Source organism: Salvelinus sp. IW2-2015, linkage group LG3 (genome assembly GCF_002910315.2).
Source record: "Salvelinus sp. IW2-2015 linkage group LG3, ASM291031v2, whole genome shotgun sequence".
NCBI lineage: Eukaryota > Metazoa > Chordata > Actinopteri > Salmoniformes > Salmonidae > Salvelinus > Salvelinus sp. IW2-2015.
Genome location: NC_036840.1, coordinates 7,738,568 through 7,803,918, shown reverse-complemented (window position 1 = coordinate 7,803,918; position 65,351 = coordinate 7,738,568). Strand labels below are relative to the sequence as shown.

The 65,351-nt window shown below is 44.1% G+C and overlaps 3 protein-coding genes across 3 annotated transcripts in view; 2 read left to right on the top strand and 1 right to left on the bottom strand.

Annotated features, from left to right (window-relative positions):
• LOC111950080 (importin-8-like) overlaps positions 1 to 537 on the top strand; it is a 10,585-nt gene extending 10,048 nt beyond the window's left edge. The window contains 1 exon segment of the mRNA XM_023967428.2: positions 1 to 537. This exon segment is cut by the window's left edge and continues 235 nt beyond it. Coding sequence (XP_023823196.1) covers positions 1 to 78 — 78 coding nt within the window. The 3' untranslated portion in view covers positions 79 to 537.
• Positions 538 to 18,380: 17,843 nt separating this feature from the next.
• LOC111950070 (protein O-mannosyl-transferase TMTC1-like) lies at positions 18,381 to 57,217 on the top strand. The gene is made up of 5 exons (XM_023967418.2): positions 18,381 to 18,772; positions 22,775 to 22,952; positions 31,166 to 31,239; positions 31,383 to 31,559; positions 57,099 to 57,217. The coding sequence occupies exons 1-5, from the start codon at positions 18,480 to 18,482 to the stop codon at positions 57,127 to 57,129; spliced, it is 753 nt and encodes a 250-aa protein (XP_023823186.1). The 5' UTR covers positions 18,381 to 18,479; the 3' UTR covers positions 57,130 to 57,217.
• LOC111950063 (E3 ubiquitin-protein ligase TRIM39-like) lies at positions 53,736 to 56,386 on the bottom strand. The gene is made up of 2 exons (XM_023967406.3): positions 56,278 to 56,386; positions 53,736 to 55,674 (listed from the first exon to the last, which is right to left on the bottom strand). Exon 2 carries the CDS (start codon positions 55,670 to 55,672, stop codon positions 54,035 to 54,037), a length of 1,638 nt encoding a protein of 545 aa, XP_023823174.1. The 5' UTR covers positions 55,673 to 55,674; positions 56,278 to 56,386; the 3' UTR covers positions 53,736 to 54,034.
• Positions 57,218 to 65,351: the final 8,134 nt, after the last annotated feature.

Here is a 65,351-nt window from a genome sequence, read left to right as displayed (position 1 = left end):
GAGGAGACAGGACAAATGAGAGGGGAATGGAGAGAACAGGCAAGAGAGGAGAAGAGAAAAGGAAAGGAGAGATGCTAATACTGTTGAATCATACCTGCTTCTTGGAAGCCATTGGGTAGGGCCAGGGATAATGTCAATGGTAGAAGATTAAGACACTACTAACCCTATGGATGTGGTAGGAATCAGTCCTCAGCTGTTCATGTGTGTTGCTTTACACATCTATGGCCAGGTTTCAACACCTCTGGACCTCTCTATCTCTCTCTCTCTCGCTTGACTTCTCACTCTGCCTTCAGGTCATATTAGTTGCACTACATTTCCCTACAAGCTGTGCTTGCATTCCTCAGTCAAGTGTAAAGAACCTGGAGTTCCAGAATATTCAAAGTGCTTCTGGGGGTTGTAGTGTTGCTGCAGTCAAACACCAAAAGGTAGTAGATGAGGACTTAGCTTCAGAGGGAATGATTGGAGTGTTCCTCTGTCACATTTAGTCTCCATAATTCGCTTCCATTTTAGTTAATTTACCTTCTGGGAATATAGTAGTGTTATGGGAACAAGCAGGGTGCAGGGGAGGTTAGGATGAAGGAAATTGTTTATGCATGTTAGCTAGCAGCTGTTACTGTAATTTGGCATATTTAAAATGGCATTAAGAAAAATTGTGCTTTCAAAAAGGTGAAAGGGTTATTTTTTCTATTCATTCGCTTTGTCTGCGTGTCTGTCTGTCGCGTGTCGTCTGTCTGCGTGTGTGTTGCGGTCACAGAGAGAGATCCTAGTGATGAGGACAGAGCGGAATGAGAACTGTAAACGCCATGATTGCAACAGCAGACCTGCACCACGCGTAAGGCCGAGGAGCGTGAGGAGAGGGAGGATAATTGAGGACAATGGGATGAAGAGGGCTGGAGGGGACACCCTGGAGGAGTACAACACGGACCTCTGGAATATGACAATGGAGAGGACGAGTAACAGTTCTTCACCGCTGCCCTACTCAGTAAGTGGTTACACATCTACACACACCAACTCACACACAAACGCACAACAGCTACTTGTGCCGCCCACACACAGGAAAAACAAATATGCATGCATACATGTACGCAGCTGCAGCGCGCCCCCACACACCACACACACACACACACACACACACAACACCACACACCCACACACACCAGGATCTAACCTTACTCTATTCCTGTGGTGTACATATAGGGTCCGAAACTGACCAAGCCTGTTATCAGTCTCTAACACGCCCTCAGTGATGGACCAGAAGAAACAGCTGCAGGAGATCACCCAGCCTGTCCACAGCAGAGGAGGAAGCACCGACCGCAAGGGCCCAATGGTGAGGCCAGAATAGTGGACGGGCGAAGGAGGGGGTAGAGTATCAATGGAGAGACGAGGACGGGGGACCAATGGAGAGAAAGAGGACAGGCAGGCCAAATGGGGAGAGAGAGGACGGGGACCAATGGAGAGAGAGGACGGAAGGACCAATGGGCGAGAGAGAGGACGGGGGACCAATGGGGAGAGAGAGGACGGGGGACCAATGGGGAGAGAGAGGACGGGGGCCAATGTGGAGAGAGGACGAGGGGGCGAGGGCTAATTGGGGAAAGAGGGGAGAGGGCCAATGGGCGGGAGAGAGAGGACAGGAGGCCAAGGGCCAATGGGTTGGGAGATGGTGAGGCTGAAGAATAAGGATGCAAGGTGAAAAATACAAAATAAAACAACAGTAAAATGTTGTTGATTTAAACATGTATTTTGACAAGCATGCTGTATTTTCCATTCRGTTGAGTCCTAACACTGTGTCATGTTGTTTCAGAGCTGTAAGGGACATGGCTGCAGGCCTGGGTGGAAGGAGGAGTAGCAGCAGAGTTCTGGCCTGATCTGAAGTGGATTTAAAACACACCAAGAACTGTTTCAGACCAGATCTATCTAGACTTTACTGATCCCACCAAGACCAGGCCATCTAGAACTGTAACTGAACTGGGTGGAGACCCACCAGGACTTTACACTACACACTTTACGGTTCACATCTCAGACCGTAATTGGACCACACCCACCCCAGAGAGAGAGAGAGTGAGTGTGTGAGATTGATGTCCTGCTCTGTATCACTGACCAGCGAATTCATCTTCTAGTACAGTGCAGTCCTTGGGTCTGTGATTCCGTAACTGTGTGAATGTAAGTATTGTACACAAAATCTCTGTTTCTCTATAGCCTGACTTTTGTATGGTCTCGAGAGGACTGTGCAGATGTCCTTGGTTGCCATGGCATCAATCAGAACCATGTGTCAGTTAGTCTGAACCAAGGCTGTGGTGCWAATGGACGGACGGACAGACAGGCATGTTTGGGGTGAAGGGTTAGGGGTCAGTGACCTTTGACCCACGGGGGGGTTCCTGTCACACTGATGAATTGTAATAGGGGGCAAGATGCTGGGAGGAGAGCTTTTGTTTGTCTTTMTTTTYTTTTTTTATAACTGTTTTCATTTAACTTAAGAAAATCATAAACGTTCATGTAACATCTAGCCCTGTGCTTTTTCCTGTTATGTTACTATAGTGTGTGTTTGTAGGTGTGTGTGTGTGTGGGGAGGGGGGGGTTAAGATTTTCTATTGATTTCACATAGAGGATATTGCGGTAGCTGAAACATTCCGTCTTTGTACATCTCTTCCTGCTCTGTTGAATCAATACTAGGTCAGAGTTCACTACTGCGACCAATCCTCATTTCTAAAACATCCAGCTCAGTAACACACAGATGGATTGAACAACTACTGTAACATCATGCAGGTCAACAGTATCAGCAGGAGTAAATGTGTTTTCATAACATCATTTACAGGCTTCTCTCYGGGCCCTGTTCAAATACTTCAAAAGGGATTCCTCCCTTCCTCCATGGTTCTGACACAAGACAGAGGGCATAACATGGTGGAATCTGGCTTTCACCAGTCCACAAACTATCTGGACTTGGGTGTCAAATTCAAATCACAGCTGGGAATCTCTCCTTGCCCGACAGTTCTTTCTCTCATGTCCCCAGCTGTCCAGAAAGAGGAGCCAACTGTGAAAGGAGTTTCCTCTGGAATGTTAGCGTTGTCCAAATACCACAGGGCTTCTTTTGGCATTTTATAGTCAGTATTTGATTCTCTAGTGGAGTCAGAGGGTTTCTGCTTGCAGGATTGGTAGTCAGATCCCGATGTTTCAGACGGGACGCTTGGATGGGTTTTGGTGCGGCAACTGCGATCTCGCTCTCCCTCTCCCAGTGTTAGTATTCTGTGTGTGTTCGGCTGCAGTTTGTATGTTCTAGCCCACTGCAGTTTCTACTGAAGACTGTGTGTGTGTGTGTAGGACAGTAAGGAGCAGCCAAGCGTTGAAGAGCTGTCGAACTCTGTGGGCGGTGAAACCAACATAGGGTGTGTGTTATTTGTTGTTGACTAGTGTCCTGGAGTTGTTTCTCTCCAGAAAATGTTCTGTTGCAATCTGCCTCTGCAATTAAGCACTGCAGTGAATTATGTTCTCAAACAAACACCCTCCCCCTCTCCCTTCATTTCTATTGGTCTGTATGACAGTTTTATGTAGGTGATGTTGCGTATACCTGACACTTCCAGGCCATGCTAGGATGCTGTTCCACTAATCTGTGAGAGAGAGAGAGAGACAGAGTTAACTCTAGTCTACTGCCCTGGTAATAATGGATGGGATTCTCTGGCCCCTGTGTCCCAGTCAGGGTGCCTCTCCTCCAGCCTGCCTGGTGGCCTCTTTCCCCCTGGGGAGCAGAGTGGAGGTAATGATGATGGTCATAGACCGGGGTGTGCTGGGCAAGGCTAATCAGATCTGATAGTATAGTCTTACTAAAGCAGAGTATGAGAAGGGCAAACGAGGGCAGAGTCAAAGAGCGAGACCTCGCTGCAGTTCAGCAACCAAATAACTTCAGCTTACAGTTAAAAAGTGAGCTGAAGTCTCCAGCTAACTATTGAGTGGAGTACTGTGATGTGTGTTTGTTCTCTGGGGCAGCTAACTGCCTGTGGTCTCTGCAGTGTGTGCCTCTGTCAGAATCACTTACATGGATGGATGGATGGATGGATGGATGGATGGGGGTAGGCAAAGTTCAGGTGAAGTGAATTTTGTGTCATGTGGCAGTTCCCTGCCCTTTATAGCCACCCAAAAACACACTCACACAGAGAACTCTTGTGTGTGTGTGTGTGTGTGTGTGTGTGTGTCCAGGGCACACCGGGACCGTCTCCACACGCCAGTGAAGCTGAGACAGAGATGCAGACTGACAGTGCTGACTGTGTCTCTATCGGCCCTGTGTGAGTCAGAGGTCCCCAGACTCCGCCCCGGATGGTGAGGAGTGGAAATATATATTTATATATATTTTGAACAGTTGTCAAGTTTCCCAGGTGCTGGTCTCAACTTTAGGGAGCATCCACAAACAGTGTAGCCTCCCTATGAAACTGGCCTCTGCTAAGAGGAGTGGACTTCTATGGCACAGGTTGAAGTGTGCTGCCTCGCATTGTAACAATACGGGGTCACTGGTTCAAGCCCCATTCCGGCTGACTACTCCCCGTCCACCGCTGCATTAGTAATGGGATATTTGATTCCTAATGGGGGTCTTGGCTACTTTGCAACCCCTGCTCACACACCAGTTAATTGCATTTGCTTTGGTAATGAGGGAGTCTGATTGGATATCATGAATCATGCGCCACTCTCCTGCCCTTGTGTCCCTTCTACTTGAATCCCGAAGGGGTTTTGAAAGAGAGCAGTTCTCCAGTTGGGCTGGTCTGTGATTCACTGTCAACTTTCCCGTTCAGAGGAATAAGGCAACCTCAGAGAGCGTTCCACACACTAACAAACTTTATTTCCAGAGGACATATATGTGATGATTCTGTACAGAGAAGAGATGTGAATGAATATACGAATAAACCACATGAGAGCGAATCAGTAATGGCACGAGCAATAATAGACTACAAGGGGATAGTGACATCGGCAAAGGACTAAGTAACACATAGCATCAACTACTATTAACAACTAGCAATAGTAACAACCAACGGTAAATGCACACGTTTCAATAACAACATCACTCACCGTTGTCCACTTGGAGAGAGACTGAGGAGACTCTGACCTGAGCAGGCAGGACTCTCTGGTATCCTGCCCCCTAGCAACCTATTGGTGGCCTGATGGCAGAGGTCACTGGAAGTTTGGGTAGACAGTTTATGATCCCCTAGTCTCTGGCACCATCAGGTGATGGGTGGAGTGAGCTGCATGAAATTAGAAACCTCACAGGCAGGAACATCCATAACGGGTTTAGTCTGACGATTCCATCCCAAAGCTCTTCATACCGGAGTAGTAGTACCATAATCATCTCTCCTCCTAATGAGCTACTCATCCTCAAGTACACCTGTGAGATTTAATACCACCTCGTGCTGRGATGGGCCTGGCAACTGCCAGGCAGGCTCGTTTAGCGGCAATCAGCCACCAACCTATAAGCCTAAGATAATGAAATCAAACGCTATTGTAGAAAGAGAGAGGCCCACACTCGCCTCGAACATGTAACCGTATCATTACCGATGGATAACGGCTATTGTGGTCGACACGCTCCGTCTCCCACAGGAATGTAGGCCTGCCTAGCCCTGCTGAGCGGTGCGGCAGTTGGTGAGTGCACCATGCATTCTGAAGGCAATTAGTGCACAGAAAGCCACCTTGAACACTCACAGATGCACCATTCCAATGGGGGGGAAAAAACAAGCAAATTAATGAGGCAAAACCGTTTCATTCTTTATAGTCGGAGAGACCACAGAGAGCAGATGTTTGATTTTTCTCCTGGTCCCAGAATGGCGAGGTGAATATACGGTGTGCAGCAATGTTCCCACCATTTTTTTTTCCAGCGCTGAGCAAATTTCAGGTCTGCTGAACGCAAACAGTGAAAGTTCTGTACAACTTCCAGMGCGTTTACTGTGAACACTGAGGCTGTARCCTCTAAGTTTTAACAGTGGCCAAGCTACTTGATCATAATGTAGGCCTACCAGAGTGGCCTGCCATAAAAAAAACTATGGAGAAAATGCATCCCATAACATTTTAACATGGCAATAGCTGTTCTATCATTCAGCCGACAGTAGCAGCTAATATGTGGTGTTGAATGTCGGCCTACATTCCATGAGACTTTTGGGGYAAAAACACGCAGGGCTTGACATTAACCTGTTTATCCACTWGTTGTTCAGACAAGGTGACTGAAAATGCTGTTGTGTTGTTTGATGCAAGTAACCACTTTACAAAATAAAATGCATTATTATTCTCATACCATTACTACAGCGAATCAGACGCATTATGCTACACTCTGCCTATTGGCTACTTAGCTTATTCAAACCTGTCTCAAAATACAACACTGCCCCTTTAAGACAAAAGCAAAAGCTCTTTACCTGACTGGCTTTTCAAAGTTGTCTAGAAATGTACATGTTTTGTGCTCTTGTAGGAAGCAATCACTCCCCTATTGCTGACTACAAATGATCTATAACCGGGCTAATAATTCACTAACTAGCAGAGGATATGAACAAAATGTGCATGTGGCTACATGCAGCTCTCGCTTTGATCTCACAAGTTCATCTACTCATGACTGCTCATGCTGTAAACACATTCCAGTTCAAAGTAATCGGCACAGATCCATATATGGCAATAGTCTATTTGCATATACTGCAACTCTGATTGTTCATGCTGCACCATACGGGCTGAGTATCGCTGTCAATGCAATAGAATCCTACTCCGATGCGTTCTGCCTACAACAAAATCTCTTGCATAGTTCGTTTTGTTTGAGTATGTTGCATTGAAAGTGGCTAATGTTGAGTCGATCACAATTGCCACWGTAAAGGGAAACGTTGATYGTGTTAACAGGGAAAACTCTAGAACAGWGGTCAGCAACCTTTTCTGAGTCAAGATCAAAATGCAAGCCGAGATCGACCACTCAGATTTAATGACTTAAAAAACGTAAGCCTATGCAACATTAACCAATTAAAAACAGTACTGTAGCAATGAGGTTTGTGCAGAAAGCTATAGGCCCAATACATTATCACTGCATATTGGCTTTGCTTGAATTGCCCTGCCAGTGCATTGTTGTTCCGGACATTGTTTTAAATAATAGTTAAAAAATTGAGGTAGGCTATATGATCACACTGGTAATTCATCCATTGTTGTATTACTTGTGCGGCACAGCTGAGTGAGCATACATTTCAATAATTTGCTTTTTATTTTTATTTTACTGGGCTGACGGTGCCTGAATCCGATGGTCAGTCTCAGCTGAGGGAGAGCGCAGCAGACTGAGGATCCGCCTCTCAACATCCCTCCTCTCTCTCTTTCCTCCACTGACACTGACCAAAAAGGGACAATGTCTTCCAGCTGACGACAAAACTCCAGTCGCACGGCATTATTTCTGCCTCATGCACAAATTCATGTTGTTACTCCRATGAACAGAGAAAGTGAAATATTCCATGATATTAAAAAAGACCCAAACCACTAATAATAACGCAAGCCTATTAATTAGCCTATTAATACGTTCCTACTCATTCATTACTGYTGCAATGCTTGTTGTAGCGCTGAATACAGTTGACAGTGCTGAGTAGAAACTTAAACATTAACTCATTCWTAAAAACAGCAGCTCTTTGCTGTATTTGTTGACAGTCTRTCTCTAGTCATGTTTTTAAACGTTTTGAAATCTCACAGTATCAATTTTGATGTAGCTTTTTTTGTGCCTGCTTCATTACTGCAGACACAGTCATCTGAGCCATTCGATTGGCCAGCGGTAATCGGGTTGGTGACCATTGAACATCACTCAACTTTCCAAAGCAATCTCTTGCTTTTCTCTGTGGACTGATATTTCTGCGCGGCAGTCTCGTGGCTACTGCGCTTGCGCAGTTTAGCGCGAACATTGGTGCGCAAAATGGATACTTAAACCCAGGTGAATAGCGAGCTGCTAATGGATGAAACAAATGGTCGAGAAGACGACCTTGATCCGTGTGGCCAGCTAGACGCCAGCTGCTGGGTGAAGAAATGGCCTGGAACAGCCTTCATGATGATGTGGATACAGCAACAGTATCATATGCATTTTATAAGTCAGGGATGGACAACTGGCGGCCCACGGGCCCCACCACATTTAAAATGTATTGGATCAATTTCCACAAAATAAAATATTTTTTTGAAACTCCTGTTGGGTCTCAACTGTTGCAAGTTAGAATATACAAGGTGCAATTTCGACACAAAACATCTCTCCACCCTATGGCAAAATGTGTACACTTGCAGGAAATTAGCTGTGAAACAGCTCATTTTCCCAATGGCAAAATGAGCAGAATTGCATGAAATGAGTTACAAAATTGCTAAATCTTCTGTCCCATGGCAAAAATGTGTAGGATTGCAGCAGTCGCTCTATAACTAACATTCTCTACACCSCGCGAGCATCTGTGGCTCTCATGAGTTCAGATTTGTTGTGGCCCCCCACCACCATCAAAGTTGRCCATCCCTGATAGGATATCCTGTCACRGCACAACCCTCTGGCAACGACTAGAGAGCAAGAGAGGGGGAGGAAGGAGAGTAAGGGAAGGAGTACTTGACAACTTAGAGTTGTCTTGCCCTTTAGCATGTCTTTCCCAGTAGGCACGCCCCACCCCCTCCTTCTCCCCAGGTCCTGTCATGCTGGACTCAGGGCACAGGAGGTGGTTGTCTGCAGGTGTTGCACGCCAGTTTGTTTCCTYGCGGTGTGTACATGGTTCAGTGATCAGTGTGCCCCAGTGTACCCTTTGCCAACCCCCTACTGTGCCATCAGAGCCCCCTCCCTAGTACCCCCCACTAGCTGTAGTGACAGAAAGCTATTCTCAAGTAGTAGAAAGGGCAATTTAAGTGTTTGTCAAACATGTTATTCGTACCCTATTAAAAATGTGCTTTCACGGTAAAGTCTTCACTTGTATTCGGCACATGATTTGATTTAAAGCACATAGCCTGTGCGTTTTCATCACGAGTGGAAACACTTTTGTGTGTGTTTTGTGTAATTTAGCACGGTGCAGTGTTGCGTGAGTGTCTTGTAGGCAGTCATAGTTGTCAGTCTGTGTTGCTCTCACCGCCACTCATGTAGCTGCTGACTTGCCACATCCAGGGACTGTTACACACACTCTGCTGCAGTGAATGAGTGTTAGTAACAAACTCCTCATTATGGAGTTAATAAAGCTGCATAAAAACATAGTCTCTAGGTTGCTTTCTTGAGGAAGGCAGCTCCAAAATGCAGGTGTTTCAGCCTAGCTCAGTGCTTTCTGTGGTGGGAGTGGCCAGCGGAAAATATGGAGCGTAGGTGTTGGTAATGTTCTCCAGTTGTGCTGTGATTGGCTCAGTGTTGTGTTACTCATGGGGACAAAATTCAAGCCCCTTTGGTGCTGCCATAGAGTTACATTAGAAGGTCATTGGCCACAGATAAAATGACGTCAAATCACGTTATATGTACCGTAGCTTTGATTGGACTGATCATGTCAACATCATACTTTCTAAATCTTAGCTAGCAGTCATCATGATGAATCAAGTCGACAATCTGCAGGCAAATCCTTTTTAATCCTTGTCATATTAAGAGAAATAATGAAGAGAAATTAGAGATAAAACGTATCGGTGCTCATCGGCCATGGGACATAAACATTGCACAACAAGTTGGAAATCGCAAATTCAACAATGAGTGGTTTGGAAGGAATCGGTGACAGTGGCTAACTGCAAGCATTGCAAAGCAATCACTAGCCTTCTATTCATTGGAGTGCCTGTGTGGTCCCAAGTCTGGGATTAAGGGTCTCTTTTCCAAGCTTAAAATGATAAACATTCAACATTGGCCATGCTGTCAATGAAGCATGATTTGTGCCGCGCTCAAAACAACTGTTAACTTGGTACAGCGAAATCTGACTTCAATGAGTTCAAGACAACTGGAAACTCAGGAAAAACAAGCTCAGACTGGGAAAACATCCAACTCGGAATTGTAAATCCGGAACTCTGGCCTCCTTTTAGAGCTACGACCTGAAGATCACTGACGTCATCATGATTCAACCTTGTTTTTTTTTCAAGTTCCCAGTTGCCTTGAAAGCACCATAAATCCAGAGAATGCCAGACTTTGATGACAAAGTTTGATGACAACATTTGCCCACAATGGACCGCTGTGCCACCTTCCTGTTCAAGTGAGCACAGCACAACAAGGTGAGTCCAAAAATGTATTGTATGCTGCTGCATAAATTATGTAATATGCCAGGGAGATATGTATACTGTATCTAAGAAGGTAATACTAAATGTATGTMGTGTAGTAAGCTGTTAGTAGCCCATGTGCCTCACCCTAATAATTTGGTCTATTTACCCCTCTTAATTTCACCTACTATTCTGACTTGGTGGTGCACATGTAGCCTATAGCCTGTTTTTGAGAAATGTAATCATTGAATATTGTAAGAGCTTTCATTGTCTGCTTATATGCCCCCTTTTTATCCTACGGTTCTGACTTGGTGTATAGGGAGAACACTGTAAGAACGGCCCATGTTCTGAATTCTGTCAATGTACATTTCAAAAGTGCTGAACAAATAGTTATATTGACTACGTCCGTCCTAGCTTGCTCATTGATGTCTTAATCAAACTGATGGATTGCCTCTTGTCCGCTCGTCGTRCCCTWATGCCATAGTTTGTACATCTCGATTGTCAGTAGAAACCACATTTGTTTAAGCAAATCAGCCATATCAGCTATGTTTTTTTAAAGGCAGTAAATMAYGCTGAATMAACTGTTTCGTTGCCAGACAAGGCTCCGCTGATAGCCAGATGTAGCAGTTGTAAGGTGTTGGGACTGCTGTTGGGACTCTGCTGTTGGGATAGCTTTATGTAGGCCCTAACAGTTTGTGGGCAGCGTTTGTCACCGTTATAGTGCAATTAATGTATGGTTTAGTATTGTGTAGTGGCTTTGCTGACATGCATCCCACATTATAATTTTTTTTTGCCCCACAGAGATTTACATGCTAAAATCGCCACTGTGTGTATATGCATTTGATCAGAATGACTAACCTGATGGATTATGGGAAGCAGCTATATGGATGTCCGCKACACTGCTTGAATAAGACATTATTTAGTCTGGTCCATCTGTGCTTGTCCTTCAGTGCAGTTTTGTTTTAAGCTCACAGCTCTGTCCTGTCCTGAAGCCTCTAAAACAGAGACAGAGAAAAAACGTCCTACCCTTGGCTCAGTCTGTCAAGGTTGTGGCGCTGGATTTGCTCACAGCCTCACACACATAGAGTAGGCTACATACACACCACCGCCCTGCACTGACAGACACACACACATACAAACTGACACACACACACGAACTCTGTGCCCACCATCCCCACAGGGCACATAGAGACCTAATTCTATACCCTTCATTTATTGAGAGCTAAAGTCGTCTCAGGCGTCAGACTGGAACTGACAGATATGTTAATGTGAGTGGGAACACTCTGGATATTTAAGGGAACTGTATATGTGTGTGGTGTGCGCGTGCATACGTGTGTGTGTCCATCCTCATCTGTGTTTCTCATATATATATATATATATATATATATATATCAGTCTGTGTGAGTTGGATTCATCCTAAAGAACTGTTAGCATTATTAAACACCAAACCCAAACAAATTCATACTGGATGTGATTGTGTTGGCATATTTCCCTCCCAACAGATGGTGGTAAAAAAAAAATAGGCCATTGTAGAAGTATAACCATTCCTCTRCATCAACAGGTGATGATGCTGCCTTGSCAKTGCAACTTTATGMAGAGGGTCAATGGCATGGGCKCTGGTGGTCGGCTGGTGTTTGGCCAGGCATGGCAGGACAGGAATGACAATGAGTAGTTTTAACCACAAGAGGGACAACGGCTATGTTTAACTGGACAGACATATTCGGACATATTCGGACACACACACACACACACACACACATACATACACACACACTATTTTTGAAGTGCTACATCATTTGGAAGTCAAGTACCTGTAGGCAATTTTCTCCATTAGTCATGTTGCGTAAGCGGGGATGGTTTTGACACTGGCTCTGAGCTATCTGAGAATAGCCGCTGTCTCTGTACTGGGACTGGGCGATTCCTTCACCTTTACCTGCTGCATATGAATGTAGCCCTTCATTACTTGCCATCTCGACTGTACAGGTTTCTGTGGAGGACAGCAGCAGGAGTGGTGTGGGGTTGCAGTGGCCAGCTGGTGTGCCTGTAGCAGGGCCAGCTGGTGTGCCTGTAGCAGGGCCCGCTGGATGGATGATCATCATACAACTCAACAGCCGTTCCCACCGACCAGGCTGGCACAATACCTGCATTCTGCTGCTGAGGGCAAACTCAACACCAGCCTATTTAGAAATGATTAAAGTAATGCTTTGAAAGAGGGTTTTTTATGTATGGTGTTTTTGGAAAGTGTAGATTTAACATACTGACCTAGTGGATGTTTTTTCAATGGATTGATTTTCAGTAGGCCTAGTGCAGTAGCCTACAACGAAGTGGATGGARATTAAATCTTATAGTCATCATAACCTGCTATGGTCAGGTCAATATCCCACATCGTAACCATCATCATGGTTCATTGATTTATGGTTATCTCTCTTGTAAACATGTTTATTACCAGTGTCTACACTGAGCTTACAAAACATTAGGAACATCTTCCTGATATTGAGTTGCCCCCCTTTTGTCCTCAGAACAGCTTCAATTAATCGGGGCATGGACTATACAAGGAGTCAAAAGTGTTCCACAGGGATGCTGGCCCATMTTGACTCCAATTCTWCCCACAGTTGTGTCAAGTTGGCTGGATGTCCTTTGGGTGGTAGACCATTCTTGATACACACAGGAAACTGTTGAGCATGAAAAACCCAGCGGTGTTGCAATTCTTGACACACGCAAACCGATGTGCCTGGCACCTACCACCAGACCCCGTTCAAAGGCACTTAAATATTTTGTCTTGCCCATTCCCCTCTGAATGGCACATATACACTCTAAAAATGAGGTGTTCAACAAGGGTTCTATAATCCTCAAAGTTCTTTGAAGAACCTTAGGGTTCTTGGCACTAACAGTTGGGCAGTTAGGTTCCTGCAAGAACCCCATAGGAGGTGGGGTTAATTGAGGAACCTCCTTAGTTGGTGGGGGTTCTTGCAGGAACCTAACTGCCCAACTGAAACATTTGGATTTMAATTTGAAAGGACAGCAGGTGCAGGCACTTAAATGAAAAATATAAAGATGTCCTCAATTTAAGGTAAGGTTTGTCCCTTGTATGATCTAAATTGATATTGTCTTTTCAAATTTGTGCAAATCTTTCTAAAACYGAAYATGGACACAATCCAATGGATATCAATCAACAAAGAAGTAAGAATATGRAGGCTATGATAATATGTTGAAGGCTAGCTGTATTGGGTGCAGATGACTGAACTGCTCACTTATGTGTCTGTGTCTGCAGGTATACAGACGATGAGGCATACAAAGGTATGTCTATTGGTATGTTATGGAGATCACATGTACCATCCTCCTCCCTTGCCTCTTCAATGAATATCCCATAGGCCTCTACATTATGGACAAGATATGTGAATGAAAACATCATCAAAACAGTTTTTTACCACAAAAACCAAGTTATGAATACAGTTGTGTGCATGTTTTGTTAAACATCTGTGAATCCCCAAACTATTTTTTGGGGATTCACAGACTTCACCCTCTCTACACCTCTGATGAATATAACAGGAAACCTGTTCAATCACCATGCACTGCAAAATCATTCTGGCTGTGGATACGGAGAACATCAACACATTAACATCAACACGRCAGAGGGTATACCCATTGYACTTGAGGCTCACATTTAGATTTTCTTATTTTGCTTTGCCACTAAAATCATAATACACACTGACAACTAAAATATTGTGTTATTGTTGTGCATATTATTATTATTATTATTAATAATGATAATAATAATAATAGCGGAGGTGGGGTAGTTCAGATATTAACCCCAAAAGTTTCTTCAGAAAGTTCTTTGAGGATCTATTAAGAGGGGTTCTTTGAAGAACTTATAAGGGTTCCCCCACAGTTTCAATCTGAAGAACCCCTAAAGGATACTCCAGGAACCTTTTATTTTTAGAGTGTAGTTCAATGTTCCCCAAAAGGTTCTTCAAAAGGTTATTTGAGGATCCATTAAAAGGGATTCCTTGATGAACCCTTTTAAATGGTTCTTCGAAGAACTTATAGGGGTTCCCCGACAGTTTCCATTTGAAGAACCCCTAAAGGATACTCCAGGAATCTTTTATTTTTTAAAGTGTACGCAATCGATGTCTCAATTGTCTCAAGGCTAGAAAATATATATTTTTGACCTGTCTCCCCTTCATCTACAAAATCAAACTCAAATGTATTTATATAGCCCTTCTTACATCAGCTGATATATCAAAGTGCTGTACAGAAACCCAGCCTAAAACCCTAAACAGCAAGCAATGCAGGTGTAGAAGCACGATGGCTAGGAAGAACTCCCTAGAAAGGCCAAAACCTAGGAAGAAACCTAGAGAGGAACCAGGCTATGAGGGGTGGCCAGTCCTCTTCTGGCTGTGCCGGGTGGAGATTATAACAGAACATGGCCAAGATGTTCAAATGTTCATAAATGACCAGCATGGTCAAATAATAGTAATCACAGTGAACAGGTCAGGGTTCCATAGCTGCAGGCAGAACAGTTGAAACTGGAGCAGCAGCACGGCCAGGTGGACTGGGGACAAAAAGGAGTCATCATGCCAGGTAGTCCTGAGGCATGGTCCTAGGGCTCAGGTCTTCCGAGAGAGAGAAAGAAAGAAAGAGAGAATTAGAGAGAGCATACTTAAATTCACACAGGACACCGGGGAAGACAGGAGAAATACTCCAGATATAACAGACTGACCCTAGCCCCCCGACACAAACTACTGCAGCATAAATACTGGAGGCTGAGACAGGAGTGGCCAGGAGGCACTGTGACTCCATCCGATGATACCCCCAGACAGGGCCAAACAGGCAGGATATAACCCCCCCCACTTTGCCACACAGCCCCCACACCACTAGAGGGATATCTTCAACCACCAACTTACCATCCTGAGACAAGGCCGAGTATAGCCCACAAAGATCTCCGCCATGACACAACCCAAGGGGAGCGCCAACCCAGACAGGAAGACCACGTCAGTGACTCAACCCACTCAAGTGACGCACCCCTCCTATGGACGGCATGGAAGAGCACCAGTAAGCCAGTGACTCAGCCACTGTAATAGYGTTAGAGMCAGAGAATCCCAGTGGAAAGAGGGGAACCGGCCAGGCAGAGACAGCAAGGGCGGTTCGCTGCTCCAGTGCCTTTCCGTTCACCTTCACACTCCTGGGTCAGGCTACACTCAATCATAGGACCTACTGAAGAGATGAGTCTCTAAATAAAGACTTAAAGGTTGAGACCGAGTCTGCGTCTCTCACATGGGTAGGCAGACCATTCCATAAAAATMGAGCTCTATAGGAGAAAGCCCTGCCTCCAACMGTTTGCTTAGAAATTCTAGGGACGGTAAGGAGGCCTGCGTCTTGTGACCGTAGTGTACATGTAGGTATGTACYGCAGGACCAAATCGGAAAGATAGGTAGGAGCAAGCCCATGTAATGCTTTGTAGGTTAGCAGTAAAACCTTCAAATCAGCCCTTGCCTTAACAGGGAGCCAGAACCATTTTTTGGTTCTAGTCAGGATTCTAGCAGCCGTATTTAGCACTAACTGAAGTTTATTTTGTGCTTTATCCGGGTAGCCGGAAAGTAGAGTATGGCAGTAGTCTAACCTAGAAGTAACAAAAGCATGGATAAATATTTCTGCATCAATTTTGGACGGAAGATTTCTGATTTTTGCAATGTTACGTAAATTGAAAAAAGCTGTCCTTGAAACAGTCTTCATATGTTCGTCAAAAGAGAGATCAGGGTCCAGAGTAACGCCGACGTCCTTCACAGTTTTATTTGAGACGACTGTACAACCATCAAGATTAATTTTCAGATTCAACAGAAGATCTCTTTGTGTCTTGGGACCTAGAACAAGCATCTCTGTTTTGTCCGAGTTTAAAAGTAGAAAGTTTGCAGCCATCCACTTCCTTATGTCTGAAACACAGGCTTCCAGCGAGGGCAATTTTGGGGCTTCACCATGTTTCATTGAAATGTACAGCTGTGTGTCATCCGCATAGCAGTGAAAGTTAACATTATGTTTTCGAATGACATCCCCAAGAGGTAAAATATATAGTGAAAACAATAGTGGTCCTAAAACGGAACCTTGAGAAACACCGAAATTTACAGTTGATTTGTCAGAGGGCAAACCATTCACAGAGACAAACTGATATCTTTCCGACAGATAAGATCTAAACCAGGCCAGAACTTGTCCGTGTAGACCAATTTGGGTTTCCAGTCTCTCCAAAAGAATGTGGTGATCAATGCTATCAAAAGCAGCACTAAGGTCTAGGAGCACGAGGACAGATGCAGAGCCTCGGTCTGACGTCATTAAAATGTAATTTACCACCTTCACAAGTGCAGTCTCAGTGCTATGATGGGGTCTAAAACCAGACTGAAGCGTTTCGTATACATTGTTTGTCTTCAGGAAGGCAGTGAGTTGTTGCGCAACAGCTTTTTCAAAATGTTTTGAGAGGAATGGGAGATTCGATATAGGCCGATAGTTTTTTATATTTTCTGGGTCAAGGTTTGGCTTTTTCAAGAGAGGCTTTATTACTGCCACTTTTAGTGAGTTTGGTACACATCCGGTGGATAGAGAGACGTTTATTATGTTCAACATAGGAGGGCCAAGCACAGGAAGCAGCTCTTTCAGAAGTTTAGTTGGAATAGGGTCCAATATGCAGCTTMAAGGTTTAGAGGCCATGATTATTTTCATCATTGTGTCAAGAGATATAGTACTAAAACATTTGAGTGTCTCCCTTGATCCCAGGTCCTGGCAGTCAATCTACACTGGATTTGTGGATTTAACAGATGACATCAATAAGCTTTCATGTGGATTCACCTGGTCAGTCTATGTCATGGAAAGAGCAGGTTTTCCTAATGTTTTTGTTCACTCAGTGTACACTCTAAAAATTAAAGGTTCCTGGAGTATTATTTAGGGGTTCTTCAAATTGAAACTGTGGGGGAACCCCTATAAGTTCGCCGAAGAACCCCTTTTAATGGATTGTCAAAGAACTTTTTGAAACTTTGAACTTTTTGGTTAATTTTTGATCTACCCCCCTACCCTATTATTATTAATATTCATATTATTAATAATATGCATAGCAATAACAACAATAACACAATAGTTTAGTTGTCAGTGTTTATTATGATTTTAGTGGCAAACAGAATAAAACATGTAAATATGAGGTAAACTCCCATCAGAGCCCCAAGTCCAATGGGTATACCCTCTGACGTGTTGATGTTAATGTGTTGATGTTCTCCGTATCCATAGCCAGAATGATTTTGCAGTGCATGGTGATTGAACAGGTTTCCTGTTATATTCATCAGAGGTGTAGGGAGGGTGAAGTCTGTGAATCCCAAAAAAMAGTAATTATACAGATGTTTAACAAAACATGCACATGACAGTATTCATACCTTGGATTTTGTTCAGATACCTGCAGACACATAAGTGAGCAGTTCAGTCATCTGCACCCAATACAGCTAGCCTTCAACATATTATCATAGCCTACATATTCTTACTTCTTTGTTGATTGATATCCATTGYATTGTGTCCATTTTCTGTTTTAGAAAGATTTMCACAAATATCATCCTAAAACAATATTAATGTAGATCACGAGGACATCTTTACATTTTCATTTAAGTGCCTGCACCTGCTGTCCTTTCAAATTAAAATCCAAATGTTTCAGTTGGGCAGTTAGGTTCCTGCAAGAACCCCCACCAACTAAGGAGGTTCCTCGATGAACCCCACCTCCTATGGAGGTTCTTCTTGGAATAACCTTTTTAGGGGCAATTTTCAGTGCCAAGAACCCTAAGGTTTTTTGAGGATCTTAGAAGAACCCTTGTTGAACCCCTCATTTTTGTGTGTGTATAATAACCCGCTTAGCAGGGTAAGAGTCAGTGACCTCGAGCTCACAGAGACAGACAAGGTCTTTGTTTTCTCATCTCTCCCACTCAGACTGACAGGACACGGGCATGTATCTAACTCACTCTATTAGCGCGTCCCCGCATGGCCCGTCCTAGACAATCATTCGTTTATTGTTGTCCTAGTCTAAAGATAAAGGTCATGTCGGCTGAAACAGTACGCCGCGCGCTATTGATTTTCGATCTAGATGGTGCTAATGAACCTCTCTAGCTCTGCGAAGGCCCGTACTGCGCCGTGCGCATGCGTCAAGAGGAGGCTTCTCATTTCGCTGGCTGCTTCATAGTCAGTCCCCGCAGCCCACAGTAGGCAACAACAGTCGCTACCTGCCTGTCTAGCGGAACGGATATGGCTKCCCACTCACCCCGGCTTTTTCCCAGACCCAAGCGGCTTGTTGCCATGCAAGGGCCGACATGACAGTACACGGACGAGAGAAGACCCCTGGCCGGCTCCGCCTGTCGGTCCCGTTAGAAGCAGGGAGAGGAGCGGGTCGATATGCCGTGTTGCTGGCTCTGTGCGCGCTGTGCTACAGCAACTCTCTGCACGGGGAGTTCGTGCACGACGATGTGTGGGCTATCAGCAATAACCCCGACGTCCGGCCCGGGTCCAGCCTGCAGAGCATCTTCTCCAACGACTTTTGGGGCAAGAGGATGGCGGACAACACAAGCCACAAGTCCTACAGACCGTTATGCATCCTCACCTTCAAGTAAGTTCGCTCTCTCCCCTCTCCCCTATAGCTCTCTGTGGTTATCTGCCCAGCATCGGTTGCAAAGTAAAGTCTCTGTAGTTAACTTGAACAGCTGGGTCTCGGGCTGGAATGAGAAACAATGTTGCAGAAGTTGGTGGCAATGTCCAGAAGTGCGCTGGGCTCGTCAGCTATCCTACCTGTGATTGGATACAATTAATACCATGTATCCGTTCCCAGAAATAGGCTGACGTCATAGGCTAGCCTATTGTAGGTTACTTCTTGGTTTGAGCTGGGTTGAGCTTGGTCGATTGCCAGCGGTCATGAACGACGCACATCTACACTMACCATAAACAAACATGTATGTAGCCTAATGGGTTATAAACAGACTGCTACGGCGGTCCGGTTGCGCAGTTAGCTAAACTTGCTGAAGCGTGCCATGAACACTGCTCGCTCGCAAGAAAATCCGATTTGATTTGTGCTCCTTGATCTTACAATGTGCTACTTGAAACATTTTAAAATAGCCTAGAGTCGACATACAGTATGTTAGCTGGACCGGGCAGATATTGACTGTTTTTTGCCTACACACTTGTTGCTTTCTGTGGAATCCCAGAATTCGCACTCACGTTCACTTCAATGTATTTTGGCGGATATGTTTGACACTCCAGAACATTTATCGGCCACATTTTGGGAAATGAGTGTTGAATGTTGTTGTATCAACTAAACAAACAGTCGTCATTCAAGGGAACTTTTCCAGCAGTGTCAATTTAATCTCCGGGCACACACACTGGAGAGGGGGTGTCACAGGCAGCGCAATGGGACGCGGAAGGATTCTGGCTTTCGGCTCAAGCGTTAGTCAACCAGAAACATTAATAGCCTACATATTTAAAAGATTGATGAAAAACATACTACAGACTATTTGAAAGATGTGTTGATWTGAAAACTACACACAAAAAAAGTCGACAGAAAACTCTAGGCTCTGTTTCTATCTAGCACATGTAGGATTGATATTTAACCTTGATTTAACTAGGCAAGTCAGTTAATTATGAACAAATTGTTATTTACAATGGCGGCCTAGTAAACATGTCTAGCAGGTCTTTATGTAATCGGTGAGGGCACAAATTGCTTGGTTTTCTTCAGCAGGCAATACAGTTGAAATATAAACAATAGATGGAATACTAATATGAACCGATTCTCTGCGTGGTAAAGCTTTGTGCTTCTTTTTTGCACAGGGCTGTGGATACGCACACACACACACACACACACACACACACACACACCATCCTATGTATGGGACTTATCTATTCTAATACTTTGATTGCTTAGTAAGACATCATCTCCACCGTCACTCTGTCGCTGTATCCTCTGACCTCTTCTCAGAGCCTGAACCGTCTGACAACCACGTGCTGCTCCTCCCGACACTGCACGATGCGCCAGAAAATACATTTCAAATAAGTGATTTTTTTCTTCTCTGCGCTACATTCCTGTGTTGAGCGTGTAGGTGTCAACATCGTCTTTGAAAAGGGCACATTCAGAGCTGAAGACGCGAGATGCTGATTATGACAACAGAGAGGTTGTCAGCTGCTCTGTGTGCGTGCTGAATACTTAGTGCGCTGGTTAAGGGGGAGAGGGAAGGCTGCTGTGCTGATGTGCTGAGGGTTTGAATGGGGTTTCTCTCTTTTGAGACGATGGATGGAGCATCTGGTTGTGTAGCGCTCTCCTTCTGGTTCTGCAGTTGGTTACCCACACACTGCTGRCAAGCCAAGCAGCTGAATCTCCATCTACACATAGCCCAAAGCTGGCCAGATGCATTCTCTGTGGTGTGTAAGCTCACGCATATACACAAGCTACTCCTGAGTGTCTGCCTGTCTCAAGCCTGTAGTCTAATACTTTGTGACAGCACAGAGAGAAGGGAGGAGATCAGTTGTCAGTGTCTCAGTGACACTACAGTACCTTGTCTGGTCTCCTCTGTGTTCTCTTTAAGTTCAGACTAAATGGGGCAAATCTGACTCACATTTGCATGTATGCTTCCTTATTATGGGAGACTAAGTGCCTATTTACACACATGTACCGTATATGGGACAGTGGTACATATGGACACACACACACACACCTATGCCCTTGAGGACCTGCTAGGTATATCTGTCATTTTGACATGCAGGGACTCACACCTCATACACACACACACACACACACACAGACGAACGCACACACAGACGAACGCACACATACACACCTGGGCCTGTGGGGGCTCTGTGCTCAGTATAGCAGTGTGTTTCTGTGTCGGGCCTCCGAGACGGTCCTCAAGGTGAAGGACACACACCCCCGAAGCACTCTAAAGTAGCCTGTTAATGGAACGATGGCTTTGGGGAGAGAGCAGGAGGGGACCAACAACTGAGAATGACAGAAAGACAGGCTATGAGATCACAGCATACGGTCCAGCACCCCCCCCCCCCTCCCCCCTCTTGAATCCCACCCAGAGGACATAGTATAAACATGGTACAACAGTGTAAAGACACACAATCTGCTGAAGCCTCTGTCATATCCCCTGTCCCCTCCAACACAGCCAGGCTACAGGCTGAGAGCTGGATACCTGTCTGTTTCAGCATTGACCAGTGTAACCACTCTACCTGCACGTCTCAACACTTCTCTTCTATCACAATACAGGGACTATAGTGCTGTAGCTAGGCAACGATGAAATAAAAATGACACCTATACAGTGGTGGGCCCAGAGTTTTTCCTGGTCAGGGGATGTGGTGTGGAAAACCTCCAGATCCTAGTCGTAGGGTATAAGAAAGGCCTTGTTTTTCCTGGTCAGATCACATTGTCAGGAAATTGTCCGCTGTCCAGTCTCTGGTCTCTAATTGAAATGCATGAGTTTTAATAACAGAGTGCACATCCGCCATGACTCACTGAGAAGGCCTATAACAAGATCACATCAGAGGGCTGGCATACACGTGTTAATACCCTCTCCCCYGGGCATCCTACAACATCCACTATGTATGATCTATGATGTAACACAGGATATAGGAGGGGTGGAGCCTGTTTTTCATCATCACTTAATGGATTGGACGTTGGCTTTTATGAGACATCCCCATTATCGCTTATGTATGACAATCAGCTCTACGGTCTTTCCCCCATTAAAACCCATGTTACGTTCTCTTCAGATTCCCTTCTTTCTAGTTTAGTTCAGTTTCAGATTCTCCAAGTCTTTCATCCTGGAAATGTGTGGGTTTCTTCACATTAGGAGTCAGACTGTGCTTGTTTAATGATGAGAGAAACAGGCTGTTTTACAGAGATGGTGTAATACTGTAATTGAATTCATAATGGAGGTTTGGGGTTGGGATTCTTCTCTTCTCTGAGACGGGGGAGGAATCGTAATTACAATCTCACGGAGAAATGCTTTTATATAACCTGAACAAATGGTTTTCTGTACCTGGGTGTGTAATGGAGATGTTTAGTACTGTGTCATAACTGTATGTGGGTGGGAAAAATGTTATTTGAACAGACTAATATATGCAGATATGAGATATATTCTATGAAGATTCCAAATGGCTTATCTCAGCCTTATTACACCARCAAAAAGCTTCTTTAGAGGGAGATTATATGTGTTTCTGTGCTGGGATTCCAAAATGCTCTGCTTCATTCATGTGTAAAATAGTTAGGGTTAGGCTCATCCATTTAAAATCGGGTAATTAAGGGAAGGGAATATCCTCACCAAAAATGAATTTAATTGTATTCAATTCATGTAATTACCTTAAGTTAGATACCCGTCCTGAATTTAATTGACTCAGGTCGAATGGAATTGACCCCAGCCGTGATTGGACTGTGGTCATTGGTGATGGAGGAAACTGTAAAGGAGGGTCACAGTTCCGGACACAGTGTGGCTGTGATACATTAGCAGCAAATGTTTCATATCCTGCAGTTTTAGTTTGAATAAGTCTCTTTTCTCTCTAATTATGATGGTAAAATGGTGATTGCTCTCTCTCTCTCTCTCTCTCTCTCTCTCTCTCTCTCCATCAGATTGAACATCCTCTTGGGTGGAATGACCCCTCTCTACTTCCATGTGGTCAACGTGTGTCTTCACTGTGCCGTGACCTGTCTGCTCATGCACACGTGTGATCGTTGCGTGTTCGACGACCACCGTCTGGCCTTCCTCACCGCCCTCCTCTTCGCTGTGCACCCCATACACACTGAGGCTGTGAGTATGCGCACACACACACACAACCCCCTCTAGCAGACATGCTTCTTCTCAATGACTCACTCCCTCACGTGTAAGACCAATGACATTGATTCCTTCACATATTGTAGAGTAGCACTACCTCGGGACACATGCAGTCATCCTCTGACATGGCAATCTGTGACTAACTGTGCTCTCACTCACGCGTCTCGCTACTGGTGAATCAGGTCCCTGTTCAGTAAGTCCGGAAAAGGCAGCCTTCCCGGTTTCATATTGCAGTTCCAGCTCCATGAATTTAGTTTTGAATGTTTGAAAAGTAGCGAGGCAAGTTTTACAATTCGGGAAATGTATGCAAGTCCTGTGTGGAGGAGAATTATAATTCGTTCTCACAGGTGAAGGAAGAAGAAAGACCGCTGTGTTAAAGTTAGAGCTCTGCAGAGACACTGAGGGGAAACAGAGAGAGAGATGAAAAGGGCGAAAGAGAAAAAATGTGGAGAGGGCGAGGCAGAGGAATGTATGAGATGGTGGAGAGAGCGAAGGATAAAAGGAGGAGCGGGCGAGGGAGAGAAAGAGAGCAAGAGGGAGCTGAATAAAGAGCAGCAGGGGTGAGAGCTGAGCTATACTATAGAGCTCTACAGGGTGCTCCCTTGAGCCCCTAACACAGAGAGAGGAGCAGAGAAGGGAAGATGAAAATGCAGAGGGGAGAGACGAGACCAGGGCTGCTCCCAGTCTGTGTCTAGTCTAGCATCCCAATCAGCCTTAGTCTCTCTAGTGTTAATCCTGCAGTTCCCGTCATCCTTCCATCTGTCCCCAGTGTGAGCTTCAGCCCAGGCTTCATCGCCCAACCTTCTCCCTAAACCATAAACTAATCATGGACCAACCTCCAGCTCATAACCCCTGTCCACATCCACAGCCACTCGAATCAGTCTTTAGCTTCCTAGCTCATTCCAGCACTAGCCTCACTAGCATACATTTTCAGGAGCTCCAGTCCCATTTCCACCCAGTGTCAGTCTGCTAGGCAGTAAGTAGCTAGTCAGTCATTCTGAGGGCTGGGGCTGATGCCGGGGCTGTGTAGTGGCAGGTCTTTGGCAGTGCTGTGTCTCTGCAGTGAGTGACTGTGCTAGTGGTACCAGAGTCTGATGAACTCAGTGCAGTAAACCGGTTACGTCATTAGCCAGGGGACCAGCTGGAGTTCACTTCACTTATACTGATGAGGAGGGACACACACACACACCACAATAAGGCAGAGATTAAAAAGTGGCTTATCCCTCACCCTCTCTGTGGAGCTCCTGGCATCACACAGTCCCGGTCTTCCTATCCAATATGGCCGCCATAAAGATGCAGTCATTCAGATCTGCAGCCAGTGAATGGAGGTGCTGTTCAAGGCTGAAAGCCCTCTATTCAACCCACTCTCCTCTCTTCTCAATGGCGGCTGCTGAGACAGACTGGTCAGGTCATGTGGGGACCCCACTGACCGTCTGTGTGTCTCACTGTCCACTTAGGCACACACATGGTTGGCATGGCGAAGTAGATGTTGTTGAGTGTCTTAGCTGTAGGGAAAAGACAGGCCAGACAGAGATGAGGGACGCCATACTGTAGATAGAATAATTTTCCTCCTGACTTTTAACACCATGTTATTAAGAAAATGCATATTTTGAAGACCTGAGGGAGAAAGAGTGCGTGTGGTGTGTGTGATATATGTGTTTGGGTCTGTGTCCTTGGGCTGTATTGTATATTCTTCTCCACGTGTTAAGTTTAGAGTGGGGGAGCTGCAGCTGTGTTCAAATTCCTGCAAAATTGTGTAATTGGCTCGAAGGAGGTAGTCTGTGTTTTGTGTGTGTGTGTTTGTGCCAGTGAACAGAGCCCAGTGTGTGTAGAGCAGAGCAGGCCAGGAGACAGCAGTGGAGAGGTGGGAGAGCCATACTTACTATTACAGCAGCTCTGGTTAACACAATAGCTATTATTGAAACACCTTTGTGTCCGTCAGTTCAGTGTATCACTGTCACCATTGTGTCACCACTGTCAGAGGTACCGTCTATCACTATAGGTTTATGGACATGTTTGGTGCTGGGTTAAAGAGGATTAGTATGGTACTGACTAGCGTCCTGCCCAGGGGGTGTACTTGTACATCAAGCTGCCTCACGCTACAGAAACAGGATGGGCCCAGGCCGTTCTGGCTTGGACAAGGCTAATTACTGAGTACTGTAGTAGGGATGTGTGGTGGGGTAGTACTTTACTGTAGTAGGGGTGTGTGGTGAGGTAGTACTTTAAATCAAATTTTATTAATCACATGCACCGAATACAACAGTGCACTGCTTACTTACGAGCCCCTAACCAACAATGCAGTTTCAAAAAAATACAGATAAGAATAAAAGTAACAAGTAATTAAAGAGCAGCAGTGAAATAACAACAGCGAGGCTATATACAGGGGGGTACCGATACCGAGTCAATGTGCGGGGGCACCGGTTATTTGAGGTAGTATGTAGTTAGAGTTATTAAAGTGACTATGCATAGATGACATTGGCTGCAGACAGCGTGATCACACAGTTTTCCGGYACAGCTGGTGCTCTCATGTATGTTTCAGTGTTATTTGCCTCGAAGAGAGCATAGAAGTAGTTTAGCTCGTCTGGTAGGCTCGTGTCACTGGGCAGCTCTTGGCTGTGCTTCCCTTTGTAGTCTGTAATGGTTGTGTAGTACGATTTGATCTTAGTCCTGTATTGACGCTTTGCCTGTTTTGAAGATTCGTCCGAGGGCATAGCGGGATTTCTTATAAGCTTCCGGGTTAGAGTCCCGCTCCTTGAAAGTGGCAGCTCTAGCCTTTAGCTCAGTGCGGATGCTGTCTGTAATCCATGGCTTCTGGTTGGGATATGTACGTACAGTCACTGTGGGGACGACGTCATCGATACACTAATTGATGAAGCCAATGACTGATGTGGTGTACTCCTCAATGCCATCGGAGGAATCRTGGAACATATTCAGTCTGTGCTAGCAAAACAGTCCTGTAGCTTAGCATGCTTCCTCTGACCACAGGATAGAATTATGGTCAGATTTGCCAAATGGAGTGCGAGGGAGAGCTTTGTATTTCTGTGTGTGGAGTATAGGTGGTCCAGAGTTCTTTTTCCTCTGGTTGCATATTTTACCATGCTGATAGAAATTTGGTAAAACTGATTTAAGTTCACTGCATTTAAGTCCCCGGCTACTAGGCGCCACCTCCGGGTGAGCGTTTTCTTTTTTGCTAATGGCGGAATACAGCTCATTCAATGCTGTCTTAGTGCCAGCCTCTGACTGTGGTGGTATGTAAACAGCTACAAATAATAGAGATGAAAACTATCGGTAGGTAGTGTGGTCGATAGCTTATCATGAGATACTCTACCTCAGGTGAGTAATAGCTTGAGACTTCCTTAGATATCGTGCACAAGCTGTTATTTACAAAAATACGTAGACCTCCACACCTTGTGTTACCAGACGCCGCTGTTCTATCCTGCCGGTACATCGTATAATCGTCCAGCTGTATGTTGATGTTGTCGTCGTTCAGCCACGACTCCTTGAAGCATAAGATGTTACAGTTTTTAATGTCCCAATGGTAGATTAATCTTCCGTGTAACTTGCACGTTTGCTAGCAGAATGGAGGGAAGTGGGGGTTTATTCGATCGCCTACGAATTCTCAGAGGGCAGCCCGACCTTCGGCCCCTCTTTCTCCGCCTCCTCTTCACGCAGATCATGGGGATCGGGGCCTGTTCCCGAGGAAGCAGTGTATCCTTCACGTCGGGCTCGTCAGAGTCGTGAAAGTAAAAATAGGATTCTGCTAGTCCGTGGTGAGTAATCGCAGTCCTGATGTCTAGAATTTATTTTTGGTCATTAGAGATGGTAGCGGCAACATTATGTACAAAATAAGTTACAAAAATAAGTTTACTGTAGTAGGGATGTATGGTAGGGTAGTACTTTACTGTAGTAGGGGTGTGTGGTAGGGTAGTACTTTACTGTAGTAGGGGTGTGTGGTAGGGTAGTACTTTACTGTAATAGGGGTGTTGGTAGGGTAGTACTTTACTGTATAGGGGGTGTGTGTAGGGTAGTACTTGTTACTGTAATAGGGGTGTGTGGTAGGGTAGTACTTTACTGTAGTAGGGGTGTGTGGTAGGGTAGTACTTTACTGTAGTAGGGTGTGTGTAGGGTAGTACTGTACTGTAATAGGGGTGTGTGGTAGGGGTAGTACTTTACTGTATGTAGGGTAGTGTAGGTGGTATGGTTACTTTACTGTATAGGGGTGTGTGGTAGGTAGTACTTTACTGTAATAGGGATTAGAGGTCGACCGATTAATGATTTTTCAACGCTGATACGACTTATTGGAGGACCAAAAAAGCGATACGATTAATCGGTCGATATTTATTTTTTTATTTATTTGTATAATACAATTACAACAATACTGAATTAACACTTATTTTAACTATATAATACATCAATAAAATCAATTTAGCCTCAAATAAATAATGAAACATGTTCAATTTGGTTAAATAATGCAAAAAACAAAGTGTTGAGAAGAAAGTAAAAGTGCAATATGTGCCATGTAAGAAAGCTAACGTTTAAGTTCTTGCTCAGAACATGAGAACATATGTAAAGCTGGTGGTTCCTTTTAACATGAGTTAACACACACACACCACACACACACACACACACCACACACACACACACACACAACAACACACACACACACACACAACACCACAAACACACACACAACACTGTAAATCAGTACCAAATGTCCCATTAGACCTTTCCAAGGGCAGGGTGGTCTCTAAAGCACATTCTATTAGAAACAGTTGTAGCCTTATAGGGTGTGGCTCAGAATGTACCAGAATATGTGGTTCTCACTGCACACACGCACGTGCGCACAACACACACACACACACACAGCTGGTACTCATGGGTAGGACATTTAGATATTTTAAGTGAGTGTTAGGGCTGGGAGCGTTTTTGAGTTGAGATTATGTAAAGAGTTGTGTGTGTGTGTGTGTGGTGTGTGTGTGTGTGTGTGTGTGTGTGTTGTTGTGGTGTGTGTGTGTGTGTGTGTGTGTGTGTGTGTGTTGTGTGTGTGTGTGTGTGTGTGTGTGTGTGTACGAGATGACACTGCTGAGTCACCTTCAGTCACAGTGGGAGGCAGGGATGGATAGAGGAAGATGAAAGGAGAGAAAGAACAGAGGGGGGGAAGTGAAGGATGAAGGGCAATGGATGGGGGGGTGGGACAGAAGAGGAAGTTGAAAGGGAGGAGAGTGAGGACAGGGAAGGGTGGAAGACTCTTCTCTTCTTCCTCATGAATTAAATATACATGATACTGGGCTCCTCCCCCTGCTTTACTGATGAGCTTCTACAGCAGGAAAATGAAATACCAACAGTTACTGTAGGTCATTTTTCTTAATTTAGGAAATACAAAGTGTTGGTATTCCTGATTCCATATATGATCACGAGTCAAATAATGCTTAATGAGAGCACCATCAGGAATAATACCAACACTTTGTATTTTATTCAATAAAAACAAATGATTCGGCAGTGATTACTCAACAACACTCAAATGAGTGAAATATGCGAGTGAAATCAATATGTAAACATGGCTCAGACATGTTATGCTGTACTTTTTTCTTAGTTAGAGAACAATATGCMCTCTCGTGTGACTCTCATGAAGGAGGCGTGTGTGTAGCACAGCAGGCGACTTCTCATTTCCCACTCCTGGGTAATGCAATGGGCACTAGCTATGTTTCCATTAACTTGTCCAGTGATTATTATTTTTATTTTTTTCTTCGAAAATTACAACGTTTCCATAGAAAATAGATGCGACAATTGCCTGCTAGGGTACGTTTCCATTTAACTATCTTAACTATCTTTTCGATTTAAAAACAGCTGGATGCAATGACGCCACAGAAACAAACAAAACTTTTTTTTCAAAAACCTACAATGTCGAATAAACTGTTTGTGGTTGAAGTGTTTCCGTTACCCATTTAGGCAAATTGCGCATGAATACATTTGTGACAGACTGTATGCCCTCCCATCTGTTTCATGTCTCAGGTATAGCCGGCGAAAGCCAGCATGTATAGAATGCAATCATTTACTAATATTAGCCATGGTCTAATAATTATCCCGTGCCAGCATATCGCCATGGTCCGTGCCATTGGGAAAGTGCACTACTGGACATCTGAAATAAGTGGATGGTGAAACTTGCCGTTCAACCAGAAAAGCAATTCTGGTATTCTTGAAAGTCAGGACAATCCTTGACAAATATCTACCTATATATATATTTATAGTTAGCAAGCAGCAGGCATTTATYATTAAATGTAGAGTGGAGCTTATAGTTACGTGATGACCTTACGCGTACCTTCAAAACTATTCTCCAATCATAATTTATATATAAAAAAACATTTCCATCATTTTGTCACAATAAAGTTAGACAAAATAAAAATCCACCCTTGTCAAATGGATAAAAATGTTGTCGATAATTTGAAAATGTCTCCTTATCTGCAGTTTCCATTACACATGTCGCAACGTTATTGCTTCTGTCGAATAAATCTGGGCCATTGGAAACCTGCCTACTGTTAAGTAGCCCTTGGAGGTCCATCCATCTGTAGTAAGCGCAACACAGGGTCATTGGCCAATTCATTCAGATCTTCGGCTTTAGCCTGCTTATATAGAGCGGATACTAGCTGTTTTCTGAAATGGGGGCGAAGTTCGTAGCGTGGCTCGAGCACTTTCACCAAGTGCTGAAACCCCCCCCCATTCTTCTCAACCACCAATAATGGGCTCATATCCACGGCTATTAACATAGGCTACCTATCGCTCTTGTAACTTCGTTGGCCCGGTCATTAGCTGCGAAGGGCTGCTTGAATGCAGAGGGGAGATTAAGTTGGGTTTTTGTTATATTGTTTGCGTTTCAATCTTGCTCAGGAGGTAGGAATACTGGGGTGATGTCTGCGTAAATGTGTCAACGTGTTTGATGTGTTGGCTGCTGCATAGGGTACTCTCGTTGAGCAGTGGRAACATACTCTCTCTCTCTATCGCTGTTGTAKTCTACTGGGAAGCCCAAATGTTCCCAAACTGGGGATTTTAAAGGATGATGGAGACTCCTGGTTTAACGACCACGCCATCGCACAAAACTAGTTTCGGCCTGTAGTAGTGATTACAACGTGCACATAGGCTCTAGTTTTCTTTTAGGAATAGCCTGAAATGTTTTTTTTAGCTCCGATTTACAAAAAATGTCTACAATGCAGTGTAGGCCTAGTATTTTTTAAATATATTTTGTATGTATTCATTCGGGTTCACAGTGCAGACCAAACCGAGGTCCCTGTACCCTTACACACACACACACACACACACACAACCACACACACCACACACACACACACACACCCACACACACACACACACACACACAACACACACACACAACACACACACACACACACACACACACACACACACACAGTGACAGAGGTTGGCTGTCTTGCCAATTAGATTAAAAGGGTCTGGGACCCAACTGTTATATTTACAGACTCTCTGGAGGGTGGCAATCAATCTACTTCTTCCCGTCCTCCTCATCTATTGCAATCCCACTCCTCTCTCCTCCTTACCCCCTCCCTCTCTCCATCCCTCTGTCTTCCTATCCTGGAGGTTTTGAGATTTATGATCTCACAACTCCTATCTGACCCAGTTCATCTCTCAGAGTCTCTCTCTCTCTCTCTCTCTCTGTCTCTGTCTCTGTCTCTGTCTCTGTCTCTCTCTCTCTCTGTCTCTCAATCTCTCTGTCAGTGTGCTCATCCAGTCTGACTAACTACCTCGCTGCAGCAGAGACTTAAGTTCCAGTGAGGTCTGCAGTTTTTAACGTACCCCAGACCCAAACAGAACTATAACACAACCTAACATATCACCAGCTAACACATCACACCTTATGTAATGCCACCTAACTAGGTCTCTCTCTTGGAGAAGAGGCTCAAACATCAGGGCACTTTGTGGTAAATATATAGAAATTAGTAATGTCGTACTGTGATCTCCAACTTGCCCTGAATTGTCTCTGGACCTTTTCTGACAGACTGTACCATAACACAGTGTTATGTAACAGAGTTATGTGTCTCAGTGTAACCTAGCAACACAATAGACTTGCCTATGGACACCCACTCTACTCTGTCACTCGTCTACAGGTTGTCCGGGTCACCTGAGCCACAGGACTAATGCAAACTCTGTGTATGTTACAGGTGTCTGGTATCGTGGGCAGGGCGGATGTCTTGGCCTGCATGTTGTTCCTCCTGGCCTTTCTCTCCTATATTAGGTGAGAAAACCCTCTCTCTCTCTGTCATTACTATGGAGGGCGGATTGTGTGGAGTTTTTTTACACTGGGCGGCATTTTCTCTTTACTTAATAGCACTCTCTCCCCCCCTTTCTCTCTTTCTCTCTCTCTCTCTCTCTCTCTAGGAGTGTGGGTGTGTGTGATTCTGCAGACTGTCTGCCCTCCACTGTGTCTGTGTGGGCGCTGGGTGCCAGTCTGCTGCTGGGTACCTGTGCCATGCTGGTCAAGGAGACGGGCATCACCGTCTTCGGGGTGTGTGTGTTCTACGACGCCCTGGTGCTCTGCCGCAAGCCCCTCCTCTTGTAAGTCCTGTGTGTGTTAAGATGGCTTGATTGCCTAAGAAGACCTTTGTCACCATTGTCAGCTTGTGTGTATGAGTGTGAGCTGGTTATATGCCAGCCAGTTAATTTGGTGGATCAACCATCTAGAGAATCAGAATAACGTGTGTGTACAGTAACAGTATGGCCAAATGTTGGTATGGGAATGTCCTGGATTCTGCCTCTCTGGGGTGTATATTACAAAGGATTGTAACACAGGCTCAGACGAAGGGAGAGACGGGTGAAAACTACTGCTACATAGACAGCTGTGTGTGTGTGTGTGTGTGTGTAGTCCACCCTGCCAGGTCCAGATGTTTTGAGGGCTTCTAGCCCATTAAGTGTTGGAATGTGCTGGAATTAGCATGTGTTCAGTAGCCTGGCCTCTAACACATTAAAGGATTTAACAGTGAGGGGGGACGTTTGTGTGTGTATTAGGGGTTATGTTAGGGTAACTGCCCCAGGCATCTGTCATTGAGTCGTGTGGCTGTGGGACTTGAGTGAGAGTGTGTGTCTGTGAGAGTGTGTTTCTCTGTGTGTAAATGTGTCCCTTAGTATTTGGATGTTTTTCTTTGTGTTCGCTCATCACACCCCGTCCTGCCAGAAATCTACTCTTGGCATCGTCTCTCTCTAAGCCATGTCCTGTGTCTCTTGTTTATGTCTTCCTCTGGATGGACATGCTAATCTGATATAACCTCTTAATATAACAGTGGAGCGCTCAAACTGTGTGTGTGTGTGTGTGTGTGTGTGTGTGTGTGAGAGAGTGCTACCACTGACAGACAGCCCTGGACTACAGGCCTCTCATAGAGACTCACTGCTAAGCCTCTGTAATAGCCTTCAGTATTGTTGTAGTATTACAACAGCTGTACTGGTCTGATAGTGAATGAGTGCACCACTAACCCCTACTGTTGGCTGATGAATGGTGTATAGCACTAATGCTGCTACTTGTGGCTTTGTTTTTTTCTCTCTGTTGCTCTGGACTAAAGCTGCCTGCTAAATAGTTAGTGGTGACTTCAATGTTGACTCCTATAGCTTTAAGACACTGTTCTGTTGCTAAGTTACAGTACAGTGTTGTTACTTTTGCTGGAAATAGTGTTTTACTTGTTTTATTGTTCTATGTCCCGACACACACACACACACACACACACACACACACACACACCACACACACCACACCACACACACACACACCACCCGAACAGCTGTGTTGGCCTGCTCTCCTGCCTGGCTGTGTGTTTACATGGCACAGTAACATGCCTCTTGGTCTCCAGCCAGAAAACACACACAAACTGCACACACAACTTCAATTCCCTCCACCCACCAGGGAACGCCCAGAGTTATGCCACAATCAGGCACCGCTGCCTGGGCCACAACCCTGATCTCTGCTCCATGTCCTCAGCCACCTAAACCGCTCCTGGCCTCAGTCCTCTTCCCCATCCCCTCTTTCATGTGTGGAGTTCCATACCTCTAACCACACCACTAGGCACTGCAGTCTTGAGTCCTACCTCAAACCAAGCACTGATGCTGGGCTTGGACTCTCTCATCCCCTCCCCCAAGACCACATCATCACTAGTAGAATCTGCTACTCACCACACACCAACCTCCCACCATCTCTTGGTGTGGCTATGACATCACAACACCACGATGGAGATGAAGGAGGAGGAGATGAATTGGTGTGGGGAGAGGGTGAGAGACAGATGTGAAAGAATAATGGTTGTGTTGGAGTGTGTGGTATGTGTGTTTTTGTGTAATCCTTTGCAGTATGTTAAAGCCCCAAAGACAAGCCCAGAGCCCCATCATGTCTCAGCCAGTGGTGACAGAACTCTCTCTGAGGGATGGCGTGCGTGTTAGTGCAGAGAGGAATCTCTCATTTGACCGCACGCACAGCATATTTCTTCTCTGAAAGCTACCAGATCTGCCACGGGGCCTGCGGGTTTGGGAGACCTAAGAGTGTGTGTGTGTGTGTGTGTGTGTGTGTGTGTGTGAGTGAAGCTGTGATCTGTGATCTGTGAATGAACCCAGCAGGAAAGGGATGGAACAGAAAAGAGTTGTATGTGTCTGCTGTGAGCTCCACAGGCCCTGTTACGGGAGAGACAGAGACTATGTGTACGGATGTGTTTCAGAAGGCATAGAGAGAGAGGATGAGGAGAGGGAGAGAAGTCATTCAGCGAAAAACACACTCTTTTCGGCTTCTCGTCTCACTGTACTGTCTTTGATTACTGGTGCCAGGGAACAGGAAATGCGGATCGTCTCAGGAATTCAGCGAGGAAGATCCAATAGCATTTCCAGCCAAACCCCGCTTTTCCTCTCTCCTTCGCTCTATCTTTCTCTATCTCTCTGTCCCTCTCACTCTCCTATCTCTTGTCCATTTTTCACTCTCTTCTCCCTCTCTCTTTCCGCCCCCTCCATCTCTCGTCCCCCCCCCCCCCCCCCCTCTCTCCCTCTTCCCTCCGGTCGCCCTTTGTTCTGGACTGCAGTAGCTGTCAACATGCATTAGATATGCGTTGGAGATAGGTTAGTGATATGTTGGGGGTGCGTTAGATCTCTCCCCACGCCTGTCCTGTGCCTGGCTCTTTGATACGCTGGGAAGATTTAATAGATGCTGATTTAATTTGGCCCTTAATTAAACACCAACAGCTGTTCATGTATCTACAGGCTGGACTAACTGATAGAACTGAGGGAGGGAGTGGGAGGGAAAATAGAGAGAGAGAGAGAGAGCAAGAGGGAAGGAATTAAGGAGGGAGAGCAAGATGGAGATAGTATGTGTGTGTGTGCTCTGTGTGTGTGTGTGTGCACTCTGTCTCCTCTCTGTAATGAGAGCCCTTGGGCCACAGCTCTCTTGCCTGTTAGGAGACCTGTCTGTGATAAGCAGGGTATGTGAACGGTGTTGAGCGGTGGGAAATCCCGCTCATCGCTAAGGGAGTGTTGCTAGCTCACCGCTCCAAGTTCTTTCCAACCGTGCTGCTAAAAACCGGTCTGCGCTCACAGGGGGAAAAAAATGACGCCACAAATTCGCTCCATTTATTAAAATCACAATTTAACCAACACCTATCTATTTTTGTGACTACTTGGACCTACCATTTGGTTTTGAAGTATTGAAACCAAACCATATGATTTGGAATGAAAAGTAGGCTATTTTGATAAACATGAAAAGGTGAATGTCATAATTTTAAATTGGCTACATGTCATATTAAACCGCATATAACACTCTAAATAGGTCAGGAGCCAGACAGGGAGCCTAAGAAGGAATGAAAAGGAATGACTCTGGCTATATTATTTCAGTTATTTCAAGGCTATAGCCGACAAAGAAATACATTGTGAAACATTTGCAAGTGCGACACAATACGCTGGTAGGGACATAAAGCGTTTCCCAATTTAAACAACATTTTGTTGTATTAAATCATTAAATCCAAATTTTAAATGAAAAATGTTTTATTAGGCTCAGTGCCTTTTTTGAATTCATTTTTAGAAACACAAGTTTAACCAGTTTGTGGCATCCGGCTCATGTGATGGTCAGGCCAGTAGCAGAGAGCATCCTCTCCGCGCTTTCAGAGCCACTGGAGATGCTAAACACCCTTTTGACCACTCTTGCCAAGCTGGGCGGAGATGCAGAGTTGTTTATAAAAATGTCTATAGGTAGGCCAAAAGGTTTTTAGGCAAAATAAACCAATCAAAACAGAAAGCMCCTTGAAAGGGGGCATATGCCCGGCCGATTGGGCCAAAATCAATTATGGCCTATTATATAGATAATAGAACAAAAATGAACAAAACTTTTAAGAGATCAGATTTTTAGTTTGTAAGTAGTTTGCTACAATGCAACACTTAATTAGCTACTCACCTCATTCCTTTCTTTTAGCATGTGCACGTAGTAAGTTCACCATCATGCTTTCAGGATAAGTGTCTTTTCAGATTAGACAATGATTCTTTAGTTGTGGACATTACATCACCGCAATCCCACTCTTGCTCTTGGTCCTCATCTTTGTAAGTCACCTTGATTTAGCACCTGTGTGTTTTATCAGTTTCTTTATGGAAATATTTAGCGAACTCCATGACAGTAGTTAAAGCAAGGGGCTTTAGCAGCACACAAGTAGACTACAAATGCATGCTGGGCCAGGCATGCCCTGAGCTCATGAAGTGAACGCTACTGGAGCGAAATTGAAGCAGGCGAGAAGGCCGACCCTCCAGCCTTTTTGTAATCTCACTCTGCGCTCCAGTCAAATTGGGCACTCTTCGCTTCGCTCCAGTTCTGTTCACATACTCTGGTGATAAGCGGTCCGGAACTGTGATTTTAAACAAGCCATCCTGACAATGGAGGGAGAGAAAGACAATGAGGGATGAGAGAAAGAAAGGGAGCATGCAACAGAGAGGAGGCACAGAGAGTGACGGAAAAGAGTGAGCGAGGAGAAAGGCAGAGAGAGTGAGTGAGATAGCGACAGAGGGAATAGGAGAGAGAGAAAGATGAAGAGAGCAAAATAATGTCAGAGTGATAGCCATCACGTCTTTCTCCGGTGTATCTGGCCCAGTGGGGTGTGAGGGCCTGTTTTTAGATGGATGATTGCCCTGCATTGTCATTCAAATATTCAACACATAGGCCCCCCACCCCCCACACACACACACACACACAGACCAGGGGTCTGAACACTAATTGGGAGATTGTTTTGTAAATGCCTTATCAAAAAGATGTCTGGGGATTTTTGTTGGGGTGAGCTTTTTRTCTCCTGCCTAATTTGTTTGGCACCCGTTTATCGCTGGCCCACACAACTGGAGAGCAGCCAATCGGATGGGAGTACAGATGTTTTAACCCTTCCTGTCTGGGTTGAGAGCACAGTATTTTACACTACAGTTACAGTACATTTATCACACTGCATGCTCTTATTCCAAGCATCCTTATGTACTGTGTATGCCGTGCTAAAAGTGCCCTGCGTATGGAAATACAGAGAACTCCTCATACAGTGTTCACATCCGTGCAGGAGAATTTAATCACTATAAATAGTTGACCACTATATTCACTATAAGCAGAGTCTACCTTATACAGAGAGTGTACTATATGGTTAATACGGTGCCATTTGAAACACAGCCGTAGACAGTGTTTATGGGACGTGTCTCTGCCCTGTGAGTTAGCCCTCCTCCATCTCCATTAGGTCTGTGTTAGCTCTGCCCGATAATGTCATCTTCTCCAGGCATGTTTACAGACGGGCTAGGAGATATYAGGGGCCCATCACACTGGGTTATGTGTTTCTGACTGGGGCCCTCTGCTTTAAAAATATTCAAACAGAGCGAGCTGGGGTCCAGAGGGGGTTCTTGACGGAGGAGTGTGTGTGTGTGTTGTAGGGTATGAGTGAAAGCATATGGCTGATCAGAGAGTTCAACTCTGAGTCGATCTCTCCATAAACCTGCATACCTACACAACTTAATGCAAGTTTGTGTGTGTGTGTGTGTATCTGCTGTATTTATGATAGAGTGTGTTCAATTTGGGGCTTTGTCCCTCATTCTTCAGGGGAGGTTCACAGCTGTGAGTTGTGTTTCTTGTTAGGAATGATCTCTGTGGCTTTCCGTAGGTGTTCTGCTCCCCCTGCCTTGCTTGTACTTCTGAAGAGACCTCTAATTGACAGAGGAACTCACACGATGTCTATTGTGACACATTTTCGCTCCCCTCAGAGGAGTCTTTGTAGTCAGTGCATGTGGCACAATTATCCCAAGGGATTTTGTTGGTGTGTTTTTATGTGTGTGTTAAAAAAAAGTTGGTTTAAAAAGTTGATGATGATGGAAATGATGATTATGATGAGACGGAGTATAAAATAAGTCCCTGAAGTGTGTGTGTGTGTGTGTGTCCTTGTGTAAATGTGTGTTGGAGATATGTATTTTGATGTTTCTGTGAGTTCTTTTGAGATGAAATACTTTGAAGATTATATTTACTCAGACAGAACCCTTTGAAACTTCTAGAACGTGAAGAAGCCTCTGAAGTGAGTCTGTCTGTCCCCATGAAATGGGGCACTGGAGATAGTGCTAGTGTGTGTGCCCTGCTGGGTAGCTTACATGACTCGGTAGGCTGTCAGGGCATGTCTAATTGGGAGATCTGCTCAGTGTTTTTCTGTAGGCAGCAGCAAGGCAGCAGCTACTCTTCCTGGTGTCCAAACACATTAAAACACTTACATTACATATAAAACTAAAGACAGTACATTATTAAACCACTACACACAGTGCATTCTGAAAGTATTCAGACTTTTTGACTTTTTCCACATTTTGTTACGTTACAACCTTATTCTAAAATTGATTAAACTGTTTTTTCACTCATCAATCTACACACAATACCCCATAATGACAAAGCAAAAACATTTTTTTGACATTTTTTCGAATAAAAAGAAATTAACATACATTTACATAAGTATTCAGACCTTTTACTCAGTACTTTGTTGAAGCACCTTAGGCAGCGATTACAGCCTCAAGTCTTCTTGGGTATAATGATACAAGCTTGGCACACCTGTATTTGGGGAGTTTCTCCCGTTCTTCTCTGCAGATCCACTCAAGTTGTCAGGTTGGATGGGGAGCCGTTGCTGCACAGCTATTTTCAGGTGTTTCCAGAAATGTTAGATCGGGTTCAAGTCCGGGCTCTGGCTGGGCCACTCAAGGACATTCAGAGACTTGTCTCAATGCCACTCCTGTGTTGTCTTGGCTGTGTGCTTAGGGGCGTTGTCCTGTTGAAGGTGAACCGTCACCCCAGTCTGAGGTCCTGAGCTCTCTGGAGCAGGTTTTCATCAAGGATCTCTCTGTACGTTGCTCCGTTCATCTTTGCCTCGATCCTGAATGGTCTCCGAGTCCCTGCCGCTGAAAAATATCCCCACACCATGATGCTGCCACCACCATGCTTCACCGTAGGGATGGTGCCAGGTTGCCTCCAGACGTGACGTTTGGCATTCAAGCCAAAGAGTTCAATCTTGGTTTCATCAGACCAGAGAATCTTGTTTCTCATGGTCTGAGAGTCTTTAGATGCCTTTTGACAAACTCAAAGTGGGCTGTCAAGTGCCTTTTACTGAGGAGTGGCTTCCGTCTGGCCACTCTACAATAAAGACCTGATTGGTGAAGTGCTGCAGAGATGGTTGTCCTTCTGGAAGGTTCTGCCGTCTCCACAGAGGAACTCTAGAGCTCTGTCGGAGTGACCATCGCGTTCTAGGTCACCTCCCTGACGAAGGCCCGTCTCCCCCTATTGCTTAGTTTGGCCGGGCAGCCAGCTCTAGGAAGAGTCTTGGTGGTTCCAAACTTCTTCCATTTAAGAATGATGGAGGCCACTATATTCTTGGGGACCTTCAATGCTGCAGAATGTTTTTGGTACCCTTCCCCAGATCTGTTCCACGACACAATCCTGTCTCGGAGCTCTACAGACAATTCCTTCTACCTCATGGCTTGGTTTTTGCTCTGACATGCACTTACAGCTGTGGAACCTTATATAGACAGGTGTGTGTGCCTTTCCAAATCATGACGAATCAATTGAATTTACCACTGCGTGCATCAGTCATGGTTCTATGTCATACTGTGCGCCTCCCATAGTCTGTTCTGGACTTGGGGATTGTGAAGAGACCTCTGGTGCCATGTATTGTGGGGTATGCATGTGTGTCTGAGCTGTGTGCTAGTAGTTTAAACAGACCGCTCGGTACATTCAGCTTGTCAACACTTCTTACAAAAACAAGTGATGAGAAATTGACATGCTTATCATTAATGTTAGCTCTCCATGTACATTTAGGGCCAGCTGCCCTGTTCTGAGCCAACTGCAATTTTCTTAAGTCCCTCTTTGTGGCACCTGACCACACTACTGAACAGTAGTCTAGGTGCGACGAATCAAATCAAATTTCATTTGTTGCATGCGCCTAGTACAACAGGTGTAGACCTTATAGTGAAATACTTACAAGCCCTTAACCAACAATGCACTTCAAGAAATAGAGTGTAGTAAATATTTACTAAATAAACTAAAGTCATAAAAAWTTTTTTTATCAAAAAGTAACACAAGAAAATGACAACAATAGTGAGGCTATATACAGGGGGTACGGYTGCTGAGTCAATGTGTGGGGGTACAGGTTAGTCGAGGTAATTTGTAAAGTGACTGTGCATAGATAATAAACAGCGAGAAGCAGCAGTGTAAAAACAAAGTGGGGGCGTCAATATAAATAGTCTYGATGACGTTTTGATTAAATGTTCAGCAGTCTTATGGCTTGGGGGTAGAAGCTCTTAAGGAGCCTTTTGGTCCTAGACTTGGCGCTCCGATACTGCTTCCCGTCCAGCAGTAGAGAGAACAGGAACAGTCTATGCCTTGGGTGACTGGAGTCTTTGACAATTTTTTATGCCTTCCTCTGACACCACCTAGTATATAGATCCTGGATGTCAGGAAGCTTGGCCCCAGTGATGTACTGGGCCATAGGCACTACCCTCTGTAGCGCCTTACTGTCAGAGGCCGAGCAGTTGTCATACCAGGCGGTGATGCAACTGGCCAGGATGCTCTCGGTGGTGCAGTTGTGTAATTTTGAGGATCTGGGGACCCATGCCAAATCTTTTCAGTCTCCTGAGGGGGAAAAGGTGTTGTCGTGCCCTCTTTACAACTGTCTTGGTGTGTTTGGACCATGATAGTTCGTTGGTGATGTGGACACCAAGGAACTTGAAACTCTCCTCCCGCTCCACTTCAGCCCCGTCAATGTTAATGGGGTCCTGTTCGGCCCTACTTTTCCTATTGTCCACAACCAGCTCCTTTGTCCTGGCACCACATTGCCAGGTCTTTGACTCCCTCTGTATAGGCTGTCAAAAAACCAAATCAAATTTTATTTGTCACATACACATGGTTAGCAGATGTTAATGCGAGTGTAGCGAAATGCTTGTGCTTCTAGTTCCGACCATGCAGTAATATCTAACAAGTAATCTAACCTAACAATTTCACAACTACCTTATACACACAAGTGTAAAGGAATGAATAAGAATATGTACATAAACATWTATGAATGAGTGATGGCCGAACGGCATAGGCAAGATGCAGTAGATGGTATAGTGTACAGTATATACATATGATATGAGTAATGTAGGGTATGTAAACATTATATAAAGTGGCATTGTTTAAAGTGGCTAGTGATACATTTATTACATCAATTTTTCCATTATTAAAGTAGCTAAAGTAGAGTCAGTATGTTGGCAGCAGCCACGCAGTGTTAGTGATGGCTGTTTAACAGTCTGATGGCCTTGAGATAGAAGCTGCTTTTCAGTCTCTCGGTCCCCACGTTGATGCACCTGTACTGACCTCGCCTTCTGGATGATTGCGGGGTGAACAGGCAGTGGCTCGGGTGGTTGTTGTGATGTTCTTTTTGGCCTTCCTGTGACATCGGGTGATCGGGTGGTGTAGGTGTCCTGGAGGGCAGGTAGTTTGCCCCCGGTGATGCGTTGTGCAGACCTCACTATCCTCTGGAGAGCCTTACGGTTGTGGGTGGAGAAGTTGCCATACCAGGCAGTGATACAGCCTGACAGGATGTCCTCGATTGTGCATCTGTAAAAGTTTGAGTGTTTTTGCGCTGCTGCGCCTTCTTCACCACGCTGTCTGTGTGGGTGGACCATTTCAGTTTGTCTGTGATGTGTACGCCGAGAAACTTAACTTTCCACCCTCTCCACTACTGTCCCGTCTGTGGATAGGGGGGTGCTCCCTCTGCTGTTTCCTGAAGTCCACAATCATCTCCTTTTGTTTTGTTGACGTTGAGTGTGAGGTTATTTTCCTGACACCACACTCCGAGGGCCCTCACCTCCTCCCTGTAGGCCGTCTCGTCGTTGTTGGTAATCAAGCCTACCACTGTGGTGTCGTCTGCAAACTTGATGATTGAATTGGAGGCATGCATGGCCACACAGTCATGGGTGAACAGGGAGTACAGGAGAGGGCTGAGAACGCACCCTTGTGGGGCCCCAGTGTTGAGGATCAGTGGGGTGGAGATGTTGTTAACTACCCCCACCACCTGGGGCGGCCCGTCAGGAAGTCCAGGACCCAGTTGCACAGGGCGAGGTTGATGGCGCYAATACTCCATCAATTCACGGTTTCTGGTTGGAGAATGTTTTAATAGACGCTGTGGGTACAACATCACCGATGCACTTGCTAATAAACTCGCTCAACGAATCAGCGTATTCATCAATGTTGTTGTTCGATGCTATGCGGAACATATCCCAGTCCACGTGATCGACGCAATCTTGAAGCGTGGAATCTGATTGGTCGGACCAGCGTTGAACAGACCTGAGCACGGGTGCTTCCTGTTTTAGTTTCTGTCTATAGGCTGGGAGCAACAAAATGGAGTCGTCAGCTTTTCTGAAAGGGGGGCGGGGGAGAGCCTTATATGCGTCATGGAAGTTAGAATAACAATGATCCAGGGTTTTGCCAGCCCGGGTCGCGCAATCGATATGCTGATAAAATTTAGGGAGCCTTGTTTTCAGATTAGCCTTGTTTAAAATCTCCCGCTACAATAAATGCAGCCTCAGGATATGTGGTTTCCAGTTTACATAGAGTCAAATGAAGATCTTTCAGGCCCGTCGATGTGTCTGCTTGGGGGGGAATATACACGATTATGATCGAAGATAATTCTCTTGGTAGATAATGCGGTCGGCATTTGATTGTGAGGAATTCTAAGTCAGGTGAACAAAAGGACTTGTTCCTGTATGTTGTTATTATCACACCACGTCTCGTTAATCATAAGGCATACACCCCCGCCCTTCTTCTTACCAGAGAGATGCTTGTTTCTGTCGGCGCAATGTGTGAAGAAACCAGGTGGCTGTACCGACTCCGATAGCGTGTCTCGAGTGAGCCATGTTTCCGTGAAACAAAGAACGTTAGTCTCTGATGTCTCTCTGGAAGGCAACCCTTGCTCGGATTTCGTCTACCTTGTTGTCAAGAGATTGGACATTGGCGAGTAGTTTGCTCGGGAGCGGTGCGCAATGTGCCCGTCTACGAAGCCTGACCAGAAGACCGCTCCGTCTGCCCCTTCTGCGTCGCCGTTGTTTTGGGTCGCCGGCTGGGATCCGATCCATTGTCCTGGGTGGTGGGCCAAACAGAGGATCCGCTTCGGGAAAGTCGTAATGTTGGTGAATCGACGTTGCTCTTATATCTAATAGTTTCTCCCGACTGTATGTAATAAAACCTAAGATTTCCTGGGGTAACAATATAAGAAATAACACAAAAAAACTAAATACTGCATAGTTTCCTAGGAATGTGAAGCGAGGCGGCCATCTCTGTCGGCACCGGAAGTAACGGTGATCAGGCCTTCCACTGTTGCGTCTTCCGAAAACGTAATGATGGTATTGGAGTCYTGCTTGGCCACACAGTCTTGGGTGAACAGGGAGTATAGGAGGGGACTAAGCACACACCCCTGAGGGGCCCCAGTGTTGAGGGTCAGTGTGGCAGATGTGTTGTTACCTACCCTTACCACTTGGGGGTGGCCCGTCAGGAAGTCCAGGATGCAGTTGCAGAGGGAGGTGTTTAGTCCCAGGGTCCTTAGCTTAGTGATGAGCTTTGTGGGCACTATCGTGTTGAACGCTGAGCTGTAGTCAATGAACAGCATTCTCACATACGTTTTCCTTTTGTCCAGGTGGGAAAGGGCAGTGTGGAGTGTGATTGAGATTGTGTCATCTGTGGATCTGTTGGGGCTTTATGTGAATTGGAGTGAGTCTAGGGTTTCCGGCATGATGGTGTTGATGTGAGCGATGACCAGCCTTTCAAAGCACTTCATGGCGACCGCCGTGAGTGCTACAGGGCGGTAATCATTTAGGCTGGTTACCTTCGCTTTCTTGGGCACAGTGACTATGGTGGTGTGTTTGAAACATGTAGGTATTACAGACTCGGTCAGGGAGAGGTTCAACATGTTAGGGATGACACTTGCCAGTTGGTCTGCGATATCCACAATATAGCAGGGGAGTAAAGCCATAACACATACTTTTTACCAGCAGCAGACTATGATCAATAATGTCAAAAGCCACAATGAAATATAACAAAACAGCCCCCACAATCTTTTCATCATCAATATCTCTCAGCCAATCATCATCATTCAATTGTGTAAGTGCTGTGCTTGTTGAATGTCCTTCCCTATCAGCGTGATGAAAGTCTGTTGTCAATTTGTTTACTGTAAAATAGCATTGTATCAAACACAATTATTTTCAGAAGTTTATTAAGGGTCGGTAACAGGCTGATTGGTCGGCTATTTGAGCCAGTAAAGGGGGCGTTACAATTCTTGGGTAGCGGAATGACTTTTGCTTCCCTCCAGGCCTGAGGGCGCACACTTTCTAGTTGGCTTAAATTGAAGTAATGGATAATTTAAGTGTCAATATCGTCTGCTACTATCCTCAGTAATTTTCCATCCAGATTGTCAGACCCCGGTGGCTTGTCATTGTTGATAGACAACAATAATTATTTCACCTCTTCCACACTCACTTTACGTAATTCAAAAGTACAATGCTTGTCTATCATAATTTGGTCAGATATACTTGGATAAGTAGTGTCAGCGTTTTGTTGCTGGCATGTCATGCCTAAGTTTGCTTAACTTGCCAATGAAAAAGTCATTAAAGTAGTTGGCGACATCGTGGGTTTTGTGATGAATGAGCCAACTGATTCAATGAATGATGAAGCCGAGTTTGCCCTTTTTCCCAAATGTTTATTTAAGGTGCTCCAAAGCGTTTTACTATCATTATTTATATCATTTATTTTTGTTTCATAGTATATTTTATTTAGTTTAGTCACCTGATTTCTTAATGTGCAGTACGTTTGCCAATTGATTGGGCTGCCAGACTTATTTGCCATACCTTTTGCTTCATCCCTCTCAACCATACAATTTTTCAATTCCTCATCCCAAAGCGATTTAACAGTTTTTATTCATTTTCTTAATGGGTGCATGCTTATTAGTAACTGGAATAAGCAATTTAATAAATGTGTCAAGTGCAGCGTCTCCTCATTACACACCACAGACCAGCAAATATTCTTTACTTAATCAACATAAGAATCAATACAGAACTTCTTGTATGTCCTCTTACACTATATTAGGCCCAGCCTTGAACTTTGGTTTTCCTTGATATGGCTACTATATTGTGATGACTACATCTTATGGATTTGGATGCTGCTTCAAATCACATTTCTGCAGAGTTAATAAGGATGTGATCAATACATGTTGATGATTTCATTCCTGTGCTGTTTGTAACTACCTTGGTAGGTAGACTGATAACTTAAACAAGGTTGCAAGCACTGGTTACAGTTTGAAGCTTTTTCTTGAGTAGGCAGCTTGATGAAAACCAGTCAATATTTAAATTACCAAGAAAATATACTTCTCTGTTGATATCACATACATTATCAAGAATTTCACACATATTATCCAGATACCGACTGTTAGCTCTTGGTGGTCTATAGCAGCTTCCCACAAGAATGGGCTTTAGGTGAGGCAGATTAACCTGTAGCCATATTACTTCAACAGTATTTGACATGAGATCCTGTCTAAGCTTTACAGGAATGTGGTTCTGAATATAGACCACAATGACGCCCCCGTTGGTGTGAAAAGTGCAAATCAATCCCAGAACAACAGCAAAGGACCTTGTGAAGATGCTGCAGGAAACGGGTACAAAAGTATCTATATCCACAGTAAAACGAGTCCTATATCGACATAACCTGAAAGGCCGCTCAGCAAGGAAGAAGCCACTGCTCCAAAACCGCCATAAAAAAGCCAGACTATGGTTTGCAACTGCACATGAGGACAAAGATCGTACTTTTTGGAGAAATGTCCTCTGGTCTGATGAAAGAAAAATATGACTGTTTGGCCATAATGACCATCGTTATGTTTGGAGGAAAAAGGGGYAGGCTTGCACCATCCCAACCGTGAAGAACGGGGGTGGCAGCATCATGTTTTGGGGGTGCTTTGCTGCAGGAGGGACTGGTGCACTTCACAAAATAGATGGCATCATGAGCAAGGAAAATGATGTGGGTATATTGAAGCAACATCTCAAGACATCAGTCAGGAAGCTTGGTCGCAAATGGGTCTTCCAAATGGACAATGACCCCAAGCATACTTCCAAAGTTGTGGCAAAATGGCTTAAGGACAACAAGGTCAAGGTATTGGAGTGGCCATCACAAAGCCATGACCTCAATCCTATAGAAAATTTGTGGGCAGAACTGAAAAAGCGTGTGCGAGCAAGGAGGCCTACAAACATGACTCAGTTACACCAGCTCTGTCATGAGGAATGGGCCAAATTCACCCAACTTATTGTGGGAAGCTTGTGGAAGGCTACCCAAAGCGTTTGACCTAAATTAAACAATTTAAAGGCAATGCTACCAAATCCTAATTGAGTGTATGTAAACTTCTGACCCACTGGGAATGTGATGAAACAAATAAATCCTGAAATAAATAATTCTCTCTACTATTATTCTGACATTTCACAGTCTTAAAATAAAGTGGTGATCCTAACTGACCTAAAACAGGGAATTGTTACTTGGATTAAATGTCAGGCATTGTGGAAAACTGAGTTTAAATGTATTTGGCTAAGGTGTATGTAAACCTCCGACTTCAACTGTAGCTCTGAACGGTAGCATGATTCTGATTGCATGACAGACGAGAACAGGATACGCTCCCATTACGCTGCTCCAGAACTTTGGCAGTGTCATTTCCGGGAAGCGCATACTCAGTCCGCCAGCGATTACATGTTTTCRGAAAGAAACGCAGCWATCTCTGCTCGAAGCTCATAAAAGTGACCCACCACTTTACCCCTGGAAAGCCAGCAGACCTCTGCATGATAAAGCACCTGCTGGTGCTCCCTCACCATATCCCTACAGAAGGCCTGGAAACACCTGCTTTTCATGAAACTCTTTTTCATATAGTTGACACACTCGATCACATCCTGGAGAGTGTTGTGGATCTCAGGCACCATGTGCTTCGCTGCCCACACTACTGTGTAGGAAGCAGTAGTTCCACGTCGCCCTCGGTGCTATCTCCAGGATCCGCTTTACTACCCCGGAGTGCTTTCCCGTCATGGCAGCTGCCCCATCAGTGGTCACGTCGACGCACGCATCCCAGGCCTGTSCCACGGAGCCCAGGTACATATCCATTGTGTTAAAGACAGGCTCTGCAGAGTTGGTGTCTGACATAGACCATTRGAATGGCATGGTTAGCCACATCTGTGGATTCATCAAGCTGCAGTGCGTAATGGCCATTTGCACTAATGCTCTATGATGTCTGGCGTGTTATGTCCTCAGACATGTCCTGGATTCTCCTCCTCATGGTTTCATTGGATAGTGGGATGGTTTTAAGTTTGTTGGCGGCTGACTCTCCCAAGATTTTAATGTACKWATCAATCGCAGCAGGGAGTATGATATTCTCTGCACTGGTGTGGGCTTTTTTGCACTTAGCAATGCGGTGAGCCACAAGGTATGATGCGCGAAATGCCTTTTCATGTACCATGCATACCTTGTTCAATGAATCTTGTGAGGCCTCCGGATAGTGACATTTCCTTAAAAAAAAAAAAAATCTGCTGTTTTATCTTTGTTGCTTGGATGTTTGGTGCCCAGATTACGTTTCATTTTGGAGGGTTTCATGCTCTCATTAGCTAATAGCTCGTTGCATAGGACYCAATACTGTCTACTCACCCTGTCTGTCTTCTATATATGGGTGTGTTCGTAAATTTATCAGTTATTCTTCGCTCTGGCACACTCAGACGAGAGTGCTCTGAAATCTGAGTAGATAGCCAGAGCAAATTTACTAATGCACCCTATGTAAAACCATATTTGATGAAGTCGGAGTCATATTTTCTCTTCTTGACAGGGACCGGGTTGTCTGCCTTGTTGACATTGGAAGCAGCAGTAGACGAGGGAGCTGCACGTTTTTAAAAACTTGTCCATGATTTTACTCTGACAGCTAGCCTACATGAGTAAAATGACAGCTACCTATCCACATGTGCAATAACTGCAGAACAAATCTGCATAGCTAGCTGTCAGAAGAAGATATGTATTTTCTGATTGGATGTGTCACATACCTTTCAAAATTATTTATTAAAATCCTCCCACCCCCTAGATGAGATTCACTGATCTAAGTGAGTTTCAGAGAGAGTCAGAATTAGGGTTGCTAAGGGTCAGAAACTTCCCGGAAATGTCGGAATTTCCCCCCCCAGAAATTTTCCTTGGGAAGTTAAGCCCTGGAATTTGGGGAATTTTGTTCAATTCATCTAAAAAGTTAGCTTAAAACAGTGAACCTTTTTTGTGGGATACACATGGCAATTCTAGGTCTTGTGGCATATTTTGGTTCAACTACCCCAATTCAATGAAATTGCAACCATCTGCATGCACGGTGCYTTCTTCCATCACATGTACAGCAGATTCTCAAGATCTTGCACACTAATGAGATGCTATTGAGCCCACACTACTACACTGTCTGAGCCAAGGACTACATGCTTTCTGGTTAGTTTTGATTACAATACTGGGTGGGGTGAATATATTTTAGATTACATACATTATTTTTTCTTAACTAGTAAATAGTAGCCTACAGCAAAGTGTGTTTAAATAATTTCTAACTTGTTAACAATTTCTGCTAGTTAGTRTTTTCTACCATGTGGGTTTTAGCTTGCTTGAGCCTGCTAACTGAGGAYTGTTAATTCACCTGTTTCCATACATGTTTCATTTTAAAACATGTATCTTACAAAGGAGTTGTTTATTCTAACTGCTTAACTATTTATCTGTACATGGAATTGGATTTGAGGTAAAAAATAAATAAAACATCTAATCTTTACACTATCTGATGTGTGGAGACATTTCACTGCAGCTAATGTAGAAGGAAAAGTTGTGTACATTTGCAAATACTGTGCCAAATCATATGTGAAMAATGCAACAAAGATGCAGAATCATCTGGCCAAGTGCATAAAGTTCCCTCAGCGATCACAACAAGCAACCTCTTACAAAAGTCCCTCTACTTCTATTCGAGGTGAAAATTATGAATCAGACACCTTATCGATAGCAACAGCTCATGGCCCTCCTGGAATCAGAAGTTTTTTTGACTCAGTGGAGGAACGTAGTCAGATAATGCTGATGAATGTCTTGCTTGAGCTGTGTATGCAACTGGTTCACCTCTGATACGCACAGGCAATGTTTATTGGAAGAGATTTCTGAATACACCCCTCCAACCAGACATGCTTTATCTACTCATTTGCTGGGTGCAGAGTTCAACAGGGTTCAAGTGAAGGTCAAGCAAATCATAGAGAAAGCAGACTGTATTGCAATAAACTCTGTTGGGTGGTCGAATGTTTGTGGGCAAGGAATAATTAACTACATAATCTCCACCCCTCAACCAGTATTCTACAAGAGCACAGACACAAGAAACAACAGACACACCAGTCTCTACATTGCAGATGAGCTGAAGGCAGTCATCAATGACCTTGGACCACATAAGGTATTTGCACTGGTGACAGACAATGCTGTGAACATGAAGGCTGCTTGGTCTAAAGTGGAGGAGTCCTACCCTCACATCACACCCATTGGCTGTGCTGCTCATGCATTGAATCTGCTCCTRAAGGACATCATGGCACTGAAAACAATGGATACACTCTACAAGAGAGTCAAGGAAATGGTTAAGTATGTGAAGGGTCATCAAGTTATAGCCGCAATCTACCTCACCAAGCAAAGTGAGAAGAATAAGAGCACCACATTGAAAGCTGCCCAGCAACACCCGTTGGGGTCATCATCATGTTTGACAGTCTCCTGGAGGGGAAGGAGTCTCTCCAAGAAATGGCCATTTCACAGTCTGCTGATATGGACAGCCCCAACAAGAGGATCATCCTGGATGATGTATTTAGGGAGAGCGTGGTAATGCAGCCTGAAATTCTTGAAACCTAGAGCAGTAGCCATTGCACGGATTGAGGGAGACAATGCCATCCTGTCTGATGTTCAGACTCTGCTTGCAGATGTAAGAGAAGAAATCCCTACTGCCCTGCACACTTCACTGTTGCTCCAAGTAGAGTAGTTCTGAAATGCATCAAAAAGCATGAAGACTTCTACCTGAAGCCCATACACGCCGCAGCGTACATGTTAGACCACAAGTATGCTGGCAAGAGCATCCTGTCCGGTGCAGAGATCAACAAGGCCTATTGTCATCACTACCGTTTCTCGCCACCTTAGCCTGGATGAGGGCAAGGTTCTTGGCAGTCTGACGAAGTACACTTCCAAGCAATGGCTTTGGAATGCAGATGCAATATGCACATATCTCATCAGCCACCTGGTGGAAGGGACTTTGTGGATCTGAGGCTTTGTCCCATGTTGCCTCCATCATCCTCCAAATCCTACCAACCTCAGCCGCCTCAGAGCGCAACTGGTCCTTGTTTGAGAGCACACACACCAAAGCACGCAACAGGCTGACCAATACAAGGGTTGAAAAATTGGTGGCCATCCGGGCATATTTTGAGTCTTTTTGAGCCTGACAACGAGTCATCCTCAACAAGCTTGAAAAGTGACAGTGAAGATGAGGCCTCAGAGTCTGATGTTCAAGAGGTGGACATTGAGGAGGTCCAGGGAGAAGACATGGAAGTCTGAGAGGAAGACATCCAAAGCTTTAGTCTAGAAACTATCATTTTACAGATGTATGTTGTAAACGTTTTTGGGAGATGCGATGGATCATTGGGGATCATTCAATATTCCCTTTTGTTCAGTGAAATCATCCCATGTGAAGAGTCAGCTCATTTAATTAAAATTCAATTCGTAACAAAAAATGTTTTCTATTGGAAGGATTTAATCATTTGCAATGATGTCTACTTTCAGTATGATAAGGTAAAAGGTTTATGTTTCTGTCTCCAGATATGGTAAATATATCCAATGCAAAAAACAACTACATTTAAATGGTATTAATATTAATTTGCATATATTCCTGTTAATTCCCACGGAAAGTTTCCACCTCTGAATATTCCCCAAAATGTGCAAACCCTAGTCAGAATATGAATGTCATCTGTTAGAAGAAAGTTATTGACTTCACAAACCTTGTTTCTTTGGCTACATATGTTAATATGGGCTAAATTTAGCACGTTTCTGGGTTGCTTTATTTTGTTTTTGATGTTTTACTGGGGAAGCTTATCCGAAGTAGACATGCTCATGTTATTTATATTGGAGCTGATAGTGCACGGTMAGCTGCGCACAGTGGACTTCCTACTAGGGCACACCGCCTCAGTGCTAACAGTGTAACTCTGGTTCATAGGCACATGATCACTGCATACAATGGCTGTACGATCAACAGAGGTATTCAGGGCAGTTAGGGGGACATCAATTAAGTTACTTACATTGTGTTTGCCAACGCCCCTGGGATAATGTACATTTGATACAGCATTATGAAGACTCATTGTCACAGTGGTATGTCTTGAGCTTGTCTTGGGTCATTGATAAGTCATTGTGTTAATGTAGCTTTGAAATGCGTGGAAAGAGTCCAGGAGCTAAGATGATTTGGATGGACTCCGTCATTCCTGTTGAGCAGTGGTTCCCAAGCTTTTTATAGTCCCGTACCCCTTCAAACGTTCAACCTCCAGCTGCGTACCTCCTCTAGCACCAGGGTCAGCGCACTCTCAAATATTGTTTTTTTGTCATCATTGTAAGCCTGCCACACACACAGTATGCGCTATATATATTAAACATAAGAATGAGTGTATGTTTTTTTCACAACACGGCTCGTGGGATGTGACAAAGAGCTCTTATAGGACCAGGGCACAAATAATAATATAATAATCAATAACCTTGCTCTTTATTTAGCCATCTTACATATACAACTGTATTTGTTCATCAAAAATTGAATAAATCCCCACAGGTTAATGAGAAGGGTGTGCTTGAAAGGATGCACATAACTCTGCAATGTTTGGTTGTATTGGAGAGAGTCTGTCTTTTTCCACACACACACACAGTCTGTGCCTGTATTTAGTTTTTATGCTAGTGAGGGCCGGGAATCTACTCTCACATAGGTACGTGGTTGCAAAGGGCATCGGTGTTGACGTGATTTGCCAAGGAAGGATACTCTGAGCGCAGCCCAATCCAGAAATCTGGCAATGGCTTCTGATTAAATTACATTTTCACAGAACCGCTTGTTGCAATTTCGATGAGGACCTCTTGTTCAGATATCGGTAAGTGGACTGGAGGCAGGGCATGAAAGGGATAACGAATCCAGTTGTTTGTGTCATCCGTTTCGGTTAAGTACCTGCGAAATTGCGCACCCAACTCACTCAGGTGATTCACTATATCACATTTGGCATTGTCCGTAAGCTTGAGTTAATTTGCACATAAAAAAATCATACAATGATAGAAAGACCTGTGTGTTGTCCTTGTTAATGCAGACAGAAGAACTTTAAGAACTTCTTAATAATAGCCTCAATTTTGTCCCGCACATTGAATATAGTTTTGGAGAGTTGCTGTAATCCAAAATTCAGATCGTTCAGGCGAGAAAAAACATCACCCAGATAAGCCTGTCGTGTGAGAAACTTGTCATCATGCAAGCGGTCAGACAAGTGAAAATTATGATCAGTAAAGAACTTTAAGCTTGTCTCTCAATTTAAATAAATGTGTCAATACTTTGCCAATTGATAACCAGCTCACTTTTGTWTTTTGTAAAAGCGCCCATATCATTACATAGTGCAGAAAATACATGAGAGTTCAGGGGCCTTTCTTTAACAAAGTTAACCATTTTCATTGTAGTGTCCAAATCGTCTTTCAATCTGTCAGGCATTCCCTTGGCAGCAAGAGCCTCTTGATGGATGCTGCAGTGTACCCAAGCAGTGTCAGGAGCAACTGCTTGCACGCGCGTTACCACCCCACTATCCTCTCCTGTTGTCCTGGTTTACAGAAGAGGATGTCTTCCTTAATTGACTCTCTATAAACATAACGGACATATACCAGGAGCTGTATCAGGCCCTGATGAGTCTGTTGACTCATCCAGCTGTAATGCATAGAATTCACTGGCTTGTATACGAAGCAGTAATTGTTACAAAACATCTCCTGCCGTGTCACTGATGCGTTGTGAAACAGTGTTGTTTGATGAAGACATTGTATAGTTTTTTTTGTGGTCTTTTCCCCCAGCATTGTCCCAGCCATATCCGCGGCAGCAGGAAGAATTAAGTCCTCCACAATAGTATGGGGCRTGCCTGTCCTAGCCACTCGGTAGCTCACCATATAAGACACTTCTAGCCCCTTTCTTATTAATGGTATCTGTTGCTTTTATACATGTCTTACTACTCGAAAGTTGTCTTAATTCTCGCTCATAAAATTCCCTTGGCTGATTTTTCAAATGGGCATGTTTTGTTTCTAAATGTCTGCGCAAGAGTGAAGGTTTCATCGAGTTGTGAGATAGTACTTTTGCACATATAACACACCGTGACTGAGGAAAGGCACTACTCCKAATYTAAGTGAACCCCAAATCAATGTAGTTCTCATCATATATGCGCCTCTTCGATGGTCTAATGTCCCTTTCTTTTGTTCTGTGCTTTCCCGGGTAAGGGGGCAGTAYSTCTTCGGCTTATTCAGTTTCACAACTGTCAGTGTCCGTGCTAGCTGGGCTAACAACGAATGTAGAATTACTGATGCTAGCATTGCATGTGCTCGTGGAAGCAGAACAACTTGTGTTGTCGAAAGGTGCAGGTGTAGTAATAATAGTAGTAGCAGGATTATAATGTTATAATTTAAAAAAATGTCAATCACATTTTTATTTGGCGCACGCCCAGTTTGGGAAAACCTGGTGTAGAGTGTCTTCTGTTTCCAGAAGGTGTCAAAGTTATCTATTGAAGTGATTCCAACAGAGCTACAGTAATTTTTTAGCCAGATGTGTAATGCCAGCAGCCTGCTGAATCTTTCACACCCGCGGCCCAGCACATTTATATTGCAGGATTGACTCGAACAGTTTACACACTGACTTCTGGTTAATCCTATAGTGTGTGAGTGTGATTATGTGCGTACCTGCTTGTATTTGAGTGTGTTTTATTCAAAGCCCAACTCAGCTTAATGCTTTTTAAATGCACCTGAACATTTTGCATTTGCCACATTAGCGGAAAGCAGTGTGACACTCTGGTAAAAGCAATACAATACTGTAAACTCTATCTGTTATCAACACTGTGATACATCACCCAAGTAATCTTTAGTGTCCATGCCTCCACTGTCTTTTGCCAATGCAATTTTGAACAAAGACATGAAATATGTGTCTTTATTAGCAGTAAAGATAGATTGTTTTGGCCCAGCAAACATTTTGAAGGCAACACATTTATATTTCAGGCATTGACATCAATTCTTGCTAAACACTGTTACAGATCACTGACAGTGTAATAGAGGGACAAAGCGTGTTATTTGATTGTAAGATTGCAAGAATATAAATGAAAAGTTAAATAATTAACTTTTTCTTGTGACTTGACTTAATATGGGCTACTGATTTTGWATGATTCGTTACAAAAAATAGATCCCTTTCCAACAATACATCTCATAGACTTGTTAATCATTCTGTGTGATTGACAGGAGAGATGATCAGAGGGGCAGAGTTTTTACCACCATCATTCAAACCGGGGCTCAAGAGTGGATAGAGTTTCTCAGTGAAGGTGCAGCCAGTGAAAGAGTAGATATGAGACCTGGCCTCCACATCATAAAAGGAGACCTGACCCTCCTCATAATCCACAAACACCCCCACCTTCTGGGGCTTCTCTCTCAGGGAGAGGGGTACACTGGGGCTAGAAAGAGCCTTGTACTCTCCATTCCTCAGCCACACAGTCCAATATCCATTCTCAGGGGTCAGCGTTATCGCCCTCTTCCTGTTGACAGACTCTATGGCCACTCCTAAAGTCCACTTAGTCTTTCCCTTAACCATCACCTCAAAGTAAAATTTACCTAAAGAGAAGCCCTCCTTTCCAAGGACACAAGGAGATATATCAAACCTCTTTATGTTGTCAGGAAGATGATTTATTGTGTCTCCATGCCTCAGTTGTTTACCATCCTCAGACATGATGAGAGAGGGATGTGCTGTATCAGGGTCCAGAGTTACATCCACTGCATAGAGCTGAATCCGCTTCAGTTTGACTTGAGGCAGCTTCTCCATCTCTTTATTCAGTGTCTCCTCCAGTTGAGACACAGCTCTCATCACAGTCCCCACACACAGATGACTATTAACACTGATCTCAGACCAGTCATTGATGGGTAGGGGGGTGCAGAGGGATGGGAAGCTCTGGAGGAGGTGGAGGTGGTCCTCAGTGTGTGAGAGCTGCTCCACCTCAGTGCTTCTCCTCTGTAGCTCAGTGATTTCCTGCTCCAGCTCTTTAATGAGCCCTTCAGCCTGCCTCTCTGCTGCTTTCTGCTTCTRCTCAATCACCTCAATGAGCTCAGCCTGGCTTCTCTCAATGGAGCGCACCAGAGCAGTGAAGACCTGTACACTGTCTGATATCTCTCTCTCTGCCTCTCTCTTGCTGWGATCTACTGAGTGTTTGATCTCCTGAACCTTCRMCAGTCTCTCCTGGATCATCTGCTGCACTTCTGCCTCGGCCTTCCCCAACTGAGCCTTCCTCTCTTCATACTCTTCCTCTAGAGGGACAGTGTCATGAGTCATGTGGTCTGCTTTCAAGCACAAGACACAAAGACATGTCTGGTCCCTCCTACAGAACAGCTCTAGAGGTCTGTCGTGCTTCTTGCACATCCTGTCTTCCAGGTTCTCCACAGGGTCGATCAGCTTGTGTCTCTTTAAGGCTGCAACTCTCTGATGAGGCTCCAGGTGAGTCTCACAGTAAGAGGTCTGACACACCAGGCAGGACTTCAGGGCCTTGAGCTTTGTCCCAATGCAGATGTCACAAGGGACTTCTTGGGCTTTGGCTTGGTGTTGGTCTGGGCTTCTGGTAGCTTTAGGTTGAACTGAATTCCTGAACTGAGCAGCCATCCCAGCAATGAAAGTGTTGATGCGAAGCTTGGGGATCCTGTAGAATTTCTCTTTGCACATTGGACACTGGCACAGGTCATTGCTATCCCAGTACTGTCTGATACAGGCCTGGCAGAAGTTGTGTCCACATGGAGTGGTGACTGGCTCAGTGAACACATCCAGACAGATAGAGCACAGGAACTGCTCTTCAGACAGGAGACAGCTGGAGGACGCCATATCTAGACAGAGARCAGAGGTGAAACAATGAAGAATTTCCTGTAATCTGTCAGCTCTCGATAGTTTCAGCTTTAAAGTTATCAACATGGTCTTATGGGATGATAATAACCGAACGTAATACATGGTTTAAACATATAAATMAGTAGTTTTACATAAGAGAGTTTAAAGAAGCACTCTGCAGACGATACAGACATATTTGGACTTATAAATTAATATATGTACCCAATGATTCTTGAAGAATCTAACTTATAAATGCCTCATGAGCTTAGTTCAACTGTCACAGTCCATGAGAACCCAAAATATAAGCTTGTTTTACTCCAATGTTTGTAAACAAAGTAAATGTAAACAAGTAACGTATAGCCTCAAAACATGGTTAAAATTATATGGTCATTCCTTGCATCCATTGCTCTGTCTATGAATTTGAGAATGGTTACATTTCTCCAGCCACATCCCTCGGGTATTTAGCTAAACAGGGGCGGGGAGTACACTTTGTTCTTTTTTTCAACTGCTGATTGCTGCTTTAACATACCGGAGATAAAGAATAGAATAACGTTAAAACACYGTAGAGTCGAGGTTCACTTGTCCAGGTTAATATCTCTACTCACTTGTGGGAGTAGGAGTGCTGTCTCTGTTCTTTCTATTTGTGATATCAAATCAAGCCTGGAGACTCTGAAMTTGTTTAACAGAGATGTCTGACGAGTTTGAGAGAGTTTTCTCCCATGCACAACATACACTCTCTCTCTCTCTCCACTTTAGTTTCAGTTCAGCATAGTGACGTTGAAATGCTCCTACACTATTTCTCTTCCTGGAACAGAGTTAACCCTTTATATGGCTGATCTCTCTCTCAAGTGCTCTGAGACACTTTGACAATAGAACAATCATAAGGACTGCTTTACAAGTACATGTATTCATTAGAATTGTTCAGCCATAATATATGTAGTGATAACAAACATTCTTGATACATTTATTTTACCATCACAAGTCAACCAAGACAGAGTAATATGAAGAGGACAGTTTAAACAGGGATGTTCTCATCATTTTCACCGGTCTAGATAGCAAGTGATGTGATCATCTAAGTGGTTTTTGTGTCTAGTTGTTTTCACTGGTGTGTTTTCTGTCCGTGAAGAGCAATTCGAAATTTGAGACGGTTTGTGCGGGTGTTAAACATACAACACCCTTCATAAGATCCCCATACAGCGAAATGACATTACTGAGCTCCTTCCTTTGAAATATGACTGCGTGATGTGTCTGTGTTTACAGCACGGTAAGGTTCAAGTTCTCTTACACTGTTTTAATTGTTTCTCAACCATCATTGCTTTGACCTCTCAATAACTTTATTCCACATGGAGATGAGCTGTGGACAGACTGTTATTAATGAACACATGGTATTCAGTTCCTACCTCTGTCTATTTGTTGTCTGTTCCAGACATGCACCCCAACTCTCTCTACATGACTGACATTCATTCAGTGGACCGGATCTCCTCTTCCTCTTTACCATTCGCCACAGAAGATCTGTTATCACAACAGGATATACACAGTGATGCATCATCCACTTAAGATTTGGAGTGTATATGCCCCATTGTCTTTAGCCCGTGGAATGTCGAACCTAGAAATATATAGACATAATAATAATCAGTCATGCAACTTTTAATACTGTTTTTATTCAGGTTAATTTCCTTTTGATTAGTTTTCCTTTTCAGTAAATACAAATAAATTATTGTAAGGCTCAGACAGAAATCAGAGTCAATGTTTTATTTGATTGTAAGATTTCAGATGACAGTAGTTGAAATGCTAATCATTTGTAATATCACTTGATTAAACATGCATGCATATTTATGTTTAATATATTTATGATCTGTTATAGTTTCCCGTTCCAGCAATACACCAGAGTCTTGTTAATCAGTCTGTGTGATTGACAGCTGAGATGATCAGAGGGGCAGAGTTTTTACCACKAATCACATTTCAAATCAAATTMAATTTGTCACGTGCGCCGAATACAACAGGTGTAGACTTTACKGTGAAATGCTTACTTACAAGCCCTTAACCAACAATGCAGTTCAAGAAATAGAGTTAAGAAAATATTTACTAAATAATAAAAATAAAATAAAAAGTAGCACAATAAAATAACAATAATGAGGCTATATATACAGGGGGTACCGGTACCGAGTCAGTAATTTGTACATGTAGGTAGGGGTAAAGTGACTATGAATAGGTAATAAACAGTGAGTAGCAGCAGTGTAAAAACAAAGGGGGGGTCAGTCAATGTAAATATCTCTCTTGCTGAGACCTGAGTGTTTGATTTCCTAAACATTCTGTAGTCGCTCCTGGATCAACTGTTGCACTTCTGTCTCGGTCTTCCCCAATTTATCCTTCCTCTCTTCACGCTCTTCCTCTAGAGGGACAGTGTCATGACACTTGTGGTCTGTGCAGAACTGACACACACACATTTGTCAGTCCTACAGAACAGCTCTAGAGGTCTGTCGTGCTTCTTACACATCCTGTCTTCTAGGTTCTCCACAGGACTGATCAGCTTGTGTCTCTTTAAGGCTGAGACTCTCTAAGGCACCAGGTGAGTCTCACAGTAAGAGATCTGGCAGGACTTCAGGGCCTCTTCCCAGTGCAGATGTCACAGGACACTTCCCAGGTTTGGCAGAGGACTCATTTTTTACCTCTGATCGTTATCTTAAAATGTTCTACAACCTCTCAACATTGTGTTGACACGAAGCTCAGGTCTTCTGTAGAATTTCTCCTTACACAGGTCAGTGGTATCCCAATACCCGCTGATACAGGCCTTGCGGAAGTTGTCCACATGAAGTGGTGACCGGCTCAGTAAGCACATGTAGACAGACAGAGAACAGGAACGGCTCTTCAGACAGGCGACTGCTGGAGGTGGCCGTATCTAGACAGAGACCAGAGGTGAAACCATAAAGCATTTCCTGGAGTCAGTACCCTGTGGTACTGCTTTTTGCTTTTCATAGTTTCCAGTTGAGAGGTTTTATTCTGATGGGATCACATATGGGATCAATCTTGATGAGTCATTTCTTTACATGGCATATAAATGAGTCATTTTACCYAAGAGAATTTAACCCAAATACTGTAGCTACTCTAAATTTTAAGAAAACAAGAGAATACATCAAACGTCCTTGCGATCTCTCTACTCACCTCTTTGTGGCTATTTTCTTTGTTCCTTCTGTCGGTATTATTAAAAGTTGATCAAGTTTAGCGTTTCAAGAGATTTCCATAAAGATTGAGATAGTATGCTCCCGTGCACAATATACTGTGTGTCTCAGTTTCACAGAGTAAAATCATGTCTTTCTGCCTCACACAATATTGCTATGCACTTTGGAACAGTAAGGGGGATGGAGTTAACCCTTCATATAGATGAACTCTCAAGTGTCCTTAGACACTTCAGAGACAACAGTTAACTTTTTAAATTATAAGAATAGCTTGAAATTTGTTAAAACATGACAAGTACTTTTTTTTATAAGATAGAGATGATTTTTCTCCAGTGTTCAACTTTAAAGTTTTCCTTCAAAAGGTGCATTACCAGTCCTCCCTATACGTTATTGCTGTACCATTTTTACTGCATCGTGAGGTTTAAAGGGATTTTGCTGTTTCTATTGAGCACAAGGTTGAAGTGTTTTCTGAAAGGGGTTCTGGGAAATCTGCAATATGATATACTTTATGCATTAGATCTGTCTATGAATTGTCATGGTTATTAGTTTGTTGTGTATTGTAAAAATGTCCCCGATCTCTTTTTGTATTCCCTCCCCTTCACTGTAAACGAAGTCAGTGTCTGTGTGTGGGTGACTGAATGAAAAGTGGATGGATAGGGACTGGTGGTGCCTGCTGAGTGATGGAGCTGCCATCTCTCTGTTACTCTATGGATATTAGATGACTGTGCTGTCACTCTGCCTGCCCAGCTGCTCACACAACAACACACCTGGACAGACAGGCAGAGATAGAGAGCCCGCTCTCATCAAATCTTAATGACCTGGGGTGTGAGTGTGATTATGCCTTTTTGAGACAATGTTCTGTGACTCAGCACAATTGACTGTATCACACCCAGAGGAAAAGAGAGATTTGTTTTCGTAGCTCAGCGGAGCATCTGCTCAATGTATCTTCTGGACGTTCCTAATTAGCAACTAGGGAGCCTATGTGTACATAGCTCTCAAAGATTTATGAGCATATCTCTCTCCCTCTGCCCTTTCCTCCCTCCTTATCTTGCTATTCCTCTTCCTCTCTGCTCTTCCTTTCGATCTCCTTTCTTAGAGACGTACTTAAGCAATAAGGCCCGAGGAGGTGTGGTATATTGGCCATATATCACAAACCCCCGAGGTGCCTTATTGCTATTATAAACTGGTTACCAACGTAATTAGAGCGGTAAAACTAAATGTTTTGTCATATACCACGGTTGTCAGCCAATCAGCATTCAGGGCTCGAACCACCCAGTTTATAATGTGGTTTAACCATTCTGTGGAGCCGAGATGTTTATTACTTCAGTGGTGAACATAATACTATAACACACATACACCTTTCAGTGTACCCAAACCAGACCCTGAGTGGCTTAGAGTTCTCTGGGCGGTGAGGTTTCATTTGTCATTGATTAGAGTTGATGGTTCACTCTGGCAGATAATTGAATTCTTGTTTGGTCTCTTGTTTTAGAGAAAGCCTGGGCCAAGTCAAATAAAGCCAGTGGGCTCATTTCAAAAACAATGAGGCCAAACAGAATTGACTAACACACTGGCTCGGCCTCGTCATTGACTGATTAGAACAGAGTGTGTGGTCTTACAGTAATGACTTTTTCTCSTGGTGTAGACATGCAGTAAACCACTAACTGTACCTCAACACACCCTCGCTTTGCTGATCTCAGATTTGACTTGTAATCCTGCCGACTCAGCCTCAAGTTCAGTGCTCAAACATTTTTCTCTGCTGCACAACCACACAATGTACAGTAAGTTCAGTTATTGAGTGAGTGATTGAGAGTGTGTGTGTGTTTTAGTGTCTGTGTGTTATTCAATTTGTGCAATACAGGAGTGTTTGCATATATCTGATTTTGTAATGGTTTATCACAGCCTCTGTGCCTCTACCTTTGACTGGTCTAAAGGGAGAGGCAATACTTGCCTTCAGAAAGTATTCACACCCCTTGACTTTTTACTAATTTTGTTATGTTACAGCCTGAATTTAAAATGTATTATATTTAGATTTTGTGTCACTGGCTTACGCACAATATCCCATAAATTCAAAAGTGGAATTATGTTTTTAGAAATTTTTACTAATTAATACAAAATGAAAAGCTGAAATGTCTTGAGTCAATAAGTATTCAACCCTTTGTTATGGCAAGCCTAAATAAGTTCACGAGTGAAAATGTGTTTACAAAATCACATAAGTTGCATGGACTCACTCTGTGTGCAATAATAGTGTTTTAACATGATTTTTCAATGACTACCTCCTCACTGTACCCCACACATACAATTATCTGTAAAGTCCGTCAGTCGAGCAGTACATTTCTAACACAGATTCAACCACAAAGACCAGAGAGGTTCTTCTAATGCCTCGGAAAGAATGGCACCTATTGGTAGATGGGTAAAAAAAATAGACATTGAATGTACCTTTTGAGAATGGTGATGTTATGAATTACACTTTAGATGGTGTATCAATAAACCCAGTTACTACAAAGATATAGGTGTCCTTCCTAACAAACTCAGTTGCCGGACAGGAAGGAAACCGCTCAGGGATGTCACCATGAGGCCAATGATGACTTAAAAACAGTTACATATTTTATTGGCTGTGAAAGGAGAAAACCTGAGATGGATCAACAACATTTTAGTTACTCCACAATACTAACCTAAATGACAGAGTGAAAAGATGGAAGTCTGTACAGAAAAAAAATATTCCAAAACATGCATCCTGTTTGCAATAACGCACTAAAGTYAAACTTCCCAAAAGTTTGCAAAGAAATGAACTTTATGTCCTGAATACAAAGTGTTATGTTTGGGGCAAATCCAACACATCACTGAGTTACCACTCTTCATATTTTCAAGCATGGTGGTGGCTGCAGCATGTTATGGGTATTTTTTATTTATTTCACCTTTATTTAACCAGGTAGGCTAGTTGAGAACAATTTCTCATTGGCAACTGTGACCTGGCCAAGATAAAGCAAAGCAGTTCGACACATACAACAACACAGAGTTACACATGGAATAAACAAACATACAATCAATAATACAGTAGAAAAATCTATATACAGCATGTGCAAGTAAGGGAGGTAAGGCAATAAATAGGCCATGGTAGCGAAGTAATTATAATATAGCAATTAAACACTGGAATMGTAGAATGTGCAGAAGATGAATGTGCAAGTAGAGAWWKRMYYGMMSKAAYGYYSKAYYWTAAATAAATAAATGCAGTATGGGGATGAGGTAGTTGGATGYGCTATGTACAGGTGCAGTGATCTGTGAGCTGCTCTGACAGCTGTTGCTTAAAGCTAGTGAGGGAGATAAGAGTCTCCAGCTTCAGTGATTTTTGCAGTTCGTTCCAGTCATTGGCAGCAGAGAACTGGAAGGAGAGGCGGCCAAAGGAGGAATTGGCTTTGGGGGTGACTAGTGAGATATACCTGCTGGAGCGAGTGCTACGGGTGTGTGCTGCTATGTTGACCAGTGAGCTGAGATAAGGCGGGGCTTTACCTAGTAGAGACTTGTAGATGACCTGGAGCCAGTGGGTTTGGCGACGAGTATGAAGCGAGGGCCAGCCAACGAGAGCGTACAGGTCGCAGTGGTGGGTAGTATATGGGGCTTTGGTGACAAAACGGATGGCACTGTGATAGACTGCATCCAATTTGTTGAGTAGAGCGTTGGAGGCTATTTTGTAAATGACATCGCCGAAGTCGAGGATCGGTAGGATGGTCAGTTTTATGAGGGTATGTTTGGCAGCATGAGTGAAGGATGCTTTGTTGTGAAATAGGAAGCCGATTTCTAGATTTTAATTTTGAATTGGAGATGTTTAATGTGAGTTTGGAAGGAGAGTTTACAGTCTAACCAGACACCTAGGTATTTGTAGTTGTCCACATATTCTAAGTCAGAACCGTCCAGAGTAGTGATGCTGGACGGGCGGGCGAGTGCAGGCAGCGATAAGTTGAAGAGCATGCATTTAGTTTTACTTTAATTTAAGAGCAGTTGGAGGCCACGGAAGGAGAGTTGTATGGCATTGAAGCTCGTCTGGAGGTTAGTTAACACAGTGTCCAAAGAAGGGCCAGAGGTGTATATAGAATGGTGTCGTCTGCGTAGTGGTGGATCAAAGAATCACCAGCAGCAAGAGCGACATCATTGATGTATACAGAGAAGAGAGTCGGCCCGAGAATTTAACCCTGTGGCACCCCCATAGAGACTGCCAGAAGTCCGGACAGCAGGCCCTCCGATTTGACACACTGAACTCTATCAGAGAAGTAGTAGGTGAACCAGGCGAGGCAATCATTTGAGAAACAAAGGCTGTTGAGTCTGCTAATAAGAATGTTGTGATTGACAGAGTCGAAAGCCTTAGCCAGGTCGATGAATACGGCTGCACAGTAATGTCTCTTATCGATGTCGGTTATGATATCGTTTAGGACCTTGAGCGTGGCTGAGGTGCAACCATGACCAGCTCTGAAACCAGATTGCATAGCGGAGAAGGTACTGTGGGATTCAAAATGGTCGGYAATCTGTTTGTTAAGTTGGCTTTCGAAGACCTTAGAAAGGCAGGGTAGAATAGATATAGGTCTGTAGCAGTTTGGGTCTAGAGTGACTCCCCCTTTGAAGAGGGGGATTACCACGGCAGCTTTCCAATCTATGGGAATCGCAGACGATACGAAGAGAGGTTGAACAGGCTAGTAATAGGAGTTGCAACAATTTCGGCAGATCATTTTAGAAAGAGAGGGTCCAGATTGTCTAGCCTGATTTGTAGGGGTCCAGATTTTGCAGCTCTTTCAGAACATCAGCTATCTGGATTTGTGTGAAGGAGAAGTGGGGAGGCTTGGGCGAGTTGCAGTGGAGGGCTGTTTATCGGGGTAGGGGTAGCCAGGTGGAAAGCATGGCCAGCCGTAGAAAAATGCTTATTGAAATTCTCAATTATAGTGGATTTATRGGTGGTGATAGTGTTTCCTAGCCTCAGTGCAGTGGGCAGCTGGGAGGAGGTGCTCTTATTCTCCATGGACTTTACTATGTCCCAGAACTTTTTTGAGTTTGTGCTACAGGATGCAATTTTCTGCTTGAAAAAGCTAGCCTTAGCTTTCCTAACTGCCTGTGTGTATTTGTTCCTAACTTCCCTGAAAAGTTGCATATCACGGGGGCTGTTCGATGCTAATGCAGAACGCCACAGGATGTTTTTGGCAGTCAGGTCTGGAGAGAACCAAGGGCTATATCTGTTCCTGGTTCAATTTTTTTTAAATGGGGCATGCTTATTTAAGATGGTGAGGAAGGCACTTTTAAAGAATAACCAGGCATCCTCTACTGACGGGATGAGGTCAATATCCTTTCAGGATACCCAGGCCAGGTCGATTAGAAAGGCCTGCTCGCTGAATTGTTATAGGGAGCGTTTGACWGTGATGAGGGGTGGTCGTTTGACCGCAGACCCATTACGGATGCAGGAAATGAGGCAGTGATCGCTGAGATCTTMGTTGAAAACAGCAGAGGTGTATTTGGAGGACAAGTTGGTTAGGATGATATCTATGAGGGTGCCCGTGTTTACGGATTTAGTGTTGTACCTGGTGGGTTCATTGATAATTTGTGTAAGATTGAGGGCATCAAGCTTAGATTGTAGGATGGCCGGGGTGTTAAGCATTTCACAGTTTAGGTCACCTAGCAGCACGAGCTCTGAAGATAGATGGGGGGCAATCAATTCACATATGGTGTCCAGGGCACAGCTGGGGGCAGAGGGTGGTCTATAGCAAGCAGCAATGGTGAGAGACTTGTTTCTGGAAAGATGGATTTTTAAAAGTAGAAGTTCGAATTGTATGCTTGTCATTGGCAAGGACTAAAAACTAAGCACAGGCTAAATCCCAGAGGAAAACCTGGTTCAGTCTGCTTTTCAACTGACACCGCGAGACKAATTCACCTTTTAGTAGGACAATAACCTAAAATACAAGGCCAAATATACARGAGTTGCTTACCAAGACGACATTGAATGTTTCTGAGTGGCCTAGTTACAGTTCTGACTTAAATTGMCTTGAAAATCTATGGCAAGACTTGAACATMGCTTGAAGAATTGTGTGCAAATATTGTACAATCCAGGTGTGCAAAGCTCTTCCAGACTTACCCAGAAAGACTCACAGCTGTAACATGTATTGACTCAGGGGTGTGAATACTTATGTAAATGAGATATTTCGGTATTTCATTTTCAATTCATTTGCCCAAAAAATAAACATCTATTGAATCCATTTTGAATTCTGMCTGTAACACAACAAAATGTGGTATCAATCATTTCTGAAGGCACTGTACTGATCCTATTGGCCAGGGATGAGGCTCTGTAGCAGACCAGAATGCSTCTCTTTCATTCCTACACAGCTGATTGGCTCGTCTGTCCCAGGTGGAGGGTGTGGGTGTAGTGGGAGGGTTAGGGTTGACGCGTATATCTAGTTCCCATGCACAACTGTCGACTGGTACGAATGGTGTGTGCTCGGAAAGCTGAGCACCTGTGTTTTTGTGTGTGT

Excerpts from the sequence above, each read along its gene's own strand:
- LOC111950070 (XM_023967418.2), top strand. The coding sequence starts at position 18,480 with ATGACAGTACACGGACGAGAGAAGACCCCTGGCCGGCTCCGCCTGTCG. Across the intron at positions 18,773-22,774 it reads TTATGCATCCTCACCTTCAA|ATTGAACATCCTCTTGGGTG; the intron begins GTAAGTTCGCTC and ends TCTCTCCATCAG. Across the intron at positions 31,560-57,098 it reads TGCCGCAAGCCCCTCCTCTT|ACATGCACCCCAACTCTCTC; the intron begins GTAAGTCCTGTG and ends TGTCTGTTCCAG.